This window comes from Amborella trichopoda, chromosome 4, assembly GCF_054954075.1.
Source record: "Amborella trichopoda isolate Santa Cruz 75 chromosome 4, AtrichopodaSantaCruz75HAP2 v2.0, whole genome shotgun sequence".
In the NCBI taxonomy this organism is placed as follows: domain Eukaryota; kingdom Viridiplantae; phylum Streptophyta; class Magnoliopsida; order Amborellales; family Amborellaceae; genus Amborella; species Amborella trichopoda.
In genome coordinates, this window is record NC_142339.1 from 2,874,285 (window position 1) to 2,946,373 (window position 72,089).

The 72,089-nt window shown below is 35.4% G+C and overlaps 3 protein-coding genes and 1 long non-coding RNA gene across 10 annotated transcripts; 2 read left to right on the forward strand and 2 right to left on the reverse strand.

Annotated features, from left to right (window-relative positions):
* Nucleotides 1–1,740: 1,740 nt before the first annotated feature.
* Nucleotides 1,741–10,159, forward strand: LOC18439381 (protein Brevis radix-like 4). 4 transcript variants are annotated; one of them, XM_088864345.1, is made up of 7 exons: nucleotides 1,741–2,094; nucleotides 4,272–4,413; nucleotides 5,565–5,679; nucleotides 6,029–6,417; nucleotides 7,196–7,331; nucleotides 8,126–8,532; nucleotides 9,663–10,159. In XM_088864345.1, exons 2-7 carry the CDS (start codon nucleotides 4,334–4,336, stop codon nucleotides 9,739–9,741), a joined length of 1,206 nt encoding a protein of 401 aa, XP_088720471.1. In that variant the 5' UTR covers nucleotides 1,741–2,094; nucleotides 4,272–4,333; the 3' UTR covers nucleotides 9,742–10,159. The 4 variants fall into 4 exon arrangements, with proteins under 4 accessions (XP_088720471.1, XP_088720472.1, XP_011625294.1 ...); XM_088864346.1 differs by having other exon boundaries at nucleotides 5,565–5,639; XM_011626992.3 differs by lacking the exon at nucleotides 5,565–5,679 and having other exon boundaries at nucleotides 1,741–3,747.
* A 13,240-nt stretch (nucleotides 10,160–23,399) lies between these two features.
* Nucleotides 23,400–24,335, reverse strand: LOC148782194 (uncharacterized). The gene is made up of 2 exons (XR_016053803.1): nucleotides 23,984–24,335; nucleotides 23,400–23,815 (listed from the first exon to the last, which is right to left on the reverse strand). It is a non-coding gene; the product is annotated as an uncharacterized LOC148782194 (long non-coding RNA).
* Nucleotides 24,336–33,988: 9,653 nt separating this feature from the next.
* LOC18439379 (dentin sialophosphoprotein, putative (DUF1296)) lies at nucleotides 33,989–54,877 on the forward strand. 4 transcript variants are annotated; one of them, XM_088864347.1, is made up of 10 exons: nucleotides 33,989–34,620; nucleotides 42,693–42,736; nucleotides 42,929–43,055; nucleotides 43,808–43,931; nucleotides 48,988–49,580; nucleotides 50,324–50,663; nucleotides 51,333–51,594; nucleotides 52,765–52,860; nucleotides 53,141–53,593; nucleotides 54,279–54,877. In XM_088864347.1, exons 1-10 carry the CDS (start codon nucleotides 34,443–34,445, stop codon nucleotides 54,597–54,599), a joined length of 2,538 nt encoding a protein of 845 aa, XP_088720473.1. In that variant the 5' UTR covers nucleotides 33,989–34,442; the 3' UTR covers nucleotides 54,600–54,877. The 4 variants fall into 4 exon arrangements, with proteins under 4 accessions (XP_088720473.1, XP_011625291.1, XP_011625290.1 ...); XM_011626989.3 differs by having other exon boundaries at nucleotides 33,991–34,620; nucleotides 43,802–43,931; XM_011626988.3 differs by having other exon boundaries at nucleotides 33,992–34,620; nucleotides 43,802–43,931; nucleotides 50,321–50,663.
* Nucleotides 54,878–56,713: 1,836 nt separating this feature from the next.
* LOC18439378 (uncharacterized) lies at nucleotides 56,714–58,515 on the reverse strand. Its single transcript, XM_006849544.4, has one exon. The coding sequence runs from the start codon at nucleotides 58,452–58,454 to the stop codon at nucleotides 56,802–56,804; it is 1,653 nt and encodes a 550-aa protein (XP_006849607.1). The 5' UTR covers nucleotides 58,455–58,515; the 3' UTR covers nucleotides 56,714–56,801.
* Nucleotides 58,516–72,089: the final 13,574 nt, after the last annotated feature.

Sequence of the window (72,089 nt, forward strand, 5' to 3'; positions counted from 1 at the left end):
AATGGCTCATGAAGAAACAAACTTTACACATAGACACCAATTGTCACTCAAAAAGCAAGGATTCGAACACTAGATGCGAGTGTGTTGGTCCTTTTACACCTTAAGAACCAAACGCTAGAAGTCGCCTTCGTGAGGTACCACTTTTTGTGCTATTTCTAAATATAACTAACCCTAACTCACTTGACCTAAGAAAATGGCTAATAAAGAAACAGAAGTTATGGACAAATGCATGTGCTTTTTATTTTCTTGTCAAGATATAGTACTTCCCTCTTTTCAATTGGTACTCTCTAGTTTCATAAAAGGGTGAGGTTTGTATAAGATTCTTCTTATACTGTAGAAGGATGGCACTTTTAAAATTTGTTTGGAGATATAGTTTCAATGTCGAAAACCTTATGATAGGTTTAAAATATAGTTTTATCTTTTGTTATAGAGCTTAAAATTTTGAAAGTGGTACAGATCGAGCTGATCTATGAACGATTGAAAATCTTTAAAATAGACAGGTTAGATAAGTTATTACAAGATGTACTGTTTTTATGACTTGAGTTCTTCTTTTCTTTCGTATGCATAGATGTTATGGTTGAGATGATCAATTAGGGTTCTCCAAAGTCAGATCACTCTCTTCTAGATGATTTTTGAGGTGTACCTTTCGAATATTATAAGATTGCAATATTATGTAAACTTATTCCATCATAAAATTCAGATCAATAAATTGGAAATGATGGTTTGGAAACTTATTTCATATTGCCACTGCCCTTGCCCACGAATAGCGAAGCTGACCAAAGATTCTTGTTCTTATTCATTAACGGGTGGGGAAAGGAGAAAAAGATCATTATTTAATAAGTGGCTTTCCAAACAGGGGTTTAGCATGCAGATGTAACCCTCATTCTATATTTCTCCTTGTTCTTCTTTTAAATTTTTAACCTCTTACGTTTACCCAACTATTTTTTATAGGTACACATTACTTCTACAGCGTAAAGTTGACACTTTATATTTATATATATATATTATCAAGGTAATTTTTAGAATTTTGTAAATTTCATGTACAATTATGATTACTACTTCACTAGTGATTCCTGAAATGCAGATAATTTAAAGTCAAACAATTATGAGTCTCCATTGTGTTAATAAGTTCAGATGACTGTGAAACCTTAATACATCTAAATTGTATAAATTATATGTATATAGAAATGTATGGAAATATTCCACTACATTTATAGGATTAGATAAAAAAATGGTTTGTCACTCACCATAAAAATTAACAATTATCTTGTGCTGAAGAAGCAACACAAGAGTGTTTTATTTACACTTAAAAAGATTTCTTTCTTGCAATTAGAGGAACCATATATTATACACTTTCTCGGGCTCAAAAGCATCACAACTCATCTCTACCGTCCATTCACGATAACACACAGTGGATGCTCATCATGCGTGCTGCTACTATACGCGCGATGTGTATAATACATTTTCCCATGATTAGAAAGATGACCGTTTTGTTTCCATACACGTACAAGCAAACCAATCCCAGATTCGAATTGCCGAGGAATTACCGATATTTTCAAACGCCACGGCGAGGAATCGCCCAGGCAATCTAGCCTTACGTGCGCGCTACCGGTTCTCCCGGTAACAGGTGGGCAAAAATGGAAATATCACATCAGCTCCTGAGCCTCATCGTACGGTAAGTACTGGCAATGCCGGTAAACGGGCGTTATATAAGAAACAGAGAAATTTTGGGCATTTTCTGCCACTTTTTGCGAAAAGCCTGGGTTAAGGTCTGGCCATGGCGGACCTGGTTCCAGAAGATCCAAATCCCTACCCTCATCTTAAGAAGTAAGCTTCTAATCCGCCATTGAAGCTCGCGATAGAGCAGGTTTCGAGTTCCCTCCTCGCCTCATTTGTGTGGAGTTTAAACTCAGAACTATATGCAATTTAGCTGTGGTTCAGACTTTAGTGACTGGTTGAAACTGGTATGAAGCTTTGCATTTGATCGCTTTCGCAGAGATTTTAGAGTTCTGTGTTTGCAGCTGTTAAAGCTTTGAAAGAATTCGAATCAAGTCTGGGCCTGTAATTTTGCCATTAACGCTCAGAAAATACGAGGTATCAAGCTGTTTTTACTCTTTTAATGGAGCCGTTTTGTAGATTGAAGTTTGAAAATGGATTTCAACCTTCAAAGAAATGTAAACGTTTATTTGAGCAAATTAAACTTCTTATCAGCCATTGACGCTCTGATTAAAGCCACTGTCACTGCACATTCACTCTTCTTTCTCTCTCTCCTATTTTTTCCTCTCTCTCTCTCGCTATCTCTAGAAGTTTGAAAGTTAATATGATTTTTTTACAAAAAATAAATTACGAAATAAAATTGAAGGTTTTATCTTTTTAAAAACTTCAAAGAAATATAAATTTTTATTTCAGCAAATTAAACTTCTTATCCGCAATTGACACACTGATTAAAGCCATTGATACTACACTTCTCTCTCTCTCTCTCTCTCTCTCTCTCGTATTTGTTTCTCTCTCTAAGCGTTTGAAAATTCTTATGAATCTTTATTCTACAATAAAGAAAATTGAAGGTTTTATCAGAGAGATGAGTTACAGCGTTTCTGAAACTACGTTTCTGGGAGAGCTTTGAAGGGCGTCGCGTGCCATTCAATTTTGAATGTCAATGACCAAAAAGGTCTCAATGTTTTATGTTAATTACGAGATCATTCCCTACCGTTACGAGCGCACAGAACGCCCTGTATTTTTGGGAAAATTGCATACCCTCCGTATCTCTCAGAATCATATTATTTATGATCAAAATCATATTATTTACGGGATTGTATACAATATAATACTATTTATTTTTTGTGCAAGGATGAATAATTATTTTTAACCATTCGATGTGAAATCCAATTGATGAAATTGGTCGTGATATTCGATAAATTTTATTTTGGACACTGCACTTAAATAATAATATATCTTTAATCACTCGATTTTAAATCTAACGGTCAATAACAACTGTGACATCCTTATATAATCAATAAATAGTTTCATTGTATGCATTTCTATTATTATTTCTTCTAGTTTTATATTTAATTTTGTAAATTTAAAATTTGGAATGAGGGAGAAATAGAGCATGTGTTTAGTGGTCTTATAAACTTTTTTCTTTTACAGTCCATGAAATTAATTTTAAATATAAAGGTTATTTTAGATATTATTGCGCAAATTGAGAGGTATTTTAGTCCTATTTATTTATAGAATTGGTTGGGAAAAGATGATGACGGTCGATGATCATTTATTTCCTGTAACTTATATTTTTTTTTCATCTTTTTATATTTTTTTATTCCAGCGTCGGATCGTTTTGTATATTAATGTAAATACAGGGAGGGTTTTCGTCATTTGCGCTGTTTTTTTTTTAATCCTTGTTTCCGGTAAATGTGAAAAAAGGATTCGTTAGAGAGAGAGAGGGGGAGAGAGGCGCAGTCTGCAGTTTCTACACAGAGAGAGGAGAGAGAAGTACACTGTGCTCTTTCTGGGGCAGTGAGGGAGGCTCACTGTATAATATTTAGACAGAGAGAGAGAGAGTAGGACACTGTCAGATATCTAGAGTGAGAGAGAGGCACACTGTCTGCTCTTTCTGAGCATCACAATTATGTGAATATTTAAAGTGCCTGAAATAGCAGGCATACTTTATTATTAATATAAATTAAATAGCAGGCCTTTTGTCTTGTGAGGGATCAGGTGGCTTCCTTCGAGGTTCACTCTCTCCACTCTGTGAGTCTCTAGAACTAATGAAGTTTTTAAAAGTTCAGTTTTTTTATTGAAAGAACTTCCTTTTCTTGTTTTTTGCTTACTCTTTTTTAGAGCCTGGAGATCTCAAAAAATGGCACTTTGATTCAAAAAGAACTTCAATTGATTGTTTTTGCCTATTCTTTGTGAGTCTGAAGATATCAAGGCTCCAAAACAAAGAAAAAATTGAAAGAAGATGATTTAATTTATGGTAAAGCTTCACTTTGTGCTTTACGCTCTGCTTCTACTTTTTAACTCTTCAAATTGTTAAAGATCATGAATACTTTGGAAGTTTTTTGTTGGGTTTCGGTCGAAATCTTCTGTTTTGCTTCCATTTTCCACTGAGTTTCTGGATCTTAGAAAAGAATAAGAGGAAACATTTGAATTTCTAGTTATCGGGTTTGCATATGGTCACAGTTTTCTCTGGTTGCAATGTCTTCCATTTCATGGTATTGCAATTAACTATTTTCTTTTCCTCTTCTTCTTTTTTTTTTTTTGACATTTTACAGCTTAGATCTGGTAAGAAATCTGTTGAAAATGTTGACTTGCATTGCTTGTTCAAAACATTTTGATGGCTCTTTGCGTGATGCTGAAGAAGATGAGGCCGCAACCCCCAATACTAAAGAAGCAGTCAAAACTCTTACAGCTCAGGTTTTTTCAGTCTCCCTCCGTTTCTGCTATTTAGTTTAGTGGAAGCTACAGGCATCCTTTTGCATGGTTTTATTGTGAATCTTTTTCTTGTTGTGAATCTTCAATGTTAGTATAAGAATTATGTGATTTGGTGGATGAAGTCTTGTTTTTATTTTTATCTACTAAATTTAGGTCAAAATGACATTGAAAATGGATAAGGAATAATTTTCTAAGATCTCTCCTACTTTTTTTTTTTTTGGTGGGGGGGTGTGTTTTGGTTACCAAAGTAATTTTTTTTGTAATTCCACAATCCCACAGAAAAAGTTTTGGAGCTCACAAAGTTGATCTTTTACATTTGTTTTAAAATTCTCAGGCATTAATCTGGAAGATCTCTATGCCATATAATTTCCTTCAGTTCAAAATATTGAAGCTTTTTAAAATTTTGAAGGAGAAATTTTTGAAATTTTCATAGTTTATTGTGATGATTCTCACTGTAAGCTCTCCTGCTTAATGAAAGTTGAAACATACTTAACATTAGTATTTCACTTCACTTCAATTTTAATGTTACAAATTTAATCCAATTTTCTTTATCATTTTCTAAAAGGGCACTTCCAGGAGTCGCTCCTCCTAGTACCAATCTTACCCAAGCAAGCGCTTAATCTTGGAGTTATAATCGAATCAAATTTTCTAGATTCCATATCTTGACTTTTTCCATCACATTTTGGCAGATTAAGTGGTGAAATAGCACCTAAGCTAATCGGTTGTATAGCTAGGCCTTTTTATGCAATTGAAATTAATGTTTTAACTTGGGTTCGTACCCTTACACGAATGGTTAATCAAATTCCATATTCTGTAGCTAGGGTTTTTAAGTACAGGACGGCCTTTATGGTAACAACTAGCCCCATGCTTTTTCTGATCTAATTAATGCACTTGTTAAAGTCTTGTCTAACCTTGTACCTTTCCCAAGAAAAAAAGAAAAATATAGATAAAAGGAAAATATAGATGAATGAATGATAAACTTTAATTATATGTTATTCTTTTCATACCTGCTTTAAACTTCACCCCCGAATGCAAGCATGTTAACATTTTTATCTTTTGATTTGATACAAAACTTAAGCATTTGCCTTGACTAAATATTGTAAAAATTCACCTGATCTCTTGTTTCTCCATAGGTACAAAATGATAGCGTTATTATGGATCAAATGGTTGGAATGTGTCTCACAAATCTTCCTTGAAACCAATTCTGAGTATTTCTCCCTTCTGTTCTGCTTATTTGAAAATGGGAAGGTATTCTATAATCGACAGACTCTGGAAAAGTACAATTCTTTGTGTGCTACAGAAAAAGCATAGCCCATTGGGGTGTCCAGTGAAATGGATGGACATGAGGAATCACCATTTGGGTCCTGTCCTTTTATCATTTAATAGATGGAAATGACCACGATGTACTATGGGTTTCCATAGTCTATAGGATTATAATATATTTTTATTTTTGCTTTTTTATTAGAAAGGTTAACTTTATGTTTGTATTTTCCCTCTTAAAACAGTTAAGATCTCTGCACGATTGTTCTTCTTGCATGATTGTTCTTCTTCTTCATCTGAATTGTAAGAATTCTCAGTTAACATAATTCTTCGACAGATCAAGGACATGGCATTGAAGGTTTCTGGGGCATACAGGCACTGTAAACCTTGCAGCACTTCTAGTGGCTATGGAAAGGGGCACCATCACTATGTTGATTCAGATATTGGGTCAGAAGGTTTTCGCTATGGCTATCACAGAACCGGAAGCTCAAGCTCCACACCGAGGTTGGGAAAAGAGCATAGTTTATTTGTTGATTCTAGGATTAAAGGGATTTCTAGTGGAGAAGTAACACCAAGGGTCGACTCCATGGGCATGTCGAGGCAAGAGGTGCTGTTCATGGAGGAAGAGGAACCCAAAGAATGGGTTGCTCAAGTTGAACCAGGGGTGCTCATCACCTTCATATCATTGCCTCAGGGTGGCAATGATCTCAAGCGCATTCGCTTTAGGTAAATTTTCTGCATGATTTTGAGCTTCTACCCAAATTCAGGTGGTAGTATTCTAATCTATGATGCATGGATTCTTAGAAAATATGTGCCATGTTAACTGTTGGATACTTCAAAAATATATGTAGAATTTCAGAAAAAGATCCATTTCTCAAAAAAAAAAGATCCATATAGACAGCTGTATCCATGCATCACGGTTTTCTTTCATATTTTGGTTTCTTAACAACCTGATATTTGCAGAAATTGGTCAAATCTATAACTGCAACCTGTCAGTCGGTGGAATTTCATTATTTTTCATTTTCTTTTTGAAACAAATGGTATGGGATTCAGACATGGTTTAGAAGAGTTGGATTCAATTTCCCTTTGTCAAGACTTCTGTATCTAATATTTTTTTCTATGCAAATTCAGTTGGAGCTCACAATTTGAAATTTTAGTTCTGGCCTCTGGGCAAAACTTGTTGCCAAACTGAAATTCTGGACCTTGGTTTCAAATTCCTTATTTGACTACACTTCAAAACCCCATTGCATGTTTGATCGTTGAGTTTATGTTGACGATTTTTCCCCTTTTCATTTGTTTGAAATTAAAAATTCTCAAGAATTGGCTTTTGAATGACGATCAAAAAGCTTTTGAATGATGATCAAAACTGGTGCCTATGTGAAGCAAGCATATTAAAACAAGATACTAAAAAATTGGAGGTACTATCTATTCATCCTACTTTTTTTTTGGTGAATGATTCATCGGTACTTAAACCTTCTCTTCCTCTCTCCTGCCTGGCATTCAGCCGCGAAATGTTCAACAAATGGCAAGCCCAGAGGTGGTGGGCAGAGAACTTTGACAAGGTGATGGAGCTTTACAATGTCCATAAATTCAATCGCCAGACTGTCCCCCTGCCCACTCCCCCCAGGTCGGAAGATGAGGTATGCTCTACTCCCTTCTATGTGCAAAACCTGTAGGCGATTTCCAGGAGCAACCGGGCCTGTTATGCTCCAATTTGCTCAAGGACTTTCCTATTACCTATTTCTGATGTTATTTTATTTAGTTGAGTAAAGAAGAGGCAATGGCTAAAATTACTTATTAAGTTCGAACAACCCGCTATTTGTCAATATTCAGCTGTTAAAATAAGAATCACAACAAAAAAATATTTGTATTCGGGCTACTTAACTAAGATCCGTGAACCCCCTTTTTTTAGTTTAAAGATGTCATGTAAACTTTGAATTTATTGGACCTAGATGTAGACCATTTTCAACGGGAAACTGTGCCATACACCTATCTTTTATGTTTTTCAGTACTCCAAATGGGCATCCACTATCCATTTGCAACAACTGGTGGTGGAGGTTAACTGTAGTACTGTAGCACCAACTAGGGCATTCACCCAACTGCAATTAATCTGCACCATCCATCATGGGAAATGGATTGTAGATACTCCTTTTCCTTTGGATTACTGGATATGATGCCCATTAGAGCCATACACTTCTCTTCAATTGTCTATGTAGAGCCATACACTTCTTTTCAATTGTCTATGTATCATATATTCATGCTGTATTGGATTATTCAACCAATAAAAGCAGAATCTAAACATGACATTCGCATGTATGCGACATATCCCTGGTATATACTTACTATAAGGAAAATATCTTCCTTTGTTTTGGAATCTATGCATCTCACATACCACATGCCACATAGTAATCACAACAAGATTGTGGGGATGCAGAGTTCAAAAATGGAGTCAGCTGAGGATAGCCCTGTTACCCCTCCTCTAAATGGTGAACGATTACCTCGAAACTTCCAACGGCCTGGAGGGGGCTTGATGAGTTATTCATCATCCGACTCCATGGAGCATCATCATCATGCATCATGCCATGCTCGGCAATATGATTGTGGGCTTGCCTCCACCCCAAATCTATCAGGCATTAGCGCAAAGACAGAGAGAAGTTCATCCATGGATGCCTCACGAACAAGCTCATCAAGGGATGCAGATAGGTCAGATGAGGTCTCAGTCTCGGCGAGCAATGTGAGTGATCAAGAGATGGAATGGGTAGAGCAAGATGAGCCCGGTGTGTACATCACCATCCGATCATTACCTGGCGGGGGGCGCGAGCTAAGGCGTGTTAGATTCAGGTAATTATTTGGTCCAATTATTCACATATGCATGCATGTGCAATAAGTCATTCATGAGTTCCTATTTTTAGTGTGAGCTCTCTATGCATACATTTACCAAAGGAGTATACCATGCCTCGTGAATTTACGGGATATGGTTCACTAAGGAGCACTGACCATCTGTTTTCTTTGATGAATGGTGGAGATCAATTGCAATTTCGGATAATGGGCATTGACCCAAGTACATTTATTCTCGACTGATCATCACTGGGAACTGGTGGTGGAGGCCCAGGTGTACCATTGTCTTATAACAGCCGTAGCGTATAACATTCTAAGAAGCAAACTCTGTTAGCATCCTGCCATTTTTGGGTATCATATTTTGTTTTGTGCAATTTATTTTTGGTTTATGCAATTTTGGTCTGTTTGCTAAAACAATGATGGAAACATCCACAAAAATAGGGATGTTTGTTGTGCTGACATCAATCCTTGAACACATTTCATGGTCCATTGAGGCTGATGTCAATGTAATGAACTACCATGCTTTTGTGGAAATTTCTTCTTTACCATTGACAAATGACAAAATTTACCCATGCCAAAAGAGATTTTTCAATATATAGAGAGAGTATTTTCCATCCAAACATTTTTAAGAAAATTGAAATTATGTTAACTCCATTTCTGTGTGCTGGTGCTCCTGTTCATCATGAGACATATTGATTTAGTTCCTTGAAAATTCTTGAGTTTTACCTATGGTTGTTAGAACTACTAAATATTTATATTGAGTATAATAGAACCGGCATACTTGATGTAATGTATAAATAAATACACGTGTATTGTTTTTCGATACTACCAAAATTAGATTTAGTAATCTGCACAAACATTTTTGAAGTCAAAATTCTCTCATATTTTAGGAGTATAATGAAAACTATTTCACAAAATGTCGAGAATGGACCACTGTGCCCTAGTTGAAGGTCATGGTTTCCATTCTCATGCATTCAAAAAATCAAACTATTTCCAAAAACGGGTAGGGGCCTGTAATCCCCAGTAATCTACCCAAAAGAAATTATTCAACAAAATGTAGACGAGTGGTGTTTTCTAAAAAGGATAAAATGAATTTCTTTTTAATTTATCCAATTGTAATGGATGATATACAGCCGAGAAAGGTTTGGAGAGATGCATGCAAGGCTTTGGTGGGAGGAGAACAGGACCAGGATACACGAGCAATACTTGTAAAACTCCAAAAATTCATGGGAGATTTCTTCCCTTCCTTTCTGTGAATTCTCTCTCTGACCCCACTCTTTTGTGTAATATCTCTTAGGTGGGGTCTTGGTTTCTCTTGGGTTGTGCTTCCTCTCTCTAGGATCTCTTCAAAATCGGTTGGTGAAGGGGAAAAAGGGGGCAAAAAAAAAATGGGGTGACCACTTTTAAGGTCTGGTGTGGGGTTATTATGGTCATTTATCTCTTGCCAATAGTGCAAGGGTGTGGGCATTATGGCCATTTAATGGTTGTGCAAATTTTCCCTCTTTCTTTCTTTTTCTTTTTTGCTATTGTGATTTGGTGAAAGGGGATGTGTGGTTATTCTGGAAATTATTTATTTTGGTGATTGGTGTGGGGTATAGTTATGTGAATGGTTTCAAAATCCCATTGAGAAGTCTCTCTCTCTCAGCACTTGTAGTTGTGTTAATGGTTTCAAATTTTCTTTAACAGGTCTTTAACTCTCTCTCACATTCTGTCCCCCCACTATAGCTATGTGAATGTTTTTGAATTTGCTTTGAAGGTTCTCTCTCTCCGAGAATTTTTTTGTGGAACTCTGTGTCTACTAAAAAATACACTCTTCAACCGTCCATTTTGAAATTTAAAGGACAATAATGATATTGATCTCCATGTACAAAAGATAAAGGGAAAAGTTTATATAGAGCAGAGGTTCTAAACAATCAAATTTGAGCCTATATTTAAAATTTCACTAGATGTTTTGATACCCAAATATCTTCAAATTGATCTTGTCATCAAGATGCATGGACATGAGAAAAATATAGATTTCAAGTTTTGGAAATAGTATATTTTGTAACGTGTTTTTGGACCGTCAATTTTCAAGTTGTTTTAGATCTGTCAATCTACACTATTTTTGAACCTTTAAACTTTATAAATTAATATGAAAATATATTTAAAAGCTTTCACAAAGATTTTCAATATTGAAATCATGTTTTTTGATACTATTTGAAGATAGGCTTTAATTTGATTATTTAGAACCTAGGCTTTATACAAATCGCACCCAAAGATAAATGGTCTTGTAGAAAAATTGAGGCCTATATAAGGTGTCCACCTTATAATATACCAAGGAAGCTGTTACTTCAAATTTTGTATTCAAAACTTTACAATGACTCGAAAATCTATGTTCAACTCTAATTATGAAATTGAAAATTTTAAAAATAGTGCAAATCAAGTATATTTATAAACACATGAAAATGGACGGTCCAAGTAATTTGCACGAGATGTACCACTTTAAGTATTTGATGTTCTTTTTTTTATATAATCACAAGGTTGAGATGATCAATTGGAAGGTTTTCTAATTTGAAACTCTTTTATGCGATTTTTAAAATGCACCTCACTTATATAATACAAGGTTTTATGTAAACTCTGCCTTTTCTTTAATAAATAACTTCTAAGAAAGTTGTCACTGCCCACCATCACCAATAGAAGTTAAAAAAAGGATAACTCACTGCCCACCATTGACATCACATACCGCTTGAAGTGGCCCACTGCATTGACATCACATGGAAGGCCAAATTCAATTATAAGTTGTACTTAAAAGATTCTATTGGAGGTAGATGAATATCGATTTGTGTATGGTGCACTCCCTTTGTTTTGTGGCTTGTTGGTCCAATCATGTGATGCCAAGAGCATAGAGGGTCATGGATTTTGAATCTTCAAGTTTGTCTCGCATGCTAAGTATGCTAATCAACGAAACAAACAAGTTACGGAATATCATTATAAAAAATACTGGTTAAAATCCCGTAAGAAATAATTAAGCTACCAAATAAATAAAAATAAAGAACTTATTGATTGAGGGGTTCAAAGTTCAAACACCTTGCAAAATCATTGAGTTACAAAAAAAAATGAAAGACAAAAAAAAGAAGAGGAAAATCTATCACTACTAAGGGATCAAAATTGAAAATTATCATCCCAATTAACGGTTAATTTTTAGGGAAAATTACAAAGACAAACCCTCTGGACAATCAAACCCCAACCAAGCTTTTTTTAGCAACTTTTACATGAATTCAACTTTCGTAGCAATGCCTCCAAGTCAAAAAAGTCATATGTTTTTGATAAAAATGCCCATAGTGCCGGACCGTATGCCCAAAGTGTCGGACCGTACTTATTTTATATCAGACCACATGCTTTTTAGAAACCCAAAGTGCCGGACCGCCCCTATTTTGTGCTAAACTTCATGCTTTCCAAAGAGTATTTTGGTCTTCATTTTACCTTTTCTTTTACTTGGGGCATATTTTCTAGAAAAGTTAAATTTAAGGTAAAAATTGTTTAAAAATTTTGTCGGGGGAAGTTGTCTAGAAAGTATGATTTTTGGGGAGTTTTGTAATTTTTCCTAATTTTTAAGCTTTTATTTCACTATGACAAAGATACCTATGAATACCCAAAATGCCGTTGTTTAGGGTAGTGAACATAAATAAGTAGGGTTATTTTGGTACTTGAAAGTATTTTGTCGTTTGATTGGGGTCTTTTAGATGAATTGAATTATTGAGTTGCCCTTGGTTAGGGCGGAGAGTATGTTCCGATCCACTAGGATCCATATTCCGATCCAAAAAGTATATATAGGACTTGGATCTGATTGGATCTAGAATACTAGGATCCAGATCTAGATCCGGACACAATCGAATCTAAAAACTATTTATATATTACTTTATATATATATAATAATATAAAATATAATACAAAAAAAGTACTATGTAACATATATATATATATATATATATATATATATATATATATATGTGTGTGTGTGTGTGTAAAATAATACACAACATATTAATAATTGGGTCGGATCAATATCAGATCCACCTATATCCGAATTCGATCTGAATCACTATTTATATACAAATTTCAGATTCGGATTTGACCAATCAGATCCAAATTTTGAATCCATACCTGGATTTAGATAGAAGCTAAAATTTGGGTTTTGGATCCAAACTGAGTAAATTCCCAACCCCACTATTTGTTTAAGATTTTCAACTTTGAATTGGGGTAGTTTGAGTATTTTTAATTAAATGTCTCTGTTTGTGACCACTATGGTTTTAATTAAAGGTGGCGTTTATATAAGGTGCCCATCTTATAATATACAAATAAAGTGTTTTTTCAAATTTTGTTAGAAGATACACTTTTGATATTGGAAACCCTTAAAATTTTATGTTCATTTCTAATTATAAAATTTGAAATTCTAAAAATACTGTAAATCAAACATACCTATAAACAGTTGAAAAAATCTAAAACACAGTAAATCCAGGTAACTTCGTACAAGAAACGTTATTTTAAAGATTTGAAATTATTATTATTTTTATATCTATACCTCGAGATAATTAATTAAAAGATTTTTAACTTATCGGCCGCATGTTATACATTGCAAAATCCACTGAAAAAATTAAACACTAAAAAGTAGAAAAAGGATATCTCACAGTCCACCATTGAAGTAACATGCCACTTCACATGAAAGGCCAAAGTCAATTCTAAATTGTACTTGTTTCCAATTGACATCGTACACAAAAGCCATTGGCGGTGGATGAAGAGCAATTTTTGTGTGGTGCTCGCCCTTTGTTTTGTTGTTGGTTGGTCCAATCATGTGATGCCAACAGTATATGCGGTCATGGATTCGAAATCTTTAAGTTTTGTCCCGTATGCCAACTAAGCTAATTTTACCGCGCAAAAAAAAAAAAAGGTTTATAGAAATGAAAAAGTTTATATAAAGTTGCAACTTTATACTATTGACGTAAGATACACCTAAAAAATCTTACAGTAGAGAGTTTTTCAGCATAGGAGAACCCTCAAACTGATCATCTTGACTTGAAATGAATAGATACAAAGAAAAAAAAGAATTTCAAGTAAAAAAAATTATGCATCTTGGAACAAGTTATATGGATCATCTATTTTCAAAATTTTTTATATCATTTTTTTAAATTTAAAATTTTATAACTCAACATAAAAAGAGATTTTGAAACAATCATAAGGTTTTCCACATTGAAAGGACATCTTTAAGTAAATTTTATGGGTGCATCTTACTTTTATAGTATAAGGAGGCAACCTATTACCAACTTCCCCCCTTACAAAAATATTGGTCAAAACCCCTTAAAAATAATTAAGCTATTGAATAAATAAAAATGAAAGACTTATTATTTAATGGTTTCAAACCCCTTGCATAATCGCTGTCTGACAAAAAAAAAAAAAAAAAAAATCTATCATTAAGGGGTTGTCATCTTAATTAAAGTAGAGGGTTAACTTTTTAACTTTTATTGTGCTACGACAAAAATATATTTGACAATACCCAAACTGCCATTCTTTAGGGTGGGGAAACTTAAAGAAGCCAGGGAATTTTGGTACTTGAAAGTATTATAATACTTATGTCGTCTGATTGGGGTCTCTTAGATGAATCAAATTAATTGATTGCTCCTGTTTTTTAAATATTTTTCAGAGATAACCTAAATGAAATAAAAAATTTAAAATAAACTCACTAATATCGATTTGGATTTTTTACCTTCTCAATGATTTGGTAAGGGATAATCTCATAACTCATTGAAATTTGCAATTCAAGTATTGGAAAACCTTTACATTGATCATCTCAGCTTGAACATTAAGGTTGTGAAAAAAATTTAGGATTTCAAGTTCTAAAAATACTTTATATTGTAACAAATTATCTAGACCGTTTATTTCACCGTAAAAATACGTGTTCATAGATCGGCAAGATCTATACTATTTTTTGAGTTTCAAATTTTATTAGCGGTATTGAAAATTAATTTTAGACCCATTATGGAGATTTTCATTTTCGAAAGAACATGCCGGACGAGGATTTTAGGTGCGCCTTTATTTTATTTTCATTAAGCCTAGGCCTTATAGAAACTTCATCCGATATTCCTTGGAAAACCAACATTATCTATAAGTACGAGGATTGCTATGCTCGAACTTAAAAGGTAATTTCTATTATCATATATTATGACTTTCCCCTTTTACCAAGACTGAATAAAGAATTTTTTGAGGTAAACGGAGGACTTGAAGGCAAACTATATGCTGAATGAATATTAAAAGGAAAAAGTTCACATAAGGATGGAACTTTATAATGTAGAACTACATATGCACCTAAAAAATCCATTAGAAAATGTAGTTTTAATGTTGAAAAACCCTTTGATTGATCATCTCGACATCAAGATGTACGATCATAAAAAATAAAAAGATTTTAAGTCTTAGAAATAGTGCATTTTACAACATATTATGTACACCATCCATTTTCAAGATTTTCATATGTTTATAGATCTAACTATTTTTTAAATTTAAAATTTATAATTAAATATAAATATAGATTTTGAGATAATCCTAAGAACATTTTACATCAAAATTATATACCATGATAAAATTTGAAGGTGCACCTTATCTCTACAGCTACAGATGCATCCGTATGCCAACTGCACCCATATTATAAATAACCATAACACGGTATCTCCAACTAGATTTTTATTAAAAAAAATATAAAATAAAATAATTTATATTTGGTATATGAAGGTCACAATTAATTTTGTTCATTAGATGTGAAATTTAATGACTACATTTGCTCCATTGATTGGGCTTAACATTAAAAAAAAAAAACGTTGGAACTTTGTCGCACACCCAAACTTCCAGATTTTGCATTAGACGGCTATTAGTTATTGTAATATCTTCTTACCAAATATAAATGATTTTTATGATGTCTATGGAAATTTGGTTGGGTGTCTAATTTTAATTATTTCCCCAATAAGTTGTGCTTACTGCAGGGGATTTAGCATTGTCATATGGACTACTTGGTATAAATCACAAAATGTGAGGTTAAAAATATATGGGTCGTTTTGGTAATTCGTCCCTTGCTGATCAAAGTTGGTGCTGACTTCGTAGATATTTCATATATTATGGGAGGCGAATTTAAATGCTAATTGCTTAGTTAAGCAAGCGTCATTCATGGCTCAAGCTATAGATTGGTAGAGTCGTGCCCCTGGTTTAGTCACTCCTTTTATTTCATAGGACAATACTAATGTTTTGTTGAAGATTGATATTTTGTATTATGAAGAAATGGATCTGCCAAGGTGGAGTAAAAAAGATGAGTTCGAAGGAGTCGTCCTGACAGGTTGACTTGATGGACTTGGCCCATACTGGGGTTCGGGGGCTATATATCTGTGCATGTGATTCAATATATTTGGGACTTAATATATATCCGTCAAAGGGTATTTCGGTAATTTTTACTATCTATCTGAAACTCGATGTATATTGTTGCGATTGGGGGTTCATTTAAGGTTAAGGGAAAAATGCAGATTATTATGTAATCAAAGAGGTGTGAGGAAGAGAGTTTTTTGTAACCCTATTCTCCATTGTTAGTAAAGAAGTTCTCATTTCTCGTGGACGTAGGCACGTTGCCGAACCACGTATATCATTGCGTTGTGGCTGGTTATCTCTTTTTTTTGTGTTTATTTCTTCTTTCTAGTTTTTATGGAGTGCTTTTCGTTTCTACATGTTCCCCTTGAAAAGCTTCTTTAGTTTTTTTTTACATGTTCTTCTCTATTATGTAAACATTTCTCTTGTGATTATTGATAGCAACAAAACGGGTAGAGGCTCATCACACCCCACAGATTCACCCAAAAAAGTTGGTGCTTATGGTAATGCACCTTGCGGAGTTCTTTGTCATTTTAAGGAAGGTAGAGGTATTAGGTTAGGGGAATGATTTCATGCAACTGTTGTCTAATAATATAATGCAACCACACCTCTAGAAAATCATGTTTTTGCCATTTGTATGTCCTCAAATTTTGCTCACAAATTATTTTCATCTACATAATCAATCTTAAGGAAAAAAAGTATCAATTTGCACCCTAGATATGGTCAAAATTAGTACCCTCCAACAATGAATCTCGACTGCCCATTTGGTGAATTTCAAGATCTAGGCCTTGACAAATTCAAAATTACTTCTTCTTTTTTTAGCATTGTTAATGTAATAATGATAATGCTATATAAAAATTTTAAGAATAAAAAAATCCTTAAGAGGCTTGTATCTAACCATATCACTAAAATGAACAACTTATATTAATTGGGTCAGAAAAACACTCTCTACAACAATTTTTCAAAATTTTCTTTTTTGTTATTGTTCTTTAGAGTTAAAAGAACGTACATATAAAAAATTTGTAACAAACAAATGTCTCTAACATGTTTTTTGAATATGGTTGCATTATACTACTATACATCCGTTGCATGAAATCATTCTCCATTAGGTTATTTGTCCTCTACAAGTTCCCTTCCTATTTTATTTTATTTCCTTTTCTTTCTTTTTTCTTTTTGTCTTTTTATAGTTGTCTTTTCTCCCTCTTTCTCACCCCTTTCTTTATATGGAAAATTGGTGAAATTAGTATTTAGCATTAGGTGTGGTTTGTGTAAGGTTTAAACTTTAAACAATCAAAATAAGACATACCTCCAAATTATGCCAAAAAATACGATTTGATGTTCTCTTCTTGCCTAGCCAAGTGTCACTAGATGTTCTCTTTTTGCCCAGCCAGTACTTGCCCGACTCGGAGCAGTTACCCGGACCCAGAGCATGGCCAGGTCGTGCAATCCTAAACCGATGGAAACAATGGTCGTCTTTTTCAACCTTCTTAGGCTTGTCGTGCTTTGAATTTCATGACGGAATGTTTGATAGACAGTCTAAAAAGAGAGACACATTCGTTCACAATCCATGTCTTACTTTTTAATGGGAATAAGACAGGCACATGGGTTGTAACTAAGCTTTTCTCATACAAGGCTTATATGTCATAAGTGGACCCCTGTCTCCATGAAATGGAAAAATTGTGTAGGGAGAGATCGGCATTGAGATTCGTTGCTTGCGGATTGATAATGGTGACGAGTATATGTTGAAAAAAATATCTCTATTGATAATGGTGACGAGTATAGGTCAAAAAATATATGTAATATTTATTCTTTGTGGTTGTATTCTTTGTTTCTATGATGTGTACCTAATGCGGTTGGAGAGGTGAAAATGGCTCATACTAAGTGCATCATTACTGTTATAGTATGACCCTACCTTCTCTGATTCAATCTCCACCGTTCGACACCTAATGGATTTTGGATGCTCAACATGAAGTATGTGAGATCCATCATTTCAAAAAGTGTTCAAAACTTGGTGAGTCCAACTCGAACCTACCCGAGTTAGTTAGTAGCCTGTAGAGTCTAGAACAAAGCTCTTGGGAAATGGCCGAATCTCGCCAATTCTTGAAGTTTATTGTCAATCTTTTTTAAAATTAGGTGAGTCGAGCTGCCTATCCTGGACTCGGGACTCACTAACTAAATCCTTGCTTTAGAACACTGAAGATTGCGCTATTTGATGAGCTTAAGGCGGTGTTTGAATGCATTGGTAGCTATGTTGCTTAATGGGATCATTACTGAACAAGTCTAAATAAAGTTTTCCAATAAATAAGTGAAGGAGTCTTCTGCAGTTTTTTCTTAACACTGGCAATGGGCTTGGCCTAGATGAGGCCAGCCTTGGCCCTAGCCCGGCCTCGTTCCCCTGAGGGCCAGCCCAAAAAAAGATAAAGAAATAAGGGTTGGACCGGAGCCTCAGACTAGATTTTGTAGCTTAGACCCTAGTTTTTCGGGGCAGGGCAATTGCCACCACTACTTTTTTCAAATAAGAAGGGGGAAGGAAGTGAGAAGTCCGCTAAAAAATGCCCTTTTCTATTCATGAATGGGAAATGTCCATCCAATCATTTTGGGCCTAATTTTCACAAACAAGTGATTTAACAATTTGAGTATTGGATAATGACAAATTTGACATGCTGATGGTTACTTTGTCATCACAACTACGATCTTCACCGTCCAATCAAGATAAAGACATTGGCCGTACTTGTGCATGGTGTAGTACTTCACAAAGAATGTGTATGGTAGGACATCAGAATGATGCTCATCAAACTGCGTGGGTGGCCATTGGACTTCTTTTGTTAGTGGTTGGGGCATGAGAAACTGCAGTGGTCTATCATTTGACTTTGAATCCAAACTATCAAACAATTTTTTTTTTTTGTTTTGAAAATTAAAAAGGCCAAAATATTATATGTTCCTTCATGAGCATATCATACATTCACTCTCTCCATAAAAGCTTTACCTAGGAGCATTTTTGGTACCTTGAAATTTGGATTTGAGATTTAGCATTGGTAATGTCAACTGCTAAACAGTCAAGCCCAAGTCGATTCTTAATAATATAAAATATTTATTCAATAGAAAAATGAAAATCTCCTACGAAACTCTTTATTCAAAGGAGAGTTTCATTTTTCAATCATTATGTATTCCTAACTAAATTACAACTAAAGTGTATATTCTAGCAATAGATACAGAATGAACTCGTTTAAGATGTAGGTTACTCTATACTCCCACTTTGTAATGTCCCCCCCCCCCCCCCCCCCCCCCCCCCCCCCCCCCAATAGGTGTCATACCCCGAACTCTCTCTCAATAAGGTTTTACTCTAGTTGACTGTTATGTGTTCCCGCCCCAAACTATGACTTAATACAAGTAGATGCAAATGTGCTTAATATCAAAAGTTTGAATTTTACATCTCAATTGGACCAAATATTTTTTTAAGAAATAAGCCCACTTACTTCCCCACCCACTTAGGAAGTTTATGAAGAAATAGCCTGGCCTGCTCAACCATTCAAGGTAGGGAACTTTCTATCCATCTCTTAACAACAAAACACTCACAACAAATTATATGGACATGTTTCAGATAACTTCATTCTTAGATGAACTGTATGGTTCATGTAGGCAACCAAGCTTTTGGCTTAAAGATGAGACATTAGGTTTTCCCTTAGCAAGGAGAGAGAGGACTTGGGTTCAAGCCTCTTTTCTTACAAAACAATATGCATACTTATGGCTCAGTGTTATTATCAGATTGGTCTTATGAATGTTAATACGACTACATGCACATCTAGTTTAGTGACTTGGATGCCGTAAGGCACCCTTGACCATCTTCCGAAGTTCTAAATAATCTACTGATCAAATGTTGTAGGAGCGGACTGCTCTACATTCAGCCACGCACTTGCTCTCTAATTCTAATGCACTTGCTATCTATATTTGTATTGACATCAGATGTTGTTTAAACTATATCCCTTTACTTTTGTCACTTTTATCCCATCTAGTTTCCTTCAATGCAGATTGAGCTTGCCTCTTCTCCAAGTTCTCTTGGGAGTGCAATTGCAGTTTAATACTTCCATACAAGTATTTAGAATCACACAAGGGCCAAAACATGCTATATGGTTGTAAGTTTAGGTATGAGGGGTTCGGATCCATTATTTTATGTGTTTATGGAGGGATTAGAATCCATTATTTTCATCATATCCATGGCAATTTGTTGGTGGTTAACAGTCCACTGTTTAGTACCTCCTTTTTTCGCTTCCATTTGCATAGTCATGTAGGGGTGGCAATGGACCCGGACCCGGACCCAATCCCCCGATGGGTAGACCCTATCCGGGTCCCAGTTTTGGTCCAAAATTTGGATATTGTGGATCAGGTCCTGGTCCAAATCTTGGACGATAACACTATTCAGGTCTGTCCCGGTCTGGTCAGGGTCCAGGCCCAGGTCTGGGTTTGGTAATATTTTTTTGGTCCGAATATATGAAATATAATTAAATATGGTTAAATACATAAATATTTTAATTTTGGGTCGGGTCCGGATCTAGGTCCCACACTATATTTTCAAGTCTGGATCCGGGTCAAGGTCCCTACCCGACCAGTTGCCACCCCTACGGTCACTCAATATGCTGCTAATAAGTGGCATTTTGCATTCTATTTGAAAAAGCAGTCCGAATCCCTTTCTATCTTTATTTATAGAGTGAAGTTAAGTGCCCCTAATCCATTGCACCCCTAATTTTATACAGCTCCGAGATGAAGCTTAGTGTTATCAAAATATTAGTGTTGTGCCCGAGAATATCGCCAAAATATGCTTGACCTGTGTTATTACTTCATCATTTGATTTTGTTTTTCTCCCATTCATGTTAGTAATGTTGTTGGTTTTAGATTTGTTTGTGCTTCAAGTGATGCATGCTTGCTATATTCTTTATATGGGTCTTATCCTTTGAAATTGTAAGCCTTATGGAAGAATGGGATCAGCCTTTTTTTATGCATTCTTCTCATCTCCTTATCATTCACTTTCTTTTTTCAAGACTTGAGTCCCATATAAGTTTCAAATTTTCTTCTTACCCACATTTTTTTGTAACATAATAACTAATTAGTTTACATACACCTCGAGTTACCTTAAATTTTTCTTTTTCATTTTAAATCTTTCTCACATTTGCTGGGATCCGAGAAGAAAAGTGCTTTTGGGCAGATCAGGGGCGAAAGGGTCTCCTATACACAATGACTTGAGTAGCTTTATTTTAAAATATATGTGCACTAAAATTGTCTTGCTTCTTCAGAATATACCAAAAATGACCAAAGTGTAATGACATTGAAAAGATCAAGTTATAAAGGGTTTTGCAAAATGAGTGAAATGGGTCTAAGAAAATTGAGGCCCAAAAAATTGCTTAGTAAAAGAGTTGTGATCGGTTTGGATTTGACTCAAAAGAAATGAAGCAAAAAAGAGGGTGTATATATGTGTCTTTTGGGTATGTATACTTAAGAGGAAGACAATTATATTAACTTCAAAGGAAAAAATATAAACATATGTAATCAACTAATAAATTACTGTTATTTACCTAGTTGTTGTTGGGCGTCCCATCCAATGTGGGAAAGACACCGATGGAATTGTCCTAATGAAATTGGGTGGGGAGATATTCTTCTTATCTCTTTTCAAAAACAGAAGATAGAGATGGACTACCTTTTTGAGGTTATGGATAAAATGGTTGAGGTAAGCCTGATGCAAGTCAGGGTTGTATGCGTGTGAGGTCCACAAAAACTATTTTTAACTGCAAGGACTCCGGGCTTCTGTATCAACTTGGTAGAGATATAACTAGAAAGTGTAACGCAAAAACTATTTTTAACTGCGAGGACTCGGGCTTCTGCATCAACTCGGGAGAGATATAACTAGAAAGCGTAACACAACTATCTCAAAGATGGATGCAAGTAGGCGTTCCATTTAAAAACTAATGCTTTCTTACTAGAATTATTATTTTTAGTTTTTAAAAATTATTTATTTTTTCATATTCATGATATCCATGTTAGAGATTACGTGTTAAAAATTAAACTAAGTCTTGAAATCCACTTCAAAAATAGATTTATTAAGAGGCCTGCATTTCTACATATGCGGGCTTGGCCGCATTGAAACCAATTCCTTTTTTTTAAAAAGTTATTTGTAAACTAAAAATTATTGATTTTTTCATATTCATGATCTCCTTACATGTTAAAAATTAAACTAAGTCTTGAAATCCACTTCAAAAATAGATTTATTAAGAGGCCTGCATTTCTACATATGCGGGCTTGGCCGCATTGAAACCGGGTCATTTTTTTATAAAGTTATTTGTAGAAGGAAAAATTTTATATATGGGTGAAGTTATAAACAATAAAATTGTGATGCACCTTAAAACTTCACTACAATAGGTTGTTTCAATGCCCAAAAACCTTAAAATGTATGCATATAAAAAATGATTTCAAGTATTGAAAATAGTGCATCGTGTAATGCATTTTTATACCGTCAATTTTTTAAGATTTTCAAGTGCTCATATATCTACTCAATCTGCCTTATTTCTAAAGCGTTCAATTTTCTAATTAGAGAAAAAATTGATTTTCAGGTCATCACAAAGTTGTCCGGTATTAAAACAACAAAGGCACACCTTACTTTGATGGTTTAAAGCTTGGGCCCTATACAAACCACACCCTTTGTAGAAATAAGCATCCACACATCAATAGGGGTGGCAATGGGTCAGGTTCAGCTGGACTCGGACCCGGACCCAGACCTAGACCCAAATGTATTTCGGTCCAAGTTTTAGACCCAGATCGGACCCGTCGGGTCCGAAAGTTATACCCATACCAATAACCATCGGGGCCCAGGTCTGGTTGGGTACATTGCCACAATCACTCTGAGTTTCTGATTTATTTTTTTATTTTTTTTGCCTTTTTTTTTTTTTTTTATCATATACCGCATCTTATTGGCAACAAAGTCATAATCACCTCCTATTAGATTGCAAACCGTATGATATGTCATTTAATAGTTAAAGATGACTACATTTTCTTATTATATATGATCCTTACTATACCCAAACTAATAAGGTTTGAAGTATTTTATCCCCAACAGTTAGTTAACGGCTGGGCTGGGCTGTCGGGGAGGTCCAATCGAACCCGAGTGATGTTCGGGTCCAGGTTCTCGACCCAAACCCAACCCGGTCCAAATGTTGAACCCAGAATACAGGGTGTACCTGCCGAGGTTCCCCGGTCGGGGTTCAGGTCGATTGCCACCCCTAACCATCAAATATACCAAAAAAGCTATCCGTTAGAGAGAGAGAGTGCCTGTACACTCGTATAAGCAATATGACGTTTCCACGTAAAGAGAAGTAACGTGCCAAGCAAGTTGGAGGTGTACCAAACAAACAACACGTACGATGTCCAAAACGAAGGGATGAGCCTCGAGAAACCTTTTCCTTCTACTTGCGTTTGAGCCCGTTTAATAAAAATACAGTACGCAACAATGGAGGAGATTATCTCTCGAACTTGTTATATGTCTTTGTAACACTAAACATGTATTTGACTTGACCCGCAGTAACTCTCTCTGCCCTGCTATTCCTCCCTTCAAAGGGTTTTACAGACCTTGTGGATTCTCTCTCTAAAATCCACACAGCTAAAACAACAAATGGGGCCTTTCCTTCTCTACAAACCACAAATCAAAATCCAAATTACCAACTTAATTCAATTTTGAATTTATTGTTGTTTCGTCGGACTGCTGATCTCGATTAAGAGTTAAAACGATGACCTATGATTATTTCTTCCAACTTCAATTAGCAGCTTCGCATGGGTATGTGGGATTCCCTTTCTTCTTCGCCTGCTTACAGTCGGATTGTGATGATGCAATGTGAGTCTCTTCACTTGATTTTTTATTTCCAGCCATCTGAAGGAGAGAGAGAGAGAGAGAGAAAGAATCAATGATAATATACAACCATGGAAGAAGAGATAGAATGAATGAACCGCCACAAAAAAAAACAAAATCGATGGCAGAGGTTTTGCAATGCAGGTGTGTGTGAGAGAGAGAGAGAGATTTGTTGGTTTGCCTTGCAACCTATGGAGCAGAATCGGGCAGGGTCTTGGAGGCTTCTATCGCAAATCTCACAGGCATATGTGACCCCTTTTCCTCGGCTGGTGGGGTGTGAAGCCTATGGTTTAATAACACAACCTTGGCTTGGCACCATTTATTACATATGTGGTTCAATGTCTACCACCTTCCGCCACCCTGATCACATCATGGTATGGTATGACGATCTCCTTATCTTTTCTACACGAACGAATGATTGAAGCTATTCTCATGAGACCAGAGCGAGAAACGGAATGACCGATTGCAGAGATTTTAGAGAAAGAAAGGGGACCTGAATGATGCGATGGTGGCAGTGGAGAAGTAATGTAGTTCTGAAACCAATCAACGCAAATTGATGCAGATAAATAATAACATCAGATAAATAAAAAGAAAAAAGAAAAGGTGCGAGAGAATATATACCATTTTTCAAAGTCTGTAAGGAAATCCACCACAAAAACCTCTTCACGAGTCCAAATTTTATTAATTGATTCACTTTCTACAATGAAAAAAAACCTCCTTTAAATAGACTAAAAAAAAAGACAAACATCTCACTTTTCTATTCTTATTTTTTCAATCATCCATATCTTCTCTCTTAACCGAGACGTACCAAAAAGTTAAGCTTTTCTCGCTTAATCGTCACATACCAAAAATATATCTTCTCTCTTAACCTTCATTTCCTTATCATTCACTTCCTTTTTCAAGACTTAGAGTCCCATATAAGTTTCAAATTTTGTTCTTTCCCACATTTCTTAGTAATATAATCACTATCTAGTTTACATACACCACGAGTTACCTTAAATTTGTCTTTTTCATTTTTAATTTATCTCACATTTGTTGGGATCCGAGATTTAGAATCGACTCACGACACTGAAGAAAAGTGCCATCACTCACTTAATAGGTAAAGTAAGTTTGATCTCTCTAATGCTTTTTTTTTTTTTTTTGTTCAAATTAGAGGCAAAATGGTCTCCTATATCCCTGATAGAAATAGAATTCAAGATGTTATATTGTGGCACCCACCGTTCTGACCACCTATGCGTCCATTTCTAAGTGCAATATTATTTTGGACACCCAACACACCACCATTCTGACCACCTATGCATCCATTTCTAAGTGCAATATTATTTTGGACACCCAACACATCTACAGTTACAAGGAACAGAACCAGCAATCCATTTTACACATCGACTTAAATAGCTTTAAGTTAAAATATATGTGCACTAAAATAGTCTTGCTTCTTCATAAAATAGAAAACTGACCAAAATGTAATGATATTGAAAAGATCGAGTTATAAATGGTCTTGCTAAATGAGTGAAATGGGTCTAAGAAAATTGAGGCTCAAAAAATTGTTGAGTAAACGAGTTGTGATCGGTTTGGATTTGACTCAAAAGAAATGAAGCAAAAAAGAGGGTATATATATATATATATATATATATATATATATATTCTTATCTTTGTCCAAAAAGATAGAGATGGACTACCTTTTTAAGATATTATGTGATTTTTTGGAAATAGAGATGAGCCACCTTTTTATGTGATACACTTCCAAATACGGTTGTCATCCCTTGAGTCCATACAAATAGAGGTTATGCGATACACTTTCAAATATGATTGTTATCCTTTGAATCCATACAAATAGAAATATGTGGGTTTTTGTTTTGGTTAAAGTAAATCCACTTCTCAATTTTGGTCGTGAACATCTTTAATCTATTTTGGGGCATGCATCTCTCTAAGCCATTTCTTTGGGTGGACTCTTTCTGTTGTATGAGGGATATAAGAAGCCTTCTTATGTATAGAAAAAAAAGGTAGAGATTCATCCTTATCTGTGAGAGGAGATGAATATTCTCTGAGAGCGAGAGTTATCCTTCTTCTTAGAGAGAAGAAGATGAAAGAGAATCGGTGATACTCTTCTTAAGTATTTTCTTTGTTAAGAGAGAAAAGATGGAGAAGAAAAGAAAATGAGAAAAAGAAAAAACATTTTATTTTAGAGAGAAAAAGTCTTTAGAAAGAAAAAGTCTTTAAAAAGAAATAAGTCTATCAGAGAGGAAAATCCTAAAGAGAAAAGTATCTAGATGAAATCGATGATATCAAGAAAGATTGTTTCTTAGAAGACTATTGTAACTTTATGAATTAATAGTCTCTTTCTCCCGTAAATGTAATTGGAAAGGTGAACCACGTAAATACAGTGCCAGTATGATTTATTCTTCATTTTTCTCACTCATATATACACAAATCGACTTCGGCATATGTGATCGAAAAATGACTAAAATGATAAAGGAGAATAATGTTAATACAATTTTTAAAAGCTTTTTTTTTTTTTTTACATTTTTTTTAAATGATATACATGGTAATGGCACATTATGTTTACAAGATCAAGCTTTTATATGTGTGCATGTGTGTGGACGATCGTGTGTTACGTATGTGTGAATATCTTGTTATGTATTTTTTTAATACAATTTCTTAAAGGGATATGTTGATGAAAAATTTTGATGAATTTTTTATAAAATCAATTCTCAATTTCATTCAACTTTTAACATGCTTATCTTGAAACTAAAAATGTCAAATCAACAAAGATAGGGAAGAAGCTTTTAAAAAAAAAAATCACAAAAGATAAATACGGGTTTATATCAATTCCATTAAAATCACATGATTTTTAAAAATAAATCTTTTGAAAACTCAAAGTTCTTAACAACTTTTAAAAAAATTAAAAATCTTTTAAAAAATAATCATATTTCAATCGGAGACTTGCTAACTATGATTTGGATCCATGAGTATGCAAACCCAAGTTTTGCAAATACTTAGGTTACTGCGAAAGTTGTTTGGCCACCTTTTCGATCTTAAAATCCGATTATTATCGAGCAAAAAGTAAATCAAAACATTGACTATCTCAAAACAAACAAAAAAAAAGAAGGAAAAGTGTACAATTAAACTATTTTCTTTGATATAACAATTAATCTTGACCATTGAATTTGAAATTGGGTAGTTGCATTTACTCCATTCAACATACTCAAAGTTTAAAAAGCAAAAAAAATTTCTCGGATTTTGTAACAGATCCAAGTTATCAGAATTCACATCGAATGATTGTAAGTATTTGTGACCTCCTTGTACTAAAGCTAAATGGTATCATTATAGACGATCCAAAAAAAAAAAAAATTGTTTATAAATAACATGATCATACAAAAACAATCATTTATGGGGCATAAGCCACACATACACACATATTAACTATTTAAATAATATATAATATTAGATAAGTAATAGAAAATGAAACTAATATTATTGCTATTAAGTCCTACTACCTTAATAAGATTATTATTGTTAGAATAATACACATCAAGAATAAACTTAAAATTTATTTGAATATTATATATTGTGAATATTTAAATAAGAATATTGTTTCTATGAGTCCATGTAGAAATGAGTCCCCTCTTAAAAATCCATTATTTAGATGAGTTTTTGGACCAAATTTTTTAAGGACATATAATCTCTAACATGGAGTTCACTAATATGGAAAATAAATAAATTTTAGAAATCAAAATAATAATTTTATAAAGAAAATATTTGAACCATTAGTTTCAATTGTTTTTAGATTGATCACCCATTTGCATTCATATTTAAAATGGATGCTTTATACCTCAGTGGACACAAATCTAGAAATGTGTCCCCCGACACATGGAGTAATTTTCCTTTAAATAATATCCAATAAGATGAGGGAAAAAATTGTATAAGGTTGGAACTTTAGGCTATAGAAGTAAGGTGCACCTTAAAAATCTATTAGAGAGAGTGTTGTGAGGTTGAAAAGCATTCGAGTTCATCATATTGGCCTTGAGATGTGTGGATATAAAGAAAAAAAAGAATTATAAATACTAAAAATAATGCATCTTGTGGTAAGTTATCTGAACGGTTGATTTTCAAGTGTTTGTAGATCTGTTCAATCTACATTATATTTTAAATTTAAGATTCCATATTAAAGTTGAACATAGATTTCAAGTTATCATAAGGTTTGTAACATCGAAACTACATGTTCTAACAAAATTTAAAGGTGTGCCTTACTTCTATAATATAAGGTGTGCACCTCATACAAACCTCGCCCTATTATGAAACTAATGAATATTACTTTTACTATGTTATAGTAATGCCCAATAAGGAAAAAGTTTATACAAGATTGTAACTTTATACTATAGAAGTTAGGTGCACCTGAAAAATAGTGTAAAAAGAGTTGCAAAGTTGGAAAAGCTTCTAATTGATCATTTTGACCTTGAGATATATGGATATAACTAAAAAACAAAAAAAAGAATTGCAAGTATTAAAATTGGTACATCTTATAACGAGTTATCTAGATTACACATTTTCAAATTTTTTAAATATTTATTGATCTGGTTGATCTGCACCATTTTAAAAAATTTAAATTTTATAATTAGGTTTAAACATAGATTTTTAAGTAATAATAAGACATTTGACATGAAAATTACATCTTCATATAAAATTTAGAGGTTCATCTTATTTGTATAGTAAGGTGGCACCTTATACGAACCTCTACTAGTAATATCATAATATTAAAAGGGCGTGGTTTGGATTAAGGTTGCATCCTTAAACAATTAAAATAGGTGCGCCTCTAAACATTGTTATGAGATGCAATTTTGGTGTAAATTTTTTTTAAGATGGTGCACAACTCTATTTTTATGTCGAATTATAAAATTTTAAACACAAAAAATGATTCGAATCAAGTATATCACACATATGAAATCTCCCTTTTTTTTTTCTCTATATCTCTATTGTTGAGATGATCAATTAGATGTTTTTAACATCAAAACAACTTTTTGAAGGATTTTAGAGTTGCATCTTAATTCTACATTTTAATGTGTCAACCTTAATATAATAGTATAAAACTAAATGTTATTAACAATATCATAATAAGTCTCAATAGGTTATATTATTACTAAATTATAGAATGATATAATACAATGTTTAATAGTGATGTATTTTTATATCATGACAATATACTACCAATAAATTATAAAAAATAGTGGTAACTGGTATCAACCCAAGGGTTGAAGCAATAGTATACACCTAATTCCCTATATTGAATCAATGTGGGCCGATCTAATGACCATAATCTTGTGTCATTTTTTAACTACAAATTCAAATTACTTAAAATTTAGAGCGCTCATTATTAGAAAATAATGATAATATATTAATAATAAATATTATACAAACTATTCACACATTATTTAGTATTATTATTATTGTTGTTATTATTATTATTATAACTGTAATAATATGTGAGTATATTTAACAAATAATTGTAAACAATAAATATGCAAGCTTGTAACAAACAAATCACACAGATAAGAGATTTTGCATAACTTGAGTTCCATTCAAAATCTATCCAAACAACTATGTCTTAATAACCAGGTTTGGTATACCCAGGGTCTGGCATAATCTAGTTATAAGTTAAGACCGGGGGTTGCATACCCAATGATCCAAACGACCTTCAAGGGCTCAGTCATAAAAAATACCTCAAACATGAGCACAATTTGTAAAAATGAACAATTTATATGACACTGTTGATGCAATGCATAGGTCAACACAAATACACTTTTAAATGTATATTTTAGAGTACTTTTGCATTTATATGTTATAGAGGTCGTTATGGGGTTATATTGGGATTAACGAATATTACATGAAATATTTTCCTAGATAATAAGAAATCATGCAATGTCACATTCTTTATGTTTGCTTGAAACCTATAGTAGTCCAAAATGTAATAATGCATCTCCAACTTGTTCATGCCAAGGAAACATTATTTATTGGGAGCATCATGGAAATATTTTTTTTTTCCTTTAACACTTATTTCAATGAAATTTTTTTCTTTAATAAATTGTCATAACTAGAAAAGTATCACATTTTTAAAATTAAGGGAGTGTCTACAAAGAGATCATTTATCTTTTGTATATAAAGGTCACGATCATTATTGTCCCTTAAATTTTAAAATGGGTGGTTGTAAGATTGTCCCTTAAATTTCAAAATGGGTGGTTGTAAGATTGTCACTAAATAAGCGGAAAGTTTTAAAAAAAAAATCTAGGACTTTATGACTCATCGCAAGCCATCCAATTTGAGATCTAATGAGTAAGAATGATTGTGACATTCATTTACAATAAATAAATAATCTTTTTGGAATCAATCCCTAAAATTAAAGAGGCCCAATAAATTAAGACTTTATCTTAACTCTATATAAAAAAGATATTTGCAACCAAATCCAAGTGGACTGGTTTGGGGGCTCACTAGAGATATCAAGATAATTTTATATAGATCCCAAGGAGAGGAAGTCTAGCCAAAAGCATATATTACCATACATGTGCACCATGTAAGTTGTGACCATACAATATTTGGAAATGGATCAATAAATCACTAGTGCTACATAAAATTGAGAGCAAAACTACAAAGTATCTGAAATATAATGAAAGATTAAAATGAAGATGCATCTAAGAAATAAAGAAAAGAAAAGGAAAATAGCTTGTTGGGCTTGGTGTCCAGCACTTGGAGTGAATGAAAATTGAATAAATATATATGGGTTGGAGATGATCCCAAATTGAATGATAAATAAAATGGATTAGAGAAAATTTGACTGGAATTGGGTTTAGAGGCAAGGGTGGAGGCTAAAAAATTTATGATCAACTAAATGCCCAAAAATAGAGAACCTTGACCATCGCTAGAGGAGATTATTCATATGTTATGAATATGGATTTAGATTCTAATTAAAAGTTATAGATTTCCTAATTGAAGCATGTTGATTTGTGTACCACTGCATAAGAGTATCTTCAGAATAACCTTTTGAGGTTGTGGGACGAATAGACATAACATCTGGTGACCTGGTGGAAGGTATGATCAACCATATCGGTTTTTTTTGTTTATTTTTTGGATAATTCAATGGGGAAGACATGCCCTATTTATTTTTTCAAATAGTTTAGAAGTTAGTTTTTGAAGGTGTTAGTGGGGTAGTATTAGTGGAAATGAAAACTACAATGTAGTTACTGTAGTATAGAAGTGCTACTACCACGATCCCAACCCCTTTCCCAAAAGAAAAGATCAACCATATCTATTGGACCAATTCTTCCATTCATAAGTTATTTGAGAATGAAAAGTTACTCCATAGTGATGTATATTTGACAAGGAACTTGGACCATTGGAAAGCTTGTTAAATTTATGAGAAGATGGTCTAAGATTTAGTCGCATTGGGTGTAATATTCATAGGACTAATATTTTTAGTTTTTGATTGACATTTTGGTAATTTGGCCCTTGGATGAATATTGTGAATTTACTAAACTCTATATCTAATAGAACCGTTGCATGAAATCACTTCCCGAAAAAAAAAAAAAACTCCATTACAAAATTTAATAAAACACATTGGGTGATTACCAGCATTAAAAGGCAATCATCTTTTATAACACATCTTAACAATAACGTGAAGACACTTTTTTTGGGAAATTTTCGTATAGACCCCTAATTCCCCATTTTATTTCATGATAGACCCTCTTTCTATTTTTCTTTTAAACGGCATAAAAAAACCCTCAAGTATTTCACCGTACCCTCTCATCTCTTCTCTCCCACGTCACTTTTGGCCCAAAAAAATAGCCCGAACAAATTGTTTTATTCCATATCAATTTTTTTTACCCCGATTTTGTATTTTTTTTCATTTTATAAAGAAACAGCTTAAATAAACATTTTATGGCCCATGCAATAACTTTTCAATTACAAAGTTATCTAGCCAAGCATGTCACAGTAACAAGACTTACAACTGAAAAAAAAAAAAAAACAAATAAGGTTAAAAGGGCTTTGGATTGAGATGAAATAAAATAATTTGTTGGGGTTAGTTTTTATGGCAAAAAATGAATAAGCGTGAGAGAAAAGAGATTAGGAGTATGGTGAAATACTCGAGGGTTTTTTTATGTTGCTTGAAAGAAAAATAGAAAAAAAGTCTACCGTGAAATAAGATGAGGAATTAGGGGTCGTACGAAATTTTCCCCCTTTTTTTTTTTTTTGGGTAATTCGTGATGACACTTATATTATAAATACACGACACTTATATAAGAATATGCTCCAATTAGAAGAAGCGTGCAATGACGCGTGTTGCCGATACATTTGTGTATTTATGCATATACTATATTGGAAATAAATTTAACCAAATTCTATTTTTATAAAAAATAATAGACTTTGTATTTATTATTTCCCAAAAATTGACATTATATATATTTAGTGCTAGGCATATTTACAATCTGAGTTGTATCTAAAATGAATTCAAATTTTATCCTATGCCATTATATAATAATTTGGAGGGTATTGTCATAAATAATTTTTCTCAATTACCATGGGTTTTCTTCATAAGTAGAAGGGTGTGTTCATTTCGTGAAATAAGAAACAAGAAACCATTTTACTTGTTTTATCAAAATTAATTTAGAAATTTTCAAAACACACCTAATTTATTAACTATTTGACATTTTACTCATTTTCAACAATTTCAACTCATGATCACGTGCATTTTAATTGGTTTTTGAAATTAAATCAAAAGAGATGGATCAAATGTTTAATAATTCATCCAATGAAATTCATCTTGATAAATTTCCCTTTCAGGTACTGAATACATTTAATTAGTTTTATTGTAATCAAACTAAACATTCTTTGGTTTTAGACTTGAACACAAGGGTAACTTCTTCCTTTTTGAAGAGGAAAACTTATTATAAATTTGTATACCGTGCTCCATAGTCCATAAACTCCTCTCTTAAATTTTAAAATCATTTTCTTAAGTTGATCATAAATGTTAGTCAAATAAAATTTGAATCATGTTCTCTTGTACATACGGTGAATAATTTTTTTTGAAGTGGGATTGAAGTTGACTATTGGAATATGGCTCTAGTTTGATTTAGCTCTAAACGATATATAATTTTTAATAGAGCAGAATGATTAACTAAGATTCATGTAGCCAACTCCAATTAGTTGAGAAAAAGTTTTGAGGATGATAATTACCGAACAATATTGTCCATCTTATAAATATATATCTTAAATAGTTTCTACTTTGTAGGATCATATTGTTAATTTGTCTCTGGTAAAATGCAAACTAAAAGTATTTTTGGGACTCCATGGGGATGTAACCTGATAGTGATCAACCTCAAGAAAAAGAAAAAAATTAAAATTGATTGTACATTTGCCATGAGTAAATAACATCATTTTAAGAATTCAAATTTCAACTTTTCTTTAAAATGATGATCTAGTGATCATCAAGTGCATTCCAAAAGATAAAAAATCCTTCTGCCTTCATGAGAGTTAAGTGTATAGATAACGTATGATATGCCATGAACTCAAACTCAATGGTAACACATGAAGGGGTGCGTGTAGCATGCTGCCGCAGGAGCACATTGTATAACAACTCCTTCGGGTAAAAGAGTAACTTGGAAATTTTTTGATTAAGGAATCCATCTAAACATCATCTATGATTATTTTTCTACAAAAGTTGGATTTTAAGTTCTTAAACATCTGCATCTCTCCTTCCAAAAATTGGGTAGTACTTACTTGGGACATTTATTTATTTTTTTTCTTTCTAAGGCACAGGGGAGGTAAACGTATGGGTCGGGTCCGGCTGGACCTGGAGCCAGACCCGAATAGATTCAGGTCGAGGTTTTAGACCCGAACCTGACTTGTCGGGTGCAAATGCTAGACCCATAATCGACCCATGTCGGGTATACCGATGGGGCCTGAGTCAGGTCCGGTCCATTGCCACACCTACATAAAAGTCCTATTACTATTGTTATTATATTACTATTGTTATTATTTTTCTCTTTGAGATTGATTATCGGGTCCTGTACGTTGCATTCCCTAAAATTGGGGTCTAAAAGAGTAGGCCGAGCTGAGTTTTTCCAGAGGGAGCAAATTCACACCCTGGTCCCGCGAGAGCACAAACACTTTTCACGAAAGCCAAGTTATCGTAGAGAGGTGGTGATAGCAGAGGTCCTCAAATGATTTACAGAGATTAAGAGAGAGAGTCATTAGAGATTAGAGAGAGAAAACATTAGGGTTAGAGAGAGAAAGTCATTAGGGTTGTGTAACAGCAGTACAAGTAGGGTCAAGGCTACGCGCCTAATTCCATCTCCAAACTCGATGCCATTTCACTAGCCGCCCCCTTTTCAAAACCCTCACCCTCTTTCTCCCTCTCCTTTTTTCTCTCTCGAACTCGGATTTTCGCCGATTCTTCCCGGCCTCTCTCTCTCTCTCTCTGTATTTTTCAAGGGATGCCGCCCTTCCCATCCCCATTCATAGAGCTTCCTCTCTCCTTCTTCTTCTTATCTCCCTGAAAATCCCTTCTCCTCATCCTCTGTGTGTGTCTGTTTCTTACTCTCTCTCTTCACGATCGAAGGCCCCTGCTTTTTGACCATCCTAGCCCTTGTCCCTGCCGGAAATGGTTTCTGGTCCAAGGGCAGAAACAGAAACTTCCGATATTCTTCCTGCTAAGGTACAGCGCACTATCCAGTCCATAAAAGAGATCGTTGGAAACCACTCTGATGAGTATATTTATGTAACCCTAAAAGAGTCGAATATGGATCCAAACGAGACTGCTCAGAAGCTGCTCAATCAAGGTTCGTTTCTTATTTTTCTTCGCCCTGAGTTTCTCTATTATCGGTCCTATTTTGGCTACATTTGCTGCCCCTTTTAGTGGGTTTTGTCTATTTTTTGTTGATCCTTTGATTCTGGTTGTGGTGGGTTTTGTTCTGATTTCTTGTGTTTTCATTAGGGTTTTGATTGTGCTCTTTTAGTCTCTATTGTTGTTTTTCAGGTTTCTAGTTGACGTGGGGCATGGACATGCTCAAGCTTATACTGTTGTTTTGAACTATGTGTTTGCATGAAATTTTGGTCTTAAATTAGTTGTCATTGCTTACTGTAAAAGTTAGTTTCCAATGCAGGCTCAATGTACGTTGGGTTTCAGCTGTGTTTGAGTTGCTCATTGTGTGGGTTTAGTTTTTATACCTATTTTGTCCATAAGAAAGTATAGTCTCAGCTTTGAACATAGAGGAGTACAATAGAACATGCATTGTCTGATTGGTTATAGTTAATTTTTCTAGGATTGTTATTAGGTATCATCATCATCATCATTAAAAGCCTTTTCCCAACTATTTGGTGTAGACTACACGAATCCTAGTCCATCATTTTGCTCTATCAAGGCCATACCCTCCCCATATCTTTTTACATTACATCCAACTATATAGCTTTTTACATTACATCCAACTATGTTGTTTTTAGCTATATGAATGCATATATAATTGTTGACCTTCTAGCATTTCAAAGATAATATGCATTCTAGGTTTAGGGATTCTTCCCTTTGAATCAATTCCCTTAGGCTTTATAAGCTTAGGTTTATGTAATTGTGAATCTTGAAGTGGGAGATTTTGATAGCTAGATAATGTTCCAGTTTGAAGGCTTAGTAATGTACTCAAAGATTCGCTAGTAGTTGTTAAACTTGGTATTTGTTGTATCTGTACTAGTCGATAGGTGCAGGTCATGTGCTTTGTAGTCTTAGTGCTTTTATCTGCAGTTCTTTCTTTTGTGAACCCTTTAGAGTTGAAGACCGTGTGCATTGCAGCCTTTGTAGTGTCTTGGAGGTTCTGGCTTGGCAATAGGCTGCCTGGCTTGAAACTAGTGTGCTGGAACTCACCTCGGCTAAGGTACTTACCCCTTTGCTGAGGCAAGTTTGAGTGACTCGCTCGAGTCTAGACTGAGTTCAAAAAAAAAAAAAGTTGTATTATATGACATACTTTAACTTTTACAACAAGCTTAAAAGGGCTTATTGGTTTGATAGTTTCCCCCTTTACATGAGGTCCAGGGATCCAACCATCTCATTTGCACCTTTTTTTTTTCTCCTTTTTTGGAATTTGTTGAAAAGAAGAAAAAGGAAAGAAAGGCTATATGTCCTCTTAAATAAAGGACCTAGAAGGCTAGGCATTAAAAATCCAGCTGGGCATTAAAAACAGGGCAATGTTTGAGGTGGGTCGAACCTCCAAAATGCGGCACAATTAACATAATTGCTAGCCAAGAAGCGCTTAAAAACAGGGCAATGATTGAGGGGGGCTGAACCTCCAAAATGAGGCACAATTAACAAATTGCTAGCCAATAAGCTCTTTGAACATTATGGAATAAAATAAAAATTATTATTTATATGCTATAAAAACGAGCTATATGTCCTACTAACTGAAGGCTAATCATTCAAAATGGGAGGACAGCATTTGAGGGGAGTCAAACCTCCACCATGGGGACCAATAAATGCAAACGCTTTGTTTCAATGTTTTCGGATGACAACTGTCATATTCTTTTTGATATACTATGTATTCATGGGTATAGAACTTACTTGGGCAAACGTGCCTCGCCCACAAGGCTAGACCAACCAACTCAGTATAGTCCTAGTGGACTTGGCCGAGTCTTGCTGAATTACCCCTTTTTTAATGGTGGCTAAGATCAATAATGGTTGGTTTCATTAAACTTTGTTCGGATTTGTTGGGAAAGGTATACTCTGTGGAGTGAATATTTTTCTATATTAATGGGCATGAGGAATGTAGGCTTAAAGCCGGTCAAATTTTGGCTTAGATATTATTAGGAGTTGTAGGTTATTAAATTTCTGATTTTTTACTAGAATGTGGATTCTAGTATTATGTGGACTTGTGGATTGTTGTTTTTACCCCCAAATATGAGTTTTTATTTTGGGTGCAGTTGAATCTCATGTGGGAGTGGGAACTTAACCACTGTCCTTGACCTTGCCATCCTTGATAAGTAGCACTTGGTCATATGCATATAAATTTATTTTCTTTATTTGAAGATACATTCTTTTGCACGTGTATCACATCTTAATTGCTGCTTCACCTACATTACTTCCCCTAGTTTTTACCCTATATCATCCTTTACATATCTGAGTATCATGCCTATCACCTCTCTCAGCTCAAGGACATGCTTACATGTTGATCACAAACCAGTCTTTATATATATCTCACTGCATTGAGGAACTCAAAGTGGGAAGGTTTTGCTTGGTACCCTTGATCATGAGGTTCCTATTTCAAGATTGTGGTTGGAATACCAAATATGAAGGTTGTCTTTAATGGGGAAGTGTATTTGGTCTATAAGGGTGAATGCGGGTTTTAGAACAATTCAAGACATGATTGTTTCCTTTTTTAGAAATTTTCCCCTATTTGCTTATTGATTTAAATTTTGCTGAAATGAATATATAGTTAGACAAGGATCAATATTTCTGAACTTGGAGAACGTAGAAGGACTTATGTACATTAAAATAAATTTTCTCAAATTGAAATGAAGGGATAAATGATCAGTCAGAAGAAACTGTGGTTGCATAGACTCATGCACATCAAAACAAATTTACTCAAACTGAAATGAAGGAATAGATGATTGGTCAGAAGCAACTGTGGTTGCATGCAGTGGCCTTGACCTAAGCTTGGATGTGCTTTGTCTAGGCCCCCTACTTTGGAAAGGCTAGTACACACGCTCGACCTAGCTGATTCTTTTTTTTTATTGTGCTACCCACATTATGTGGGTAGTTCATTGAAAAAATCATTGGTACAAAAAATCATTGGTACACATATATTCTATTGATTAATGTTATAATTGTATATTGTAGGCTTTACATTGAATGCAGTTTAAGTTGAATGGGTTAAAGAAAATTTCATAATTTTAAGTAGAGTTGTTCATAATTTTAAATTGAATCGTGTCTTAAATAGTAAGAGATAAATAAAATTTCATAAATTTAAATTGAATTTGGGCCCAAATAGCAAGTGATATAAGAGAAGATAATTTGGCCCAAAAATAGAAATAGATAATGAGATATTCAAAATTTCTAATTGGATTGGGTGCCATAATATATGTATATCACCATCACCATGGTCAAAGTTTTTGAATTAATTGAGGTCGGCTACATGAACTTTGGTCCGCCATTTTGCTCTATTAAGGGCCATATGCTCAGTGAGGCCACAAGTCCCCATATCTTTTCTCACTACTTCCAATTATGTCCTTTTGGGCCTATCCCCTGTCCTTTTTGAGCTTTCCACTTTAACTAACACGCACCTCCTAATAGGTGTTGTATTGGACTGCACTACACATGACCAACTCACCCAAGTTTACCCTTTCTTATCTTATCACCTATTGGTGCCACACCTAAATTTTTTCAAATGTATTCATTTCGAATTCTATCCCTTATTGTCTTGCTACTCATCCATCTCAACCTCCTCATCTCCTCTAAACTCATTCTATGGGTATATTTTTTTTGACTGTTCAACATTCTCTTCCATAGAGCAAAGCTGGTCTCACAACTGTCCTATAAAACTTACCCTTTAGCTTCATTGGTATGCAGGGATCGCATAAAATTCTGGTTGCACATCTCCACTGCGCCCACCTAGCTTAATTCTATGTGCAACATCTTCCTCAATCTCTCCATTTTCTTGGATTATCAACCTAAGATATCGAAAGTGCGCTCTTTTCGGTATTTTGTGGTCGTCGATATTAACTACTTTCTCGTCTCTACTCTATTATTACTAAACTTGCATTCCATATACTCTGTCTTAATCCGGCTAATTTTAAAACCTTTAGATTGTAGAGCATCCCTCCAAAGTTTTAACTTTATGTTGAAGTCGTTACGGGTCTCAGCGATCAAAACTATGTCATCTGCGAACAACATGCACCACAGTACCTAATCTTGTAGGTGTCTACTTAAGTCACCCATAACTAAGACAAATAGGTATGGGCTCAATCTTGACCTTTTATGTAGAACTATTGTCATTGAAGACTCACTCGTCTCTCCACTAGTTCTTCGTATATTAGTTAGCGCTTCATTGTATATATATATATATATATATATATATATATATATATATAGTGAGAGAGAGAGAGAATTTGGTCTTTTGAGAAATCTTAGGGCATTTGAGTTTTTTTTTAGTTGTAGAGAATTGAGGAATATCGATGAAATCTTAATTTTGAGAAGAAGATTAGATATTGATTAGGGTTTATTATGGGGCAGGTTAGGGTTTTATGGTTCTCCCTATAATATGTATATGGTAGACTAGGAAAAGATACGAAGATAATGATATTTGATTTTTGGGCCTTGTGAAAACTCAAAAGATCTATTTCTGGTGGACTCAAGGTTTGAAAATTGGACTGGGTCGAGTTGGACTCAAGTCAGTCATGTGGCTTTTGACAGTATCTGATGCGAGTTCCCATGTACCTACTTGGGAACCTGTACTGTCGTCAGGCGGAAATCCACCCCATGATATCATTTGTCTTTCTAAAAGTGGACCGAAAGCTACCCCCATTTTTTCATTTATCTCACGCTAAAGTTGAGGTGGAAATCCACCCCCTATTTTCATCTCTCTAAAAGGGGCAGAAAATTTGCCCCCTTTTCACTTCTCACTCTGAAAGGGGGCAGAAATATGCTCCCTTTTTCACTTCTCTCTCTCTAAAAGGGGACGGGAATCTGCTCCATGTTTTCATTTCTCTCTACCTAGTAATGTCTCTCTCTCGCTCTCCTCAAATGCTCTCTCTCTCTCTCTCTTCCCCAATGCTTTCTCTCTCACCACACAAATCTATTCGCACCTTTTTTATTTTTTGAATTTTTGGGATTTTTATTTTTACTTTTTGCTTTTGCAAGGCGTTTTTGTTATCCTATAGTACTTGGACTTGCCTGAGTTACTGGGCTTGGGCAGGGGTCGCTGTCCAGAGCATGAGCCGAGTATTAAACTTGGGTAGATGGAGGGTATATTCTCCCCTTATTTTTTCCTATTCTTTTTTTCTCTCTCTTTTTCCTATGTTAAGTGGTACCAAAGCTTTAGAAGATTCATCCATCAAAATGTTGCTGAAGGCTGCTCTTGTGATTGAGGATATACTAACAAAAATCATGAAGGTTGTGAATTAGCAAATTAAAGTGAGCACAGATCCAGCCATGGAAGATCTTTGAGCCAATATCAGTGGAAATGAATCCGCTGTTATAACAATTAGAAATATTCATTGCTATGAAGAAGGTGCTCGTAATTTGACACCAAATCTCGATCGAGCATCTCAATTGACTCCTGATACCGATCTCGTATGAGCAAATTTTGAGGCAAGAAACACAACCTATGGAGTGTCGATGAGATCTTGGTATTAGGTCAATCTCCTTGAGCTCCATAATATGCTTCACATCAAGGATTCTATTGTAGAAAATTTCTTTGAATGGAGTGAACTGCTTGGGAGCAAACACTTAACTTGTTGCAACTAGGCTGTGTGAGTATACTGTGGCCTGGTTGGAACAAGTTGAATAATCTTGACTTCGCAAATTAAAGGGGGGAAGTTTTTTACTAGAAAAAGATTAAAAAAAGTTCAAAGGAAAATTTCTTCCTGTGGATCATGTGTAAATTTTCTTTTGGAACCTCCAAAATCTATGATAGAATGAGAATAAAGTAGAAGACTGTACAAGAGAATTATGATAGACTTGTGGCTCGAAACATACTCCAAGAGACTGGACGACAAAAGATTGTCCCTTATCTTAAATGGCTCCGACGCCACTAGCCATTAGGATGTAATTTTTCTTACCCCAAGGTTTAAAAAGACGCTGGGTGGCCCCTAGGCACCTTGGTGGGAGGGAGGGGGGGGGTGTGGGGTGTTGGGTCTAGGACGCTCAATGCGTAGGTGGCTGCCCATAACCGGAGGTGCGAGATGTACACTTATGCATATATGTGCTGTTCAAACGCACATATGTGCCTATGTATGTGTTAAGTTTGCATATTTATGTAGTCTAACTAACTTCCATACAAATATGTGTGGGTGAAAGTTGAATCACGTTCAAATAATTGAAAATTTTGCTTGTTTGAATAACTAATATAGTGAAAAAAGAATGCTAGTACATTGTGTGTCAGTGATTCAGTGTCCATACACCATACTCTATGGTCCATACTTCGTACAGTTGTACTCAGGCTCCTTGTCTCCAATGAGACCAAATGACCAATACAGAATAATATTGCACCAAAGATGCTATACAAATGGAAAGAATGATGAGATCTTTACTTATTCAATGTTTGGCTACCAAAGTCTTGTTGTTATTGTCTGTGTGTTGGCAATAAGAACTGATAATTGTAGATTGTTTATCTCTAATAGTTTTAGACTCTTAGTAACACAATTTCAAATTTAAAACCTATATATATATATATATATATATATATATATATATATATATATATATATATATGTATGTATGTATGTATTTATGTATGATGTATCATGAACTTAGATAATTTTTTTTATTTCTATTTCTAAAAAAATGGTGCCCAAGATCAATTTGTGGGGTTTTATTTCCAACATAACCTGTCAAACACCATCCTTGGGGCTTAGAATCCACAATTTCCTAGATGGGCAGCCTAGGGAACTAGACGTCCGCCTAGCTGCCTGGGCGACCGAATTCCTTTTTTCTTGGTCATCTGATTTGTCAAGCTCTCATTGTTTGAATGTAAAAGTCACTTTTTCACATGAAAATCCCTTTTTCTACTTAATCCATTTCTCTTATTTTCAACGATTTCTCCTTCAAAGATCATATGATTCCAATCATTTTCCATAGACTTACAAGATCTATACCTCTATTTTTCAAATTGAAGCCTTTTTTTTTTACAAAATCTATCATTCCATGTACTGGACTCTTTTTTCAATTTTGAACTCTGATCTCTCTAATTGTGAGTTTGATATTTTAAATTAGTTTTGAGAAATTGCCAATCCGAATTGGGAATTGGTAAAGACTTTTCTATTAAATGCAGTATATAACATATAATATTATACTAATTCGCTATAATAGCCTAGTTGGTTAGCTTCTGTGGCTTTTTATGACTTGGTTGGGAGTTCGAACCCCCTTCTAGCCCTTCTAGCCCTTTGATCCTTTAATACTTTAAATTTTTTTTTTTGCTGGATCACTTTTCTCTGCTGATCTGGATTGGGATCAATGGGTGCCTGATTTACCCACTGATTCCATGTTTTAAAACAGTGTTTCAAACTGATAAATAGTATTTTGATTCAAAAAAATCCTCAAAAAAATGCGATCAGTGTTTGAATATTCAATTTTTTGGATGATTTTTAGGGACTGAAATGGCTTAAAAAGAGACATTTTGGATGGCAAATCAGTGTTTGTCTGTTTAAAACTTTGAATCACAATTTTTTAGGACAGAAGGTGCTGTTTGAGTAAAATACAACAGATTCAAAAACATCGTCAGAAAATGTTTAAATCGTATCATTTTTTGATGATTTTGAATATTTTGAATTCAGTTTTTGAAATTTCATTCACCCTCGAAATGCTTTTAGTTCAATTTTGAATGATTATTTATTTTTTTTACTTTTTTTTCTTCAAATGAAACAGTTCATGATTTTGAAGTTTTTGGATGTGTTCTTTTCTTCTTTTTCTTTTCCATCATTTTGAGCTGGATAGCCCCAACATTGGTGATCTAACAACCTGAACTGGTCTTGCTTAAAAAACAGGACCCCGGTTCCTGTTTCTTGAACCCTGGTTTGATCTTATGTTTGAACAGAACTAATGTTGCATCATGGGGTTTTACATGAAAGTGTATGCATAGTTCTTGCAAAATTCTTCTAGTTCACCTCTTCAATATATTTCTATATCGTATTAAATGTTTACCTATTCTTTTCACAGATCCATTTCATGAGGTGAAGAGGAAAAGGGACAAGAAAAAAGAGGTACTATGGATTCTACAACAAACTGTATTGATAAGTTTTCGTTGTATTATTCATTTGTTCCAAAGAATAAGTGATTATGTAATTATTTAAAATGTCATCAGATTTCTTGGCTTGAGGTCTTTTACTTGCAAGTGCTTTTGTACCATATAGAATTTTTGCAGCAGGAATGTTGATATAACTCTTCGTCTCCAGAGTACATTGCACAAGAGTCCCCCTGAAATAAGAAGACGTCCAGAGCCCACTGGACAAGTGGTTAGAACTCATATGGTGTGGGATCAAAACGCTCGAAGAGGAGGCTATGCTCGTAATAAATTACCTGGTAATGCATATTGGAGACACAACTGGTTAAGTCATACTTGATTATGAATAATATTATTTCATTTTAATTTTTCTTTTGTGAAGTTATTTTATTTGAAACTCCCTTGTTGAAAGTTAATTTTTTTCTGGTTTATGATTGGTGGTATTATTTCTTTCTTATTTCTGCATGCATCTTATTCTTTTGCAGTGAATTATTGAGTGATTTAGAAATAGATACCCTGTTAGGTATTCTCCCATATATGTTTGTTTCTTTTCCTTCGTACTTTTTGGGAGAGTTGAGTTTGGTGTATTATTAACATAATGTTGGCATATATATATCTGGATTTTTACTACACGGTAATAACATGCATCTGTATTTCCAAGTTTACAATAGATTAAAATTGATCTCACAAGAAGTACACTGATTAGTTGACTAAACAAAGAAGTGTAATCTATTGGTTAGCAGCAATAGATGGCAAATTGATTTTGTGGGAATCGCATAAACCAACCATAACTCCATAAAATAATTCGGGCTCTCATATAATGAGTGTATTTAAATATTATGTCGTCATACTATTCATACGTCCTTGCAATTCTGGGATCTGGATATTGTTTAATGCTCTTTGAATTTTCTGTTCCCCCATTAAGTGTGTTGAGTAATTAACTAACCGATTTGTGAAGGTTGTGGATGGTTAGTATTTGTTGTAGGTTAAGGTTATTTACTTTTATATTAGTTCGCAGGTGCATTGATGGGTAACATGTGAATAGCTGCAGGAATCAGCAGGGAATTCCGTGTCGTGAGGGATAACAGATTCAATCAAAATGCAAACAGGGACTCAAAGTTGTCATTTCAGTCGCAGTCAGCATCTTCAAAATATGTCACATCAGATCCTCAGAGGTAGTTTTATCGGCTTTTTTATTTCTTAATTCGGTTTTGACAATGTTCCTCATTTGATTTTCTTTCATATTCGCTTCTAATTTTTGCTGTCAGCTTAGTATTTTGTTTTGATGTTTCTCTCTTATTTTTTAAATAGACCATATTGTGTTGTTGTTGTCTCCATTGAATTTATTATTGGTAACGCAAGAATTCACTGCACGGCTACATTACTCATGCTTCAACACAAAATTTAGCACCTTTATTCATTTCTACTTGAATGTCAACTTATAACTTAAAGGTGGTTGAAGTAGTACCAGGGGTTTCACACAAGGTATGTACAATAAAAAAATTTAAAAAGGCTTTACAGAATCATCAACTAAACCTTGGGAAATCCCCAAATTCCTACAACCTAAAAGTTCAGAAATACAAATAGTTTTTGACTTGCAATTACAGCTTTACAACATGAGCATCACTATTTTACAACATAACTGAAACAAAATACATCAAAAGCAAATACTAATGACATAAATGTGCATGAGTTTAATATGACTTATGGGAAGCCGATTCAAAAACATTCACCGCGCAAGAACCGCAACGGTATGGATACAACCCTTGCTATCTATCACTAGGAACTAATAGCACAAGAAGGCGTGGTTCTAATCTAATCTCGAGAAGCAATCACACAAGCACTAGGGTTTGGTCGAAACATCCAAACACTACTGGGAACAAGTGGGTGTGGCTTGATGTGTGAGGCATACTAGCAGTTCACTGTTATGCATCTCATACTTGCATTTACAGCAACATAGATCATAACGGTTTGCATTTAATAGGCTCAAAACTACACCATAAGAAAACATATTATAAAAGCTCTTTAATATGGACATCAAACTACTTCATGAAGGGAAGATGAAGTGAAAGAGCTTACTATTATGAGAGATTCCAACAGCGTACACTTTCAAAATAGTACGTTGTTTCAATGTAGGAGTGCGTGATGAAGCTCAAGACGCCACACTTCCATTATGGAGTAGAGAGCATGCATTAATTCTCACCAAGGGGGAGAGAGTCAAGATGCTAGTGTTAAGGTGAAGAGAAGAAGAGATGCAAGAGATCAAGAAATAAGTGTGATGTAGAGAGTGTTTAATGAAGTGGGATGACTCCTATTTTTAAAAGTTCCATGTGTGGGCATTAAATCTAGATTAGAACTTAACCACCCTTTGAGTGATCCAAGGGTTGAGAGAGGCCTAAGATGTAGCCTTATCAATTATCATTGATAGCTATCATATGGATGGTGATGATCAAGCACACCCTTTTCGGCATGCCCATAAAAGACCTCCAAAACTCCAAAAGTTGCATAAGTGCCCATCAAACCCTAAGTTTCAATTTGAACACATCTCAACCTTGATTTCTAAAAACATCCAACCATCACTGTTGATTTTGAACTTGAGCTTTGAAAACCAAATGAGGGTGGCGTGCATCTCTCTTCTTCCATCTAGTTGTTAACTTAATGAATTGTCATTATCATGTGGGACATTACATTATCTTATGTCGTGGTGTGTCCCTCTTATCCTCTTACCACCAATCACAACTCCTCATTTTGAAAATCTAATGGTTTTCAAATCACAAAATTACTAGATTAAAGATTTTATGCAAAATATAAAATTCTGACACTTATACATGTGCACATACACATGTCACCACGTGTCTCACACATGTGCCACAAAGCACTACACTTATCAAGATTATATGCAACAACCAAACAAGGTTTTCATGTCAAGGGTAGGCCTATCCACATCATACCCAGAGGGCAATGACTTGGCAGTCCTATAGTATGCACGTGTGGCACACATTGGCCACTTGTGTGCCACACACCACATGTGTGAACATCCTTATTTGGAATTAGCATACAACAAAATTTTAATCGAACATATTTTCTTGAAATAATTTCTAAAAATTATCTAAAATCACAATACATTATTTTTAATCGTTTTCTATGAAAATGTCATGGTCTGGCACTTCTCATAAATCCGGTTGGGAAGTTAGGATCCTATAAGAGGTTGGCTATATGGTACTCCATTGGGCTAGACCCGAAAGCCCAATCGAATTTCTTAGACCAAACCAACAAGCCCATAAGAGACACAGACTTCAGTCAGAACATGAGTGGACGTCAAAGCAAACTGATAGGTGGTTGGATTCCAGGATGTTCAGTGGATTACAAGTGCGCCTCCCAAGGACATGAACTTTTGTAGATGCGGGGGTCCTCTCTTAGTACATGTGCACAGTTCTGATAGGTGGATTTTACCTCATCAGAATGGCTTCCTAAAATATGACTGTCCATGCACATGTTGTGAGCAAGCTACATATATCAGGAATTTGAGCTTGTCCTCTTAGAGCCCAGCATAGCTTACACAGGGCTTGTACACAAAATATCTCAAACAATGCAGGATCCACTGATCCCTAAGCCTTGGCTCACATGACATGAGACGAACGCAGTTATACCAACCCTAACTAGAGGAAAACCTTCAACCGTCTCGGTTCACAATATAGTCCAAGAATTTGTCTCATTCAAACGGGGTTATTTCGGCTTATATGGATCCCATGCTCAAAGATTCCAGTAGCTACAATGTTCTTGGTCAATTCAATTGTGACTCTTAACAGTGCTAGCATTGCGCATAAGGCCTTAAAAGGCTGTAATTCCAGCAATGGTGTTCTGATAATAGGGTAATGCCGTAATTTAGGTGTGGCATTCTGTATACAAATTCCAAAATACTGGGGTCTGTTAACATATACAATTTGATAGTATTTTGTTTTGTCCTATGATAGGGTGAGTAACTGGTTTGGTTTCCAACAAGAAGTGAGGCTTCTATTTTCTTTAAGCCAAAAGCGTAGTTATAATAATGTATTTCTTGGCCAGACATGTTAGAAATTTAGGATATTAGTTGGTGGCTAATGGTTATTCTGTTCGTTCATATAGCAGTTTGTGTTTCCTGTGTTGGTTACCTTGAGAAAATGATTTAGATTATTATGGTGAGGTCCTTTTACGTGCTTAGGTGGTGGGCTGTGGGGTCCATATGGTCATCCATGGGTGTTAAGAAGTCTAGAGCCCAATAAAAATGTTATTCCTTTGTTTAACCATCTTCTATCACCATTTATCCAAAAAAATGGTTTCTTTTGGGATATGACTTGCAACTTGATAAACCATTATATGCATTGCTGCCAAAATTGTTGGAAGCTTTTATCTACTTTCAACAGTTTTAGCCTCCTTAAACTAAAGACAATAGTGCTAGCCTCCTTGTATCCATTGATGTGTTGAGATTACCAGGGTAATAATGAAGCATTGTCCAGAAATGCAACGGCATTACTGATTCATTTGTCTTCTTTTTACTATGTCATCTAAGTTTTTCTTTCTTATGTCACAATGTGTATTGCGTTTAGTAGTTACCTGTTTATTCTCAAAACCTAAGTCAGATTGTCCTTTGCTTCCGAAATTAAGATTTTCATTTTTGCTGTTTTCTCAGTAAAATCCATTATTTCCATTAAAAAGAAAGGCAAGTTTTCTCCCAATTTGCTCTTAGTTCTAAGAATAAAACCATGAAAAAAATTATATTTCCACAAAATAATGAATGGAATTGCTAAGGAAAAATGGCCGTTGCTCAAAAATCAGAGTTTCTATTGTTATTCCCAGAATGAAATTAGAGGTTCATGATGAGAGAGGGAAAATGGCCATTTCTTAAAGATCAGAGTTTTCATTTTTACGAGAAATGTTAACAAAATTAGAGTTTTCATTGTTATTCCGAGAAAGAAACTGGAGGTTCATGGTGTGTGTGTGTGTGTGTGTGAGAGAGAGAGAGAGAGAGAGAGAGAGAGAGTGAGCAGTTGTTACAGGAGTTTGTAGCAAGACCCATGAGAGAGAGAGAGTCACAGGGAGGTTAAGGGACGCCAAGGACATGGAGACAAGAAGGGGAACGGCAGGAATGAGAAAGGGATTGATGGTTGGGTTGGGAGCTGAAGAGAGAAGGGAGAGGAGGTGAGGGCAAAAACCAAATCCCGTCAAATATCATGATGGAGAAACATAATGCTGTGAGATACCGTTTTAAATATCCTTGAAAATTCAAGTTAGAGTTGAATATTAAATTCACTTCGGAGTCGAATTTTTGGAGATTCAGATATGGGGTAGTTATTTGTTATTAAAAGATACGATTTGACTGTATCATAGAGGGTTCCTATACTTTGCTGATTAAAATTGGATTCGACTCTAATATCCTGTAGTATCAGGAGATTAGGGTGCTATCAAACAGATCCTTAGTACTTCACATGACCAAGTGCTTTTATTATATGATAATATATTTATAATTGCCCTGATATGTCTATGAACATGGTTACAACATCAATTCTTTTGTGGTTTTAAATTAGTTTTTGGAGTATTTGACATGGATAGTGCACCACTTCTAAGCATCTGCACAGAATGAAATTTTATATTATATTACTGTCTTTGTGGATTGTTGATTTGCATGCTGTTCTGTCCCTGTTTATTATTGGCTCAGGTGTCTAAGTTACCCATTAGCTAATACGATCTTTTGATAATATCATGTTAAACTATAACATCATTATGGGTTCTGCTCACATGATTGGTTATGCAAAGACCTTCCCACTTAACAGCTACAATTTAATTATTGAGTCAGCAGAGTGTTAGATTGCCTAATTAAGGCATATAAAATTATATGCTGATTGCTTTGTCACCGCCTATTGTTGAGGGAGTTCTTAGGTGGTTCAGCTGAGGCAATATTACTCAAAAGCCTCATCCATGCAATGTTATATTTTGGTTCATGTGTTAGCAATGTAGAAATGTAGTTTTTTATTGCGGTTTGAAGGAAGATGATGTGTAAGAGAAAGAAGCTTCTTTTTTGGAAAATTATGCAATAAGATTACATACAACCCCGTCTTTTTTTTTTTTTTGGCATTTTATTGAGATGTTACATTGGAATTATACCTTTTCTGGGTTGTGCATGCAAATACACTGATATTTGTCAGCACTGTGAGTTTGGATGTTCATCTATTAATTGTTCTCATTTTCCTGTAGCTCTTCCGGAAACTTAACTGATCAAAAGCACTCCGATTCCAATGGAAATCCAGGGGCCCAGGTGCGGTCCAAAGGTTCCGGTAGTGGCCGTAATTCTCTCCATGGCTATGCTCGCAATGCTGAATCTAATGGAAACCAGAGGTCGATATTATCGGGGGGGATACATGCTACAGTTTCCAACTTGCCTTCACATTCCCAAGCGAAGCCTGTGCTAAATTCTGAGGGCTATTCTCCATCATCGACAAATAATTCAGTAACTGGGGTGTACTCTTCAACTTCAGATCCAGTTCATGTGCCATCGCCTGATTCTAGGTCAACTGGAAATATTGGGGCAATTAAACGTGAAGTTGGCATAGTGGGTCCTCGGCGCCAGTCTGAGCATTTGGTTTCACTTTCCTCTATTTCAAGCAGTGCATTTTCAATTGGCTCCACGTCAGCTTCATCTTTTGGACATACGGGTTCCTCATTAAAGAATGACCATTTTACTCAATCGTCGATACAAGAAGCTGTTACTTCCAGTGTCTCAGTTAGCCGTTCTTTTGCCAGTAATCAATATGGTAGCAAGTCCCATCAGCCTGTCAGTCACCAGAAAGGTATGATATTATTGAAAAGATGAAAGATGAGTGATCTATATGTTTCTTTTCTGCACACTTTGTGGTAGCTACTTTTTTTCCCCTCCGGTGGATGTTTTGTAGCAGCAACTTCAGAGAGTATAAAATTAAATATTTTCTGATGAATCATTTTGATGATTCTTTTATCATGATTACTGAAAGATGAATTGCCATGGAACTTGATATTTTAAAAGTCACCAAAGAAATTGTAATAAATTGAGGTTAGTTGACAAAAGACTTTTGCAGGGGGGGGGGTATTAGGTAAAACTGATTCTCATCGATGAAATGTTGGTTGATCGTCTATTTACGAGTATAGAGGATGAGTAAACTATTCCTTGTGGGTATTATACAAGCTGTGACCTAAATTACTACAGTACTTAAACATCCCTAGTGCTAGTAGTCAAGTACACACATTAATACACGGACAACTTTACTGTAAACTTTGGATCTGAAATCCGTTGTCCATTTGGGGTGTCACTGGCAGATGAAATGATGGCTGGTGATGGCGAGAGCGCAGGACCCTCCATTGGGTCATACCCTGTTCTGGTGAATCCTGGCTCTCTTCTATCACCTTTTAGCGTTTGGCCTTCAAGTACCCAATGACTGTAGTTTTCCAATGTCCATTGGATACTTTTCCAATTTACTTATATCAACACATTTATTCATATCAACATATTAATATAGCTTGAAATAGTTGCCTGACTTGATGATCTTTGAGGCAGCAGCAATGACTAATATGGAATGGAAACCCAAGCCAACAAACCAGAAACTGGGCATCAGCAACCCCAAAGCCACTGGAACTGGGACCACCACTACTAGTGCTCCATCATTGGCGAGCACCCCACATAGCTCAAAAGAGGAACCGGCAGCAACAGGCCTGCATGACAATTTCAGCCAAATGGCCATTAAAGAAACTCAGCATGTGATCATACCGCATCACTTCCGGGTCCCTGAAGCTGATCGTACTCGCCTTACTTTTGGTAGCTTTGGCGTAGACTTTGACTCTAGAACTGCCTTTCAAGCCCCTAGAAATTCTGAGGAATCGAAGGATGAAGCTGCTCCAAGGTTTGTGCGAATGTTCAAATTTTTAGGATATCAGAACGGTTTCAACTGTCCAAATAAAATTTGAGTTTTGAAATTCCTGCCAAAATTTATTGGTATATGATAATTTGGTCACCTATTTAACACAAGGTATTTTGGTAAAGATAATGTTCAATTGAAATTCACCCAAGCTTTGAACCCAAAAATGTATTTTTCTCGGTGTTTGACAACAAGGATACAGGCTTGGACTTGCCAGGGTCCCGAGAGCAAGTCAGCCTCAGACTCTGCCAAGTCAGCAGTCTGACTTGGTTGATTCTCTGTGTGAATACACAGTGCTAGTTAATTTAAAATTTAATTTTCTTTTGAAAATGATCATCTAATGATTTTTAAGTGGTTCCCAAATTGTCACGAGTGAAAAAAATCCTTCCGATTAGGGCTTTTGCTCCAGGTTGTAGGTGTACAATATGATCCTGCGGGAGCATATTGTTTGCCTGCCTGATCCCAAGGTTCTACGAGCAGTTATTCATTACTGGTCATCATACTTTTGTCAGTCTCAGTAATGGGCTGAAACTATATTTCACTGAGATTTTCCCTAAGTGCCAACACTATCATTCTTATTTCATAGCTTTATTTTCCTTGGCATTTAGCTGAACGCAAATGAGTATACCATCATAGATGTAAAATACTGTGCAGCCATGCATCCTTGGGTGCCGTTGCTCTCAGTGAAGCTGTGACCAATGACCAGTTAACTTTGGTGGAAGATAGAACGGGCATCACTGAGGCTGATACTCAAGCCTCAGTTCCAACTTCTGAAGGCTTGCAGAGTGAAGACAAGCAGGTTGGGGCACAAAATTTGCAGAGCTATGGGAACATAGGCTTGGTTCATGATCATAGCCCTTCATACAGAACAGAAGAGATAGACCAGCAAGATACTCCACCCCTTCCAAGTTTTGAGGTGAGACCTTATGTGGTCATGCATCTTAGTTTCTCATGTTTTCTCGGTATCTAAGCCATCGAAGGAACTGGTTCTTTTAGTGAGAACATATGCTCTAATTCTATGGACCATGGAAAACCAATACAACATTAGACCATCTCTATCTAATAAATCTGTGTAGATGGGTAGCGAGTGACACCCACCTGTTATACTCCGTCACCATCTATGTCTTATTGGACATTGAATACCAAGTAGAGCATTTTTTTTCATGGTTATTGGATTCTATATATTATCCATTTCTGAGTTTCACGCTAAATATCCATGTTCTTGGTGTACTTTTTGGTAGTATCTATTTAGAAGTGACTATGATCCACTCTCTCTCACCGAATGGTGCTAGTATGCTCTTACCATATACTATTTGAATGAAATACGAGATTCTTATGGAATACACGAATGCTTTTACTGTTCTGTAGCTACTTCTCTTTCTTGGGAAAGGAGAAAAATTTCTAGCTTTTTTGTAAACTAATGACCAATATAGCTTCCCAATGTTCGAAATATGACTGCTGTCCCCAGATTGATTAACACATGGTATGAAATGGTTCCATAGTTACCTTTGTCTTTTTTGGGAAAGGAGCAAAATTGTAGCTTTTTTTTTAAACTAATGACCATTAAAGCTTCCCAATGTTTGAAATATGACTGCTCTGCCCCCAGATGGATTAGCACATGGTATGAAACTCTTGTCCAGTTCTTTTAAAAAGTAAGCCTATGAGGAGAATGTCAAACTTTTTCCTAAAAAGGAATGTTTCCTTGGTTTGAGAATTATAGTTTGTAGCTTGAGAATCATATTTTTATGTTTGTTGCAACTTCAAAAAAATAAAAATAAAAATTTATGTTCATTGGTCATAATCAGACCTGTAAGTGGCTGTCAGAAGCAAGTGAAGCATGATGTGGCATTTACGAATGATCGTTGTTATTATTGATTCTATGAACAATCGTGCCTTATCAAATGGTTTATTAATGACCCCTCAAAATGTCCCATAAAGAAGTTTGTCATCGACCATATTGTTCCCTCTTTTTCCCAGTCTTGTCGAAGGAAAATGTCTATTTGTCCTGTCCTCTCCCCCCATCCCTACTGTCTGTGTGTGTGTGCTCACGTATTCATAGTTACTGATTCTTCTACTGTTCATGCAGCAAGCATATGACCAGTCTACAAGTTATGACATGCAGTTTTTCAGGCAAGCCATGGACGAAAGTACACGTGGGCAAGGCATAGCATCTCCTTCAGAGGTAATAAATCCTGGGAAAGTATTTTCTGCAATCCAATTGACAATGAGAGAACCCCTTTGAATAGGAAATACTTTCTCGTCAATAGTACCTTTTCTTTTCTTTTGATCTGTAACAATGGTTGCTCATCAATGCCATCTCAAGTATGAATTTGTCATTGCATCTGATAATCGAGGCTCTCATCTCTTTTAGCTGGTCTGATAATTGAGGCTCTTAATATCTTTCAGTTTAACTATCAACAAAAGACAAATAATTTTTAACACGTTCTTGTATTCTCCTCTAGGCCCTGAACTCACACGTGAACAGCAACCCACCAACCACAGTGGCCATGGTGCAACAACAACCTGTGGCCCCACTTTATGCGCAGCCTCCTGGGGTCCACATCCCTCATTATACCAACTTTGTCCCTTACAGACAATACCTTTCCCCTCTCTATGTTCCACCCATGGCCATGCCTGCTGGTTTCTCCACAAACCCAGCTTACCCTCATGCACCAAGTGGGAGCAGTTATTTATTGATGCCTGGTGGTGGGAGCTCGCATCTAACCACTGGTGGTGCCATGAAGTATTCTCCTTCTCAGTATAAGCCTGTGCCCTCCCCTATCCCGACTGCCTATGGCAATTATGCGAACCAGGCTGGCGGGTATGGTGCGAGTACACCTGTTGTGACTGCTGGTCTTGAGGATATGTCGAGGATCAAGTACAAGGAGAGCAATCTCTACATCCCCAATCCTCAGGTATGGTGTTCATGTTTATGCATGAGCTTTTCACTTCTCTCACTAACTAGTATCTTGGACTTTTCTTGAATAGATCTTCGTTATCATTTCTTTTGTTCTTTTGGCTTTGCAAGTCAATTCTAGTACATAGGCTTACCGGGATGTTCACAGACGCTCGTATTTATCATTCATATCCGCACTCGTAGTTCTGAATCTTCTGATTGTTTCATATGCACTCCTGCGTGTTAATTGCACCCTGTTCTATCTTGACATCATAGTTCTCTGTGTGCATGACAAGCATGCCACTTGAATCATGAGTTGCCATTCAGTTGTTTCCCTTCCATTGTTACTCCCCTGTACCCCAATATGGATTTCTCATTTCCTCTCTTTCTGAAAGACCAAATGTTTGTTCTCGTACTTGGCTGGCCCGTTTTCCTTTAGGTGGTGTTTTCTCTCGGTTATTTTCTGGTGAACAAGCTTATGCACTTCTACAGATATTAGTGTTTCCCAGTTTCTATTTGGATATATTAAAGGATTGAGAGGCCCTAATGAACTCACCAATTCGAGAGCTAAAATCTTGTTGCTTGCTGTAATTTTCATGGAAAAATGCTATGATAGGGCCTACAAACATGTTTTCTTTATGAGAGCTTTCATTCATCTGGTTTTTTGAGCAGTCTCTCTCTCTAACTTTATAAGTGATTTGCAGGCTGATGGTTCTGAGATTTGGATTCAGACGCCAAGGGAGATGGGAAGCATGCAATCAGGCCCTTTTTACAATCTCTCTGGTGGGCAAGCCCCCCATGCTGCTTACGTGCCCTCTCACACAGGCCACGCTCCTTTCAATGCTGCACAATCTGCCCACCCAGCCTTTGCCGGGCTCTACCATGCACCTCAACCGTCTGCAATGGCGAACCCCCATCTTGTGCACCAGCAGTTGCCTAGCATGGGCGGCAATGTGGGACCCACCGCACAGGCGCCAGCCTATCAGCCACCACAGCTTGGCCACATAAACTGGAACAGCTTCTGACCTCTCTCTCTATATTTCTTTCGAACACCTGAAAATCATTTAGAGAAGGAACATTCACTGGAGTTCCTTCTATTAGATGACTTGAGGGGGTTGGTGGGTCTTTGTTGGTTTTTACAAAGTGGTGGGGATCTTCAAGAAAAAGCAAAAAATGGTGAGGAGAATATGTAAATTGGCTTATGCTTAGAAAGACCATGATGGGGACCTGACATTCGTCGATGTTGAGAAACATGAAAGAAGGGTTAGTTATTAAATGAATGATCAATTTCCATTGGGTATAACATCTATGCAGGCCAAAACAGAGGAACATGTTAAAATTACCGGTGGCTGGATCTTTGTAGCCTTTCCTTTTAGTAGGTGCCTACGAGAGCACCTGAATAGATTGTCCATATTCTCATTGTTGTCAAAGAAAGGTTCGACTTGTGAGTTCTGGGACCTTCCATTAAGGTAGCTGAAATTGTTTGGGAAAATAGAAGCTGCATTAGGCAGGCTGTGGGCATTCCAAGATTGAACGTGGAACCCTAGTGAGAATAACACCACAATTCAGTTAACAAAAGATAGTCTCTCATTTGTACTAAATCTGGCTGCTTGGTTCTTAAATTTCTTGTTCATAAAACAATTACTGGTTCTGAGGATCTTTTCCATAGGTCCTAAACTTGCTAATATTTCACGTTTCCTTGTTGCAAACTTCAAATTACTATGTTTGCTTTCATTTCAAAAGTGGAGAATTCATCAGGTATGTAAGCACCTTATAATCTCTAGTTAGGAAAGGTCTATATCCTTTGGTTCCTAACTAACATTGTTATGTTAGGGGTACTATACTTGTCCCCATCCACATTGGAAAGTTCGTCGAGGTTTTTTTGGTAGGTCACGAGTGGGAATAAAACCTGAGATGCACCATCACACAATCATCCAAACCATAACCAATCAAGCCAAATTCTGAATCACATGTAGATTGGACGTGTATCAATCAATTGGCCGAGTTCATGCATGGTCCAAAAATGTATGAGGTTGGGAAGATTGGGCTTGTATTAATTTTTGTAAGGTCAATTCTGAAAATGGCAAGCAGGCTTAGAACTGCTCGAGGCAGCTCAGAAGCGGTAGGTTGGCAGTCGAGGGAGTGAATATTCTGCCAGATTCGCCTGAGTCCCACTGGTTACCATTGATTTTTTCAATTTTTTTTCCCCCGGAGACGTGGCGAGCAGGCTTGGTTTAGCCCACCGGCTCGGTTTTTAAAACACTGATGCTAAATATTGTAATGCTGTTCCTATGAAACCCAAAAGTTCAAAAGAATGTCCCACAAGAGATTTGGGTGTACAGTGTGGATGACTGCGACACTGCATCTCAGGTTTGATCCCATCCTGACCAACCCAAATAATAATAGAATAATGACATACCTATGGTTTGAGCACAATTCAGCCGCATGCTCTTCAATACGCATTTCTTCTTCTCAACTTTCTCGGACTACAACATTCTCATTGCACCTTGCTTTTCTACATGTTCCTATCATCTTAAACAACGTAAATTCAAAACATTTTATTTTTGAGTCTTGCAACAGCGCAAATTCAACATATCGACCCCTGTTGTAGTCCACATCAGTAGCTTTTACTGAGCAACAGATGAGAATAGCTCCCTCCCCCTCCCCCTCCCCCTCCCCCTCCCCCTCCCCCCGCCTTCTCTCTCAACTTACATGCTTGACCTGGAAAAGAGCCTCCCAAACAGCCCTAATGGTACCGTGATTCGAAAGGCATAGTGCTACGAGTGCCATTTCAATGTTCAATCTGCCATGAACATGCTGTTTGGGGCGTGCCCAAAAAGGATCATCAAGGAAACTCAGAGCTTTTACTGAGCAACTGACAAGAATAGCTCCTCTGCCCTCCGCCTGCCTCTCCCTCTCCCTCTCCCTCTTCCTCCCTCCGCCTTCTCTCTCTCTCTCTCAACATGCATGCTTGGTGGGAGGAAGCATAAGCAGAAATGGAACGCAACTTAACCCATGCAAATCTGAATTTTCGGGGTAGATAAGCGGGTTTGTAAGAGTGACCTAGTATCTAACAATCAAAACTCTCATACAGACTTAATGTCACTGCATTAGTCCACAGACCATGGAACAAGCTCGCTTTCTCCAAGCATTTCCACATTATGGTTTCTTTGTTATGTGTCGAATTTCATATCAAGCATGTTCAAAGCAAATACCACATTCCTGCACTAATATCTCACATTTTTTAGTATTCTTGCGTAACTCTCCTCATCAGGTACATGGCACCTTCTAAACATCTCCTTGAAGACGTTCTCAGCCTCGGATGTCCTTCCGTTCTGGCGCAATTCCTTGACTATAGCTGAAAAACCCTGAACATTAATTGCCAATCCCTTTTCTATCATTTCATGGAACACACCAAGTGCCATTGCCAAATCATCATTCTCACAGTACCCCATTACCATCTCACTGTACATAGATATATCAGGCTTGTGACCATTTCTAAGCATCACAACAACAAGGTCCTCAACTTTTTGCATCCTACCTTTGCATTTACACAGACTGCAAATCACAGTAGAGTAAGAAACAAAATTGGGTGAGCACCCTTTCTTTGGCATCTGGTTCAAAATATCAATGGCCCTATTTATCTCTCCTCCTTCGCACAGAACCGTCAAAATGGCATTATAGCTTGAAACATGGGGAGTAACTCCTGCATTCACCATTCTTTCTAGCACATGTATAGCATCAACTGCTCGCCCCACCTTACAGTAAGCATTGAGAAGCACCCCATATGCTTTGCTATCAGGCTTCAACCCTTTACTCACCATTTCTTCAAGAACTTTAGCAGCATCATCCAATTTCTCAAGTATACAAAAACCCTTCAATAAACTGGTATAAGTGGCCATATCTGCCATTATTCCATTCAATCTCATTCTTGACATCATTTTCTTCGCCCCACTGATATCACCATTGATACAGAGACCATTAATCAAACAATTATAAGTCAAAACATTGGGCTCACACCCATGCTTCTCCATCTCATCCATATACTTCTTAGCAGGACCCAATTCCCCATTCTTGCAATACCCGTCGATCAATGTTGTAAAAGTAATAGTATCAGGGGAACAATCCTTATCTTCCACCATTAAACCCAAGATTTCAACAGCCGCTGATGGTAACCCTTTTCTACAAAACCCACTTATCAAAGTATTATATGTGATTACATTTGGCCTACAATCCATCCCATCAAAGACCCTTTTAGCATCATCAATCAAACCCAATTTGCAGAGTCCTCTAATGAGAGTTGTATAAGTCGAAACATCGGGTTTCACTGATTCATCCTCTAGAATTTGAGTATACAAAGCCTTAGCAAAATTGATCCTATTTGCCCTCACAAAAACACCCAACAGAGCATTATAACAGTATAAAGGTCTTGGAATTTTCCATACCTTGACTCTGTGAAACCAGTGAATGGCCCCCCTAATGTCGCCTCGATCGCCATAAGCTTTGATGAACTTGGCCACATTGAAATCTGATAAACCTTTGGAATTTAACAGTAATTCCTCAGCTGTGGAAAACATGCCATGTGAAATTAAGGTATCTGTGATTGCATTGTAGCAAGGTGGGGTGTGCCTGTAATGAGGAGAAAGAGAGGAGGCCCAGTTGAAAAAGAAGAGAGAGGATTGAGGGTCAGTTTGAGATTTAATGACTTGAATTACAATTTGGGGATTGAGGCTTGGGATGAATTGCTTTAGAGAGAGAAAGTCTGGTGTAGGAGATTGAGGATGTGAGGATTGTTTCATGGATTGGAGAATGGAGGAGATGGAGGAAAGTAGAGAGGTGTTTGATGGGGCAATCCTGGCCGTTCGTTCTGCAAAGGCCATTTTTGCAGGAGAGAGTGCTGGTTTTTAGGAGTGAAGAGTGTGAGCATGGGCGCCTAAACTAAGCACTGGTTATTGGGATGCCGAAATTACCCTCAATTTTTTGGGCATTGTGCAACAATTATTAAGAAAAGCTTACATACGGGCGAGGCCATAAACAATCAAATTGAGGCGCACCTCCAAAATTCACTAGATGCCCCCTCTCTATTCGATCATCTTTACCATAAAATATATGAAATCGATTTAAAATTTTGGAAATAGTGTTTTGGTAATGTATAATTTGGGCTGTCAATTTCTAAGTGTACATAGATCTGTTCGATCTACACTACTTTTGAAACTTTAAATTTTATAATTAAAAATAAATAAAATTTCCATACCATCACCAATATTTGTAGTACCCAAACATCATTTTTAGAGATTATTTGAAGGTACACTTAACTTTGATTCTTTGAGGCACCAGCCTTATACATACCACACCCTTTAAAAAATTACGAAAGGACCCCTCAAATTTGCCAAAATCAACTTTTTAAAGCTGATTTATGCATGTAAGATTATGAAAAAAATGAAATCCTAGTTGCTTTTATCTAACCATCACTAGGGTTTGGAGCTTTTGTCCTCCATTCCTCAAATTTATATCATATGTTGATAGATCTATTGGTTCCCATATGTTTTCATGCTAATTTTTAATTTTTGCTCAAGTCCCACGAGTTCTGTATTTTATCGCTTAAACATATTTATTTAGTTATTCAAAATTGGTCGGTCAAAACTAATCAAATATTAATTTTAATTATTTTTTAATCAAACTCAATTTTTGCTTTTGACCTGACTCGTCAAAACACTAGTTTGATAAACAATACGAGTGGTAGTATTGGTTTGACGATATGACCGGAAGGCTTCGAATGATCCAATCTTGATATTTGATTTTCATAATTGATACTAATTTACGTCATATATTGTGTTTCGGCCCTCTGAACTTACTTCCAAGGCTACATCAATGATTTCCAAGGCGTAAATTCTAGCTCGTTGAGAAAGAAACTGGATGAAAAAAATGGTACGTCAAATTTTTTATTGCCTGCATTCCAAAAGAAATTTTTTTACTTTTATTTTTATTTTTTTTATTTCTCAAACTTAAGCCATTTTCATTTAGAAAAAGCTTTCTATATGGCCCACCCACATATAAATTATGTGTGATCCCACTTCTCAATTGATCGATCTAGATAGATGGCCAGGAATTCTCATGTGATAATGTCATATTAACATATTATTTTATTTTTAATATTTTTTGCGAACATGACATGGCCCAATCCAGTCCGAGTCGGGTTCAGTTCCAACTAGGACCCTGTAGGGACCCTTTTAGATCCCTATTGCCGACTAATCTATGCCCAATTCTTGAAGTCGATCAAGTCAATAAAAGAAATTATAAACATGGAGTAGTTTCAAAAGAATTAAATAAATAGTGGGCATAAATGAAAGGGAAAGCTCTTCATGTAGCCCCACCCATATACAAAGCAAAGCAAATTGCTGGGATGGTTTGAGTTATCTCAAGAGTTAGATATCCAGCGACATAGAATGTTTTATTTTAAATATTTATTCTATAAACTTTTTTTTAGTTAAATTTAGGGCATATATACATCAAACAAGGACACACATAATAAAAATAGTAAAAAATATTTTCTTTGAGTAATTACAATAATAGCCTTGAAACTTTTGGGGACTTTTTTGTCCCTATATGTTAACATACATGGTACGGTTTGTATAGAGCCTAGGCTCTAAACAATCAAATTAGAGCCTACCTTCAAATAGTGTCGAGAAATGTGGTTTCAATATTGGAAATATTTGTGATAGTCTTAAAGTATATTTTCGTATTGATTTATAAAGTTTAAAGCTTTAAAAAAAGTGTTGATCGACATATCTATGAAAGCCTGAAAATATTGAAAATTGACGGTCCAAAAATATGTTATAAAATACATTATTTTAAAAACTTGCAATCCATTTTTTTCTCAGGTCTATGCATCTTGATGTCGAGATGATATTTGGGCATCAAAACAACCTCTTCTAGGGAAATTTTTGACGTAGACTCAAATTTGATTGTTTAGAGCCGCGGCTCTATAGAAACTTTTTCCTAACATATATGTAATGTATTTTATATGTCTTATAATAAAGGGAAAAATTTATATAGAGCCGAGGATCTAAACAATATAATTAGAGCCTACCTTAAAAATTTCACTAGAAGAGGTTGCTTTGATGCCCATATATCCTCAAATTGATCATCTCGGCATCAAGATGCATGGACATGGGAAAAAATGGATTTCAAGTTTTGAAAGTAGTTTATTTTGTAACGCATTTTTGGACTGTCAATTTTAAGATTTTCAAGTTTTCATAGATCAGTTGATTTACACTAATTTTGAAGTTTTAAACTTTATAAATAAAAATGAAAATATATTTTAAGGATATCACAAAGATTTCTAGTATTGAAACCACATTTTTCGACATGATTTGAAGGTAGGCTCTAATTTAATTGCTTAGAGCATAGGCTCTATACAATCTGCACCCTATAATAAATAACTTAAACATGAATATTGTATTAAATATATCGGCTTTGGGTGGTTAGGTTGACCTGGAGCAAGCCCCGAACTTGACACGATTTGGTTCCAGACCCTACTTTGTTACATTTGGGTCAAGTCAAATGGACCAAGACCTGACCTATCGGGTCTACCAAGCAGGTCCTAACCTGTACAGGTCGACCTGACGTCAACTCATCAGATCAGCAGGTCTAACTAACCTAATGGCTTCACTTAGTTAGGTATATGTTGTGGGCCCACTATGCTTACACGCGCCTAGCCGCCCTCAATTGGTAATTTTGACGTTCTGGTTGAGTAAATTGTCTTATTAATCACTTAGAGGCCGTTTGGCTACCTAGAAATATATTACTGCTGTAATACATTACTGCGCAATACATTACTTGCAAATGGATTGTCACTGTTTGGGTGGTATTTAGATTCCACTTAAGAAATACATTGCTACTGTTTGGCTATGTCTAGAAGAAAAATGAAAAATGCATTACCAACCAAATATGAAAAATATGGCTATGTTTGGCTAACATGATTAGACTTTGGTTTCAACATGATAAGTCATTGGAATAATATGATTTGAATAACATGATTTTATTGTGATAAGCCTTATTTTTATTTATTTATTATAGAAGTTTTTCAAATGTCTCTCTATATAGAATTTCAAATAAGCAATAAATTTATGATACCAAAATCAAAATCTTTATAGTATAAGTTAAAAAATGAGAAGAAGTTTGAGTAGTAAACTAGAAGGTTTGGTAATTGCAATAGAAAATTTTGAAGCATTGGAGGAGACTAAAGATGTATCTTATTTCAATTTAGCTTTTACTAATTATCTTATGATGATTATGTTGTGTGAAATTTTTTATTATGATTGTGTTGTGTAATTTCTCATCGATTATCAATTATTATTTTTATTATTTTTATTGTTATATGAGAGCTGATGCCGAGGGCTACAACCCAAATTTCTAATCTCTTATGAGGATTATGTTGTGTGAAATTTTTTATTATGATTGTGTTGTGTAATTTCTCATCGATTACCAATTATTATTTATATTATTTTTGTTTTTATATGAGAGCTGATGGTGAGGGCTACAACCCAAATTACTAATCTCTTATAAGGATTATGTTGTGTGAAATTTTTTATTATGATTGTGTTGTGTAATTTCTCATCGATTACCAATTATTATTTTTATTATTTTTGTTTTTATATGAGGGCTACAACCCAAATTGGGGATAGAGGGATGGACATATTTTTTTATTATGATTGCAGTAAAAAATTGTGTCTCATCAAGTTATACATCCGTTCAAATCAAGTTAAAGTTCCCCATACTTTCACTTACCAATTATTAAAAAAATTTGTTTTTATATGAGAGTCAAATGAGGGCTACGATCCAAATTAGGGATAGAGGGATGTAGAATTTTTTATTATGATTGCAGTAGAAATTTTTTCATAAGTTCGTACACATGTTCAAATCAATTTAGATTCCCCTTTACATATCCCCTCCTTTCACTTTCTACTTACCTTAATAATTATACAATACAGCGTAGACTTGATATACTTAGGTTTGGTAAGTTACTTAGGCGAGTTTGAGAGAGGAAAATGTTTTTTTAAGTGGGAATATGACAGAAAGACACACGCGAAACATTTCTAAAGACTCCAAAGATTACATGTCAGGACATGTAATAGATTTTTCACGCTTCACCGCGTGTAATGAATTTGATGATTTTTTTGGGAAATCTCAATTAATTTTTTTTTATTTTGTTATTATTAATGTATATCCAAACAGTGAAAATATCATATTTCCTTGTAATATACTATTACGTAGAAATTTTCAGGTACTCAAACTGCCCCTTAAAGAAAAGATTTAGAGTGTGAGATTTATATGCACAAAATGCCAGAGCTAGTGGTTGCTGCTTCTTTAGGGTTTTTTCAACTTAACATAGATGGGCCTCTAGATATAATCCCATTGGTTGTGGGGGTATTATCATGAATAATGCAGGTGGATTTATTAATTACTTGAGCAAGGTATTTTTTTAGCATGGGAATTAAACTGTATACCTCTTGTCATTGAAAGCGATTCCAAGCTTCTTGTGGATTCTATGAGTTGTCCCTGCAAGGCCTTTTGAAGGTTACTTATAATTTTGGCTAATTGTATGTCTATGCTTTTATCATTTGCTGCCCATCAATGGATAATTCAACACACATATAGAGAAGCACACTTATAGAGAAACTAATGTGGCTGCCGACTCTTTAGCTAAAGAAGCGATCGCTATGAATGAAGCAACCATGTAGCATGGGCGTCACCCAAATTTTGTAACGCTTTTCATTTTATCTAATGTTGCTAATGTTCCCTTACCAAAGGTTGTATGAATTCTCATATAACATATGGTTTTTAGCTTCTTAATAAAATGGGTAGGGGCCCTATATACTCACTGATTCATCTAAAAAAATGCGAGAGCTCATGCACAATCAAGACAGCCCTCATGCCTAATGGGGAGAGAGAGAGATCCAATCTTCTTTCTTGGAGATTAAACATACTATCATAGAATATGAAGATTTGTACAAAGCCCACAGGAAACATATTCATGAGAGAGAGATAGAGAGAGCTCCAATCTTCTTTCATGGAGATTAACACAAATTACCATAGCATATTGATGATTTTGACAATCAGCCCACAAGAAAAACAGAGCTATTAGCACTTTAGTGGCAAAGCATTTAACATTAACATATTTATATTAGGCCAATACATCAAACTTACATTCTTCTTTCAACCCAATTATAAACCTAAGCTCAACACAAAGAAAGACAATTAAATTATCCAGTCTCTAGATAACCGGGTTCTTGAATTAGTAGGCAACATAATAGGAATATCATAATAAGCACTAGGCACCAAACACCACTTAAGCAAACAATGAGTCCCTCTCAGTAGTGGCCAGGAGGTGGTGGCGAAGTGTATCGGAAAATGGGGTACGGATGGTAAGGAGGAGGAGGAGGCTTGTGGTGGTGCTTGTGCACATGAGGTGGAGGTGGTGATTTGTACTTGTAAATAGGAGGCGGGGGCGATTTATACTTGTATATAGGAGGAGGAGGAGGAGGAGGAGGTGGAGGAGTTTTATACTTGTAAGTAGGAGGAGGGGGTGATTTATACTTGTATAATGGGGGTGGAGGTGGAGATTTGTATGTGTAAAATGGTAGTGGTGGTGGTGGAGATACGTATTTGTATGAGTGAGTTGGAGGAGGAGGAGACTTGTATTTGTAAATGGGTGGTGGAGGAGATTTGTACTTGTATATGGGTGGTGGAGGTGGAGACTTGTATTTGTAGATAGGTGGTGGGGGTGGTGATTTGTATTTGTAAATGGGTGGTGGTGGAGGAGGAGATTTGTACTTGTAAAAGGGTGGTGGAGGAGGAGACTTATACTTGTAAAAGGGTGGCCAAATGTGGTGGTGGTGATGGTGCTTAGGTGGTGGAGGGGACTTGTAAGAAAGCCACAATTCACCACCACTGGAGGTGATGCCGCCACCTAAAGAGCAGGCCAGTGTGAGCAAGAAAAGCTTGAACAGAGGGCCGGGAAAACCCATTCTTTTCTTTTGTGTGAAAAGAAGTGAAGGGGTTTTAGGGATTTAAATAGACATGAAATGTGTGGGCCTTGTGCCCTGGTAAAAAAAAACTATGATTCTTTGCAGTGTGGCACAGAGAAAATGGGAAAAGAAGGGAAACAATTTGAAAATTTTCATCTCTTTTGCAGGGTTTTGTGAATGTAAAGTGAGGCACAAGTGGGAAAGGGTGGTGGTATTGAATATGGAGGTTATGAGAGAGAGTGTGTGTGTTTTAATAGGGAATGCAGGAGAATAATGGAGGGAATGCGCGTGGGTCCAAGTGGTACTGAAAAAGTGGTGAGCTCTGAGAATTCGCCTTGCATGGTTGGAATTGGATGGGATGGTTTGCATTTTCGCAAAATAGAAAATGGTTAAAATAGTATGGTCGGATTTTAGAGTGAATTACTAAAATAAGAAATGAGTCAATTTTGGGTTAAAATTATACACAAGGTCGGTCAATGTAAGGTTTTTTATTGTTTCCTAACATGCCCCATGGTTACCATCCTTGGACCATATTTTAAATTTTTTTGTTTTTTTTTTTAATAGTATGGTTGTGCCCTAACGTTTGGGCAGTGCCTAGTCAGTCCGATGTTGGATCGTTTTCCGTGGTGCTCTTCAAAACAGTCTGAGGTTGGCATCCTCGGACTTCGAAGACTAACATTATTAAGCATTCAAAGGCGGTCCGAATGGCTCATTCTCATAATGCCGTCTCTGGTGCTCTTCGAGGCACTCCGAAGTTGGCATCCTTATACTGTATTAGCTCATTTGCTTGCTACGAGATAAGATGGTCTGAGGATGCCAATCTTGGATTGGGCACTGACCCTCCTTTTATTGTATTGCCTTACTAATGAAAAAATTAAAATAAAAAATAAAAAAATAAAAATAAATATGAGGATACCATCCTTGTACTAAACGGTAAATTTGAATAAAAAAAACACGAGTTGGGTGGCCTTCCACCTAATTTTCGTTCAAAAGTGACCCATTCCGTACATATTACTCTAGATTTTAACATGTATTAATCAATATAGGAGATGCCTGTTCTTCACATTTGAGAAAATGTTTGACATGCCTCATTCTCCTCCCCTTTTTTGCCGTCGACATGGAGGTCTTTCCTAGTTTGGACTCTATCTCTCTCCCTCTCCCCTCCCACGGTGATGCAAGACATGGTGTTTCCACTTACAGCCAGTGTTACTACAGTAGGCTTTGGCATCATGTCACCGTTAAACATATGTAGGCATGTCAACATGGGTCGACATATAAGGACATTGATCATATAGAAATAATAATTAAAAGTGAAAGAAAGAGTTTATATGAGGTGCTAGAAGTAATGCACTTCAAAAACCCACCGGAAAAAGTTGCTCCAATACTAGAAGACACTCAAATCGATTATCTTGATCTCGAGATGCAAGAATATATTTAAACAAAGTGATTTTAAGTTATGATAAAAGTGCATCTTGTAATATATTATCTAGACCATCCATTTTCAAGATTTACAAGTGTTTATATGATTGCTTGAACTGCACCACTTTTGAAGCATTAAATTCCATAATTAAAGGTGAAAAGCCATCACAAAGCTCTTTGGCACCCTGAGTACATCTTTAGGCACAATTTAGTGGTGGATTTACTTTGATTGTTTAAGATTTGGGACCCCATACACACCACACTCATAAAAAAATCATTTGATTTAGCCGCGCTTGTTCCCACTCAAGTCATTTGAGTTACCCCTGCTCATTCTACCGCTCCTTATTCCACTTGTGTGGTTTTATTAAAAGCAAAAACTATATAAGGATTGTCTACAAAGAGACCAATTATCTTTTGTATGAGGAGGTCGCATTCATTTTTGTCCCTTAGATTTCGAAATGGGTGGTTGTAAGAGTGTCATTAATTAGACAAAATTGTAAAAAAAAATCTCAGACTTCGTAACTCACCCCAAGCCATCCAATTTGACATCTAATAAGTGGGAATAGTTGTGACCTCCTTGCACAAAAAATAGATAGCCTCTTTGTAGACAATCCAACTATATATTATATCATGGGGGAAATGATCTAATGCAACGGTTATATAGTAGTATAATGCAACCACACATCTAGAAAACCATATTTTTGGCATTTGTATGACTCAAAATTTTGCACACACATTCTCTTCATCCTCGTAATCAATCCTACAAAAAAAAAAAAATCAATTTGCACCTTAGATTTGGTCAAAATTAGAACCCATACAACAATGAATCTTGACCATCTATTTGATGAATTTCAATATCTAGGTCTTAACAAATTCAAAATCACTTTTTTGTTTTTTAGCATTATTAATCTAATGATGATAACACTATATAAAAATTTTGGGAATAAATAAATCCTTCTGAAGCCTATATCTAAGCCTATATCTTACACACTTGTCGGCAACCAGATAACATTCCTAGAGATTGCATAGTCATGCGAGGGGAAGAGGTGGACGATTGGGGAGCTCGAGAACCTTTTCTTCAATAAGGGAAGGTATGATTTACAGAGATAACCAGTTATCTTAGGTACAGCTCACAGTTACCGATGGCCATTAGAAATGAAATCAAGTGGTTCGGAGCAGTGTTATCAAGATTGGACCATCCAACGAGCTTGTTGAAGGGTCTGGTTCAGTCTAGCACTCTTCGGTCGATCAAAACTATATTATCCTATTGGCTAAATTCGGTCAAATATCAATTTGACTAGGCTTTCATAAAACTTAATTTTTGCTTTGGACTAGAACGTCTAAAGTACCGTTTGGCAGTTTGACTAGTCAGATTGAGTGGTTTGGTCTAGTCCTCCTAACTGTGGCCAAGAACGTTTCATTGAATGGACTCGTCAGAGTTTTGTGACACTCCCCTAACTATTGAATTTCACATTTTATGGTATAAGGTGATTATGACGTTCTTATGCCAATAATAAATAATCTTGTAATATATAATCCTTCAGTTTATTAACTTACTACGGCCATTGTTTCCCATGACCCCAAATTTTATGGCACTACCAAGTACATAAAAACCGAATATTAAACAAAGTTGGGAAACGACAGGAGGAAAAACTAAGAGTAAAACTCAAATTATGAGAAAAATCTTTATCTCCACCATGCACAAGCACTTCAAGTAGTAGTAAAAAAGAACGGTTTGTTGATTAATTTTTGACTTAATCACTGCTAGATTCAAGAACCAGTAAAAAAAAAACACTTTTGTTGATTAATTTTTTACTCATAACCCCCTTATTTATTTTTGGAAAATTACCATGGTGTCCACTAGAGAATGAGTATTTAACATTCTACGATATAGTCTGATTTAATATTAAATATCCATAAAAACACATGATCATAATATGGAATAGGACTGCAAAGTGTTAAATAATGCATCTCATTGATATTTTGATAAATTTCTTAAATAATGCGTCTCATTGATATTTTGATAAATTTCCCTTTATTTATTTATATTCCACTGCCTCATACACTGGGTTGAGCTTTGGTTGTTTTCAATTGGGGTTTAGCTGGCTTTTGGTGTTTTGGGACTTTTGTTTGATTTGGGTTTTTGGAGGGTTCTGTAAATGTTTAGTTTTGGGATTTGGTTCTGACTCAACTACACAAAAGACCTGCCAAGATTGGCTCTGCAAGAAACTTCCTTCCCCCCCCCCCCCCCCCCCCCCCACTTTTGAAGGGGAACACTTTCAGTTTTCTTCCCAAATGACTGCATTAACCCCATCTAGGTTAATGTACCTAGTTGTCCTAGTCTTGTTAGAATCCAGTTATTTCTTTTTTGGTTATTTTATTTTATTTTTAATTTAGATGAGTGTTATCGAAATCGGACCGGCTTAATTGTAATATAGTACAGTCAAAACGTCTCAAGCTGTCACTCAAATTGGTTGAATTAGATTATTGGAAAATAAGTGAAACATGAAGAATAAATTAAAAAATATACATTTAAAAGGCTTTTTAAAATTCATTTTATTAAAGGAATAAGTCAAAACGAGCTAGTTTGAACAGTGAAAATCAATCAAAGATAAGTTTTGATTAGTTTTTGACTAAACTAAATTTTAACTTTAGACTATATTCGCCAAAGCATCGAAATCTGACTCTTGCTTTTGGAACAGACACACCAGGCATGGACCCGTCTTGATCCTAGTTCTACCAGCCAACTCAGTCTCCATGGCATTGGCTCATGTCTAAATCTTGCCTTAAATTTTGGCAAAAGTTTCAACGATACCTAGGTTGGATTTGAGGTCACTTTCATTCAATTCTCAACTGTGCCATGGCGTGCTAGAGAAAAACAGGGATGCAACGTAGAAACAAAGAAAGAAAACCCTAATCTATTATCTTGTTTTCTGCTTTTTAGAGTTTTGGGGTATTGTGAAATGGGTTCATAGGTAGTAGAGAGAGAGGGGAGATGAATTTGCAGAGCTTTGCAGAAGTAGCATGCGCAAGCATGCCTTTTCATTCCTGCATGCCTACTATCTTTTCAGTCTTTTTATTCCTTTTCCTGTTCTTTTATTCTTTTTTGGGGGCTTGCATTATCTCACTTGCTGCAAAAATCCAAAACTGGGGTTTTATGGTTACATTTCTTCTCCATTTTGTCTTTGGTTTTTGTAGTTTCTTTTTTTCTGCTTGAATTCTTTAGGGAGGTTGTGTTGTGACATCAGTACCAAACTTGTAAGAATGGGGTATTAGGGTTACTTTTTTCTTTTTTTGTAGGGTTTTGTACAGGCAGTATAACTTTTCAATGGTTATTACTTAGTAGGCTATGCCAACTGGCTAGTACCATTGGTGGGAAATTTTGGCAGCCTAGTTTCCCCTAAAATCATGAAGTTTTTGGATGAAGTTTCTATAGGGTCTAGGAAAACAAAATAAAGGCTTCACATCAAATCCTCATATGGAAAGCACTTTCATAATATCCATGATGCATTTAAATTAATTTCCAACATTGATAATAAAATTTGAAACTAAAAAAATTCTATTGATCTTGTTGATCTATGAACACAGTACACACATCTTTTAGAGCTTAAAATCCTAATTTCTTTTTATAACGAATATGTTCAAGTCGAGATGATCGATGTAAAAGTTTTTCAATGCTGGAATTGTAATTTTTGATGAATTATGAGGTGAGGCTTTACTTATTTTGAAAGGGCTGCAGCCCTATCAAATCATTTTCCTTTTTAGAATGCCTGGGTAAAATATTGGGAGGTCTTAATGTTTGGTTCCCGGAAAATCTCTCTCGGGGTGTGTTTCGGCTTCGTACCCCTCATGGTATGAAGTCTCAAGGCATGAAGCCTCTTTCCCATGAAACACCGTTAATTTGTATAGCGGCATGGACTTTGGACACTTTCATACATGCTACTTTCCCATGAAATAAATATGTGAAAACATGAAGTCAAAACGCTTTCATATGCGCCACTTTCCCATGAACCAAACATTGGAAAGCAGTGGGCTAGTGGGGAATCTCTCTCGATTTCCTACGAACGAAACACACCGTTGCAGAACTTTAGAAATGCTCAACATGAGAGAGATGTTTTCCTTTCTTTCTTTTTCACATTTAAACTTTCCTAATTTTCCCTTCTTCCTTCATTTTTGTCTTCATCTAATAAATTTACTACCCCAAATATTTGAATTTCTAGAAAGTTCTGTATTAATATCTTGGGTTGCCTCAGTAACAGTAAGAAAAAGTGAAAATTGAGTAATTTCTTTCTCGATGAGAAATTTATTTTATGAGACTTCCATATTTGGTGAAGTTTCGGCCTAATTTTCTAAACAATGGAGGGAATTATGACTATTACCTTCGTGCTTCATGTAGCATTAATTTTATCAATAGACAAAAGAGGCATGAGGTATGGTGAAAAATAAAATTTTCCTCAGGCTAAGTGGCCATCATGTCATGTTATTTAAGATCAATTCCAAACTATTCCTCTTGCTTTTAGATTCTATTTTTTTAAGAATGAGTTGAATCAAATTTTCATTTACAAGTAAAATTTTCGGTTTGAATTCGAAGTCTCTAAAGGCCTGGCACATAGGACACCATAGTTCTTTCCTCTCAAGTAAGGCCTGTCCATTTCATTGATATTAATTTTATTTTCCATCATTGTTTGGCTTATATGGTTGAAAAGTAATCATAGAAACATGTAGGAGAAATGTTATCTTGACGGGTAGACTGGATAAGTTGGACCACTGTCTTGGTTCAAATAAAAAACTAAAATCAATCAAAATCAATGTTTGATCTATTTTTGCTGGTCGGACCGACTAATTTTGACTAATTGAGTCAAGGTTAAGCAATCGTTAAATATATTATATTATGGTCGGTTAGACCAACCTAAGGAAGTTGTTAAATATGATCAATATTTTTAAAAAGTTCTACTTTTTAACTTTATTAAATTAGGTATAATACTTTTAACATCTGTCGTACCAATTTGACTAGAACAAATCTTTGACCAGTTTGGTAGCCAGTCCAGTTCTTGTAACATTTCAATGGTCGGTCTGGTTCAAATCACATCGACATAGTGCAACGAAATAGATAAAGCGTGTGGTTTGTATAGGCTTGCAAGCTTAAACAATCTAAGTAAGACGTACCTCCAAATTTTATCATAAATGTAAGTTTGATGTTAAAAATTCTCATGATAGCCTAAGAATTCATTTTCATCTCTAATAATAAAATATTAAATTTCAAAAATAGTTCGAATCAAGTAGATCTAAAAATGTATGAAAATTTTAAAAATAGACTGTCCAGATAATGTATTGTAAGATACACTATTTTTGAGACTCAATTTTTATAAATATATTAATACATCTCGATGTCGAGATGATCAATTAAAAAATTTTTCAACATTAAAGTAACCTTTTGTAATAAATTTTTGAGGTGCACTTTAATTCTGCATTTTAAGGTGGCAACCTTATGTAAAAAATTTTCACAAATAACAGTTGGGAAGTTGCAAATAAGTACCAACAAGGACATGATGACTATGGCCGAGCTTCTTGATTTAGCATAGACAATAATTTTGGTCGAACTCTTATGTTGTCCATGGTCCCACTATCTTTATGACTCATTATGACATCTGGATCACTTGCTTAAGTAATATATATATATATATATATATATATATATATATATATGGAAAAGTTTATATAGAGCGGAGGCTCTAAATAATCAAATTCGAACCTACCTCAAGAATTTCACTAAAAGAGGTTGTTTTGATGCCCAAATATCCTCAAATTCATCTTCTACACATAAAGATGATGAACATGAGAAAAAAATAGATTTCAAGTTTTAAAAATAGTGTATTTTGTAACGTACTGTTGGACCGTCAATTTTCAAGATTTTTATAGATCTCTCGACCTACACTATCTTTGGAGCTTTAAACTTTATAAATAAAGATAAAAATATATTTTAAGGTTATCAAAAGGATTTCCAATACTAAAACAACATTTCTTGACACTATTTGAAAGTAGGCTCTAATTTGATTGTTTAGAGCC

Excerpts from the sequence above, each read along its gene's own strand:
- LOC18439381 (XM_088864345.1), top strand. The coding sequence starts at position 4,334 with ATGGCTCTTTGCGTGATGCTGAAGAAGATGAGGCCGCAACCCCCAATA. Across the intron at positions 5,680-6,028 it reads GCTTATTTGAAAATGGGAAG|ATCAAGGACATGGCATTGAA; the intron begins GTATTCTATAAT and ends ATTCTTCGACAG. Across the intron at positions 8,533-9,662 it reads CTAAGGCGTGTTAGATTCAG|CCGAGAAAGGTTTGGAGAGA; the intron begins GTAATTATTTGG and ends GATGATATACAG.
- LOC18439378 (XM_006849544.4), bottom strand. The coding sequence starts at position 58,454 with ATGGCCTTTGCAGAACGAACGGCCAGGATTGCCCCATCAAACACCTCT.
- LOC18439379 (XM_011626988.3), top strand. The coding sequence starts at position 34,443 with ATGGTTTCTGGTCCAAGGGCAGAAACAGAAACTTCCGATATTCTTCCT. Across the intron at positions 42,737-42,928 it reads AAAGGGACAAGAAAAAAGAG|AGTACATTGCACAAGAGTCC; the intron begins GTACTATGGATT and ends CTTCGTCTCCAG. Across the intron at positions 43,932-48,987 it reads GTCACATCAGATCCTCAGAG|CTCTTCCGGAAACTTAACTG; the intron begins GTAGTTTTATCG and ends ATTTTCCTGTAG.